Here is a 72,089-nt window from a genome sequence, read left to right as displayed (position 1 = left end):
GAACCAGTAATGTCCTCCATGAAGTCACAATCACTTTGAAGCAATAAGGCTAGGGTAAAGATTAGGGTTAGGCTTAGGGTTAGTGGTGGGTCCCCTTTGACTGCACTTCACACCACGTTTTTCCGGCTGAGAAAGGGATAAGTAATTTATTTACAGAGCTAAACCTGGAGAAGTCCATACAAAATTAAACCAAAACAAATAAAAATAAACTTAGCTACCAAATCCTTACAAAAGACAAGAATCGAAGTTGAAAAACCAGACAAAGACGTCAAACCAAACGTAACCCATGATAAGCACAATAACAAATGATTTCTTTTAAGTTTTATTTTAGGTATGTTTGTATCTGCAGATTGGATAACAAAAGAAATCACCAGCTAATCTTTTATCCCATCATGCTGATTACCCAGGGGTCACAACCCTAGAAATCACACCATCGATGACTCTCAAGATGGCAGCAATAGAAGGACCTAAAAAATAGCAGTCAAGATGTTAAAAAATACCAAATGAATTCACACAAACCCTAATCATGCTAGTATCACTCTTCTTTACACATCATATATATATTTAGCATAAGATTACAGTTTCTGTTGTGTGGTGGGAACACAACACACAAAAATGGTCAAGGGAGCACAAGTGGCCCAAGGCCTACATTGTACAAGGACTTATTGGTTCCTGAAAACAAAGTTCCTATGGTGGGGAAGAACCTATAGAGTGTCACACACGTGCTCATGGGAGGCAGCTAAAGGGCTTGAGTGAAGGCAGTTCGGAGGCATGCCGGGATGTGGCAGAGTGCACTGACTCTTTTTTTCCCTTTCCTGTAGACCATTCCCGGGGGATTTCACCTGGCTCTCTTGACGTCACTTCCGGGACCGAGCCATTGGAGGTAGACCTTACCAGCTCCGGTCCCGCTGATGTCACGTCCGGGTGTGATCCAATGATCGAAGACCACTTGCCCGATCCTTATGACCTCACTTCCTGTCTTCCCATTTAAAAGCCTGCCCCTTTTTCCTTTTCCCTCAGTCTTGTCTTGGACTCGTTGTATGCACTTCAGTGCTGTATCTCTATAAAAAGAACGACTTTGCAGCCAGGATACGAGATTATACGGGTGGCTGCCCCAAACCTTTTTCTTGAGTATGTCTCATCTTTGTGACAAGAGACAGATTTGTTCAAGCAGACAGGAAACAAAGTGAAACCTAACAATATCTGATGTGGTTGGGTGGTAGAAGGACAGAATGGAAACAGTAAAAATGTTGGAACGTTCAGGCGGCTTCTCAGAGCTGTGAGGGAAGAAGAACAACAGGACAAAGTCAGCAGTAGCTCCCCCTCTCATCTTGGTGGGTTATTATGTACCTTTCCCCGGCTCTTAGAGGAGTCCTCTGACTCCCATGCGTGACACTGTCCATTAATTAATTGGTTTTAATATGGTGTAACAAAGGCGCTATATAGGCACCTGACCCGACACAGACTCACACCAGAGGCACTTGTAAAAACAAAGAACTTTTATTTTTCTTTACCTATGGGGCACATCTTCCCTGTGATCCCTACAGGCACAACACAGTCCCCAGTACACAAATAAAGAACACCACACTCCTTTTGCACCACCACTCCTCCTTCAAGCTTCATCCTCCTCCTCCTGACTCTGACTCTTGAGTGGTGGCTGCTGGCCCCTTTTATAGTCTATCCGGAACTGCTCCAGGTCGTTGACTGCCAAGTTCCGGCTGCACTTCCGGGTGTGGTGAATACACTCCCCATACGGGCTCAGGAGTCCCAGCTGCAGCACCCCCTGGTGGTGCCTGCGGGACCCAACAGGGCTGCACCCAACTCCAATTCCCATGGAGCCCTGCCGGAAACCAAGGCACCGCTCCAACCCAGAGGGGCAGCCATCTAGCGTCCAGGGGGAGGTATTGCACAGTCCAGGGCTGCTCCCCCTGAATATACAGCGAAGGGGCATCCTGGCTGGGCAATTGCCATTTGATAATGGAAGAGAACAAATCAAATACTAGTAGATTTGAGATGGTGGTGGTCATTTTCAAAAACGGAAACCAGAGGATGTGATTGACCTTTCCTTGGTTTGCCCAGAGAAATCTGTTCCAGAGCTCAGATTCAGATAAGCATTGAAACATTGGAATATCATTAAATATCTAAGGGCTAATGCAAGTGTCTCACTAAGCTGACAGTAGGACTTTAAGGATCTTCAAAACTAGATTTGAAATAATTTTGGAGGAATTAAGTGAAAAGAAATTGCCGAGCTTTGTTGGGCTGAATGGCCTGTTCTCGTCAAAATGTTTTCTAATGTTCTAAAAGTCTGTTCATATTATGTGGACCTGAAGAAGGTTTATGATTGGGAACCACTGGGTATCTTGTAGGGTTCCGACGGTCACTACGGACTACAATTTTATTTCTGTATCTGTATAATAGCATGCCTTGTATTCTGAAAATGATCAAAAGTCACTCCTGTAGAGAGGATATCATGGCCTACCTGAGACTTCATAAGTACCTGGCTGGAAAACCTGAAGGTGGAAGATAATGGCAAGTTTTTGGCCACATCTACAGTAATTGTGACCTCTGTTATGGGGTGGAATGAAAGTCAACACATCCAAATCACATTCACATCTGAGGTTTTGGTCATCTACTTGAATTAAGGGGCTTGATCTCTGCGGTAAATGAGAAGGGAGGGACGGGGCAATTGAGTTGATGTGGGCAAAAAAGATGGAACTTAAGGACCTCGGACTCTTGTTAACAGGAAAGTGTGGATATGCTCACAAGACAGCGAGTCTGATCAATATACTGGAGCAGTGGCAGCAGTGCAGTGGGTGATGTAGTGGCAGTAGTGAAGAAGTTTCCTCTAGTAAACCATTTTATTTGCATATTAATCCACATTTTCTTCTTCCATTATAGTTAGGAGCATTAGATAGAGACCAATCAGAGGTAAGATCAGCCAAAACGAAGTTCCTTTGTAAGGTTCAGGTGTTTGCTCTCCATTAATGGAGGAGGAGATTGACAATCCAGGATGACCACAGAGTACACATGTTGATGCTCCTGATCAGAAGAAGCTGATTGAAGAGGTTTGGACATGTGGGGTTTTCCTCTAAGCACATTGCATAAGGTGTATCCTGAGTATAGGCTAAGAAAGAGAGACATTAGAAGGTTATAATACGTAAATATTTGTCAGTCTTTTTATCATTGACTTTGCTTAATCCAGTTTGGAGTTGCAGGTGCCAGAGCCTAACATCATGAGTTCATTACAGGGCACACCAGATTGTTAGACTCATACAGGGCATGATTCAGAGCACCATCAGTCTGACCCTGTGAAATAATGGTGGGCATTAAGTTGCAAAGGAGGGCAAACCACAGTACCTGAAGAACTGTACCGCTCCACTGAGATGCTAATCAGGTCCAGCTTAAACTAAGCATCCTAGAGCTGTGAGCCAACTATTCTTTGTGTCACCCAAAATGAATTAATCATGTTTACTTATTTTTTACTTCAGTTATTCCAAAATAGGGTATCAGGATTTAGAATCCATCTTACAGCACACAAGCTCACACATAGCCAGTCTGGAGTCACTGGTGGGAGTGGGGGGGGGTGTGTATTAGCATTAACGGGCACTGCAGTGGACTAGCACCCTGTCCAAGGTAATGTCCTGCCTTGTGTCCAGTGCTGCTGGTATCAACTCCAGCCACTGCCGCTTTCAGTTAAGTTAAGCAGGTTTGAGAATGTTATGCTGCAGTACAGTATGTTAATTCACCTAACATGAGCATCTTTAAAATATTGGAGAAAAACTTCTGGCAAAAAAAGCAGACACAGAAGTAGTAAAAACTGAACAGACACATTCACTAAGTATCTTGCACCCAAGACTTTGGAGCTGCAAGGCAGCAGTATTCATCACTACAATCTAATCTTGCCATAATAAATGAATAGCACATCAAAAACATGCAATATGGGCAAAAACATACCGTGGGGTTTCAAGTGAGACAGAAGACGAGGAGCCACAAAAGAGTGTTTGCCTCAAGTTGTGCTGTCTGAAGATCTTGGATGACGAACAAGTTTACTTAAGGTGAGTGGTGATGACAGTTATTATGAGCCGTCGGAATGAACACCTTTTATGGGGATGGCAATTTCCCATAATTGTACATACTCTGTACTTAGGATCTAATTTCCTTTAATTGGATACACTTGTCATCTCTGTTATACTTGTGAACTTAATGATAACTATGATTTGACCAAAACTGTTATTTTTTTTTTGACCTGCACTTTTGGAATATCTTCATTGCTGTACCAGTGGCAAGTGCTTGTGTTGTTCCATCATGTTTGTCTGCCTGTGCTTATAATTTGTTAGGATTTAGGAAAAGTAGGAAAAAATGTAAGAGGTAATACAGCAACAGTGCAATATATGTGACGTGTGTGTGTGTTTGTGTGTGGGAGACACTTTGTTCAGTACATCTATCTATCTATCTATCTATCTATCTATCTATCTATCTATCTATCTATCTATCTATCTATCTATTTATCTATCTGGATTAGAGAGAGAAAGAGAGAGAGATAGATAGATAGATAGATAGATAGATAGATAGATAGATAGATAGATAGATAGATAGATTATAAAAGGCAATATATAATAGATAGATAGATAGATAGATAGATAGATAGATAGATAGATTATAAAAGGCAATATATAATAGATAGATAGATAGATAGATAGATAGATAGATAGATAGATAGATAGATAGATAGATAGATAGATTTTAACAGACACTATATAATAGATAGATAGATAGATAGATAGATTATAAAATGCAATATATAATAGATAGATAGATAGATAGATAGATAGATAGATAGATAGATAGATAGATAGATAGATAGATAGATAGATAGATAGCGTAAATACCAAGGGAACCTAGTGCTGTGTGGGGTTGAATAAAGTGCAGGCCCAGCCATCGCTAAATAAACTAATAATTGATAATACAATAACAGAAAGACTACAATATACAGAATGCGTCTGTGTTTGTGAGCGGGGAGTGCAGTGGTTCAGTGTTTAGCTTCACAGCTGCAAAAGTGCTGGTATTAAACATAACGCTGATACCGTCTGATACCATCTATCGGCTTGGGGGACTATTAGAACATAAAAAAATTTGACAAATGAGATGAGACCATTCAGTCTTTGAGGTTCATTTGTTTAGTTAACAGCTACGCACATCTGGAGAAATCAAGAAGGAATGCAGCAGACAAAGCCAAGTACAGCCAGTGGAGATCATTTTGGCGGAAAGAGACTTCTTGGACACTTTTGGAGCTCTTGATCCCCCCCATCTAGTATCCACAAGTCTTGTGGGGGGGAATTAAATGCTTAAGCCTGAATGACCAAGTGATGCTTTTTTATTAGTTCTATGAAGCCAAAAACAATTGTGGCAACTCTTTCTACCCCAGCAGGTTCACACTCTGTTGCATCCGTAAGATTGGGTCTCATCTGACAGAGTATGCAGCACAACGTTACTAAATGTTACCTACGTTACTAACCCTCACCTGTTCTGTTTCTCTTCTCGAGTGATGTGGCACTTGCTGCCACTGCCCTACTGCTAAGTTGTCTGACTGCCTCATTAAAAGTCATCTCTGATGGAGGAGCACTGAAATCAATAGAAGGGTCTTTTCATCATATTGGCCGGCCCAGACCTGACTCAGCTGTGAAATGGCCAGCAGGAGGGAGGCAGCTTGATGGTCGAGGTCTCCAGGACTTTGAACTAATTTGAATCATATTATATGATATCATCTACTCTTGCATTTTGCTCTGTACTTGTAATATTGCTACTATATTTTTTTTGGGAGTTTTTTTCTTGTCTTCTTAGAGAGTCAAGGCTGGGTGGCTGTCAAAAGGCAGGGCCTGTTAAAGCCCTCTGTGTGATTTTGGGCTATATAAATATAATTTAGATTGTATTGTATTGTAACGTCTGGTCCAGGCTTTGGTCTTGTTGCATTTGGACTACTGCAACTTGCTTCTGGCAGGAGTACCCACATGTGCTATCAAGTTGCAGATGGTCCAGAATTCAGCAACCCATCTTGTATTTAACCAGCCAAGGCAGGCACATGGCACTCCTCTCTTCAAGTTGCTACATTGGCTCCCTGTAGGAGCACACATCAAGTCACGTCCCCGATGCTTGCCTGCAGAGTCATCAATGGGTCCAAACCTGCATATAAGGAGACTGGGGTGAGGTGCTATGCTCCTTCTCAGGTCTGGCAGTGAACAGTGTCTGGTGATGCCACCTCTGCGTGGTATCTAGTCTCAAGCCTGACTCTTTTCCTGTGTAGTTCCCAGTTGGTGGAACAAGCTGCCCACTTCCATCCGAACTGCTGAATCCCTCAATGTATTTAAGGAGCAATTGAAAACCCATCTGTTATGTGAATATCTGTCTGATTGATTGGACAAAAACTTTGCTCTGTGATATTTACAAGATTACGTTTACCTTTTTTGTAAGTCGCTTTAGATAAAAGCGTCTGCCAAGCAAATAAATGTAAATGTAAATATCTCATCCAGATACTTCCTAAAGATGGTCACGGTTTTAGCTTGAACTACATGTCTTGGTAGTTTGTTCCACAACTCTGAGTAAAGATGTGTTTCCTGGCCTAAGCCCTATATTACTTATAAGTCCCCACACAGTCTCATCTGCTTGAGACTAAAAAGGTTTTAATTCTTGGAGCTTATCACAGTAGGACTTGTCCTTAAGTCCTGGGATGCACCTGATTGTTCTCCTCTGCGCAGCTTCAAGTGCTGCCAGGTCTTTCTTGTATCATGGTGACCAGAATTGCACATAACACTCCAGATGTGGTCTCATGGTGCATCATCCATCCATAAATTATCCAACCCACTATATCCTAACTACAGGGTCACGGGGATCTGCTGGAGCCAATCCCAGCCAACACAGGGCGCAAGGCAGGAAACAAACCCCATGCAGGGTGCCAGATTGATTTTTCTTTTTTTATATCTTCTCCTGAAATGTTATTTCTGTAAAAAGTTTCATTTCCACTCTCCACTCACACAAATGTCCACATACACTCATTAAATAATAGCGATATTTTTGGGATGTGGTAGATAAATCTGGGAAAAAAACGCCACACAGACATTGAGGAGAATGCTCAAACTCCATACAGTGTCGTACATGCATTTCGGAGGGACGCCTTTCAGGGTCATCCAAGATAAGCACTACCACCTCGGGACGCCAGGGGGCGTAATTGCTCCTTTTCCACCCACAGCTTTGAGAAGATGCACAGTGAGGGCCACTGGCCCAGCACCTTCTTGTCCATGTACTATAAAAGCAGGGAGCTCCCAAAAGGAGATGAGCTCTAACCCTAAAGCTTGACCACTCTATACAGTAGCCTTACTTTAGGCAATGGCCAGTTATAGTTTTGTTAGTCTCTGCACCATTTTTGTTTCAACCCTTTCTGAGTAAATGGGGTGGCCCAACATTTTATCTAAGTGCCTGTTTTACTACCAGTTGACAGCAAAAGGCACATGTGGCTTATGCGTTAACCAGTTTGCCACCATACTTTCCAAAATAGATCGGATGGAGAATAAATAAATCTGAATAAATAACTAAATGCCCTCTATCTTTCTGATTTGTAAGTTTATGTTTTAATTCCAGTTAATTTTCCAGGCCTCTAAAGGTCAGATCATTTATTGTCCTTGACTTTTACCATGGGTCTTAATCCCTTCCCTGAGCTTGACATTGCAGTAACATTTCAACCCTTCTTTAAGTCAAATTTCAGTGATTCTTGTAGACAATTTTGAAAATACTCCCAAATGTAGCACTGGTCTGAAAAATTTACGACATATCTCCAGTTTCCAACAGTCCATACTTCAAGTTCTCAAACCTCTTCCGGTCTACGCTTTTCAGAGAGGACACAGCAGTGAACATGGTCATTTTTAAAGCCAGTTAAGCCAACTGTTAGCCAGTTATTTCTTCTAAAAGTAGAACAAAAAAAAAAGAAAACAATTTGAGCAACTGAAACAATAAAAAAGAAAAGACAGAAAGAGAGCGCGTGAGATAACATGCACCTCTCCACAGTCAGTGGCAGAGTGACAAACTAATTTGCTTTTGGCGGTCTATCACCCTCCTCTAATTCCCTGTGACACTAGTCAGCTGCTGACTGCACTAACTGTCAGAGTCAATTAGCTGCGAGCGAGCACTGCAAACTGTTTATGGGCGCTAAAAATCACTCGGCGCGCTCAAAGCAACCGGGGGAAATGGAAGAAAAGCCACATGAAAGGGAAGTTCGGCCTCCTTTTCTTTTCCTTGATCTGATTTCTCCTTCTTCGGCCCTGTCTTCGTTATTTTCTAGCTGTCTGTCACTGGCTCGCTCTGGCGGTGTGATGCGAGGGCGCCTGTCCTTATTACTTCTGTGTCATTCGCTGGATGTGCTCCCATATAGGTTAAAAGAATAATACACTCGTTTAACGTTATCTCTATACAAACACTTTGGATGGATGTTGGAAAATGGTTAATTTTTTTTTCAATTTGTTTCTTTTATTTTAATTATTTATTAATAAGAGCAGCATGGTAGTGCAGTGGTAGCGCTGCTGCCTCACATTTAGGAGACCTGGGTTCACTTCCCGGGTCCTCCCTACGTGGAGTTTGCATGTTTTCTCCTTGTCTGCTTGGGTTTCCTCTGAGTACTCCAGTTTCCTCCCACACTCCAAAGACATGCAGGTTAGGTGCATTGCCGATTCTAAATTGTCTTTAGTGCACGGGTGTCGAACTCCAGGCCTGCAGGGCCGCAGTGGCTGCTGGTTTTCATTCTAACCCTTTTTTGAATCAGTGACCAGTTTTCACTGCTAATTAACTTCTTTCCCCTTCATTTTAAAAGCCCTGTTTTTAAGGATTCAGTCCTCTGAATTTATTCCTTTTCTTCATTAAATGACAGCCAAACAGAAATGAGATGTGAAACGAGCCAATGGATGACCAGCTAAACTGAGATTTCAAACCCAAACCAATTTTACTCAAACCAATCTCTTAATAGATAGATAGATAGATAGATAGATAGATAGGAAAGGCACTATATGATAGATAGATAGATAGATAGATAGATAGATAGATAGATATGAAAGACAGTATATGATAGATAGATAGATAGATAGATAGATAGATAGATAGATAGATAGATAGATAGATAGATAGATAGATAGATAGATACTTTATTAATCCAAAGGGGAAATTCACATACTCCAGCAGTAGCATACTGATAAAGAACAATATTAAATTAAAGAGTGATAACAATGAAGGTATAACAGATATAACAGGTATAATGAGAAGCCGATTCTTGCTCTTAATTAAACCCGTTATGCTTGTCACAGCAGACATTTCCAAAACTGTTGATTTTTTGTTTTTTCTAAGTACACTGTCAAAATGTTTTGGTGACCTGAGAGATCGATCTTACCGAGACCTTCAACTTTATTTTCAGATATTACTTGATGGACATAGATAAACTGATCATGTGGCAGCTTGTTTTGTGTCCCATTATTGTTTGGCTGCTAATTAAGGAAAGAGAGACAACTAAGGGGCCTGAGTCAAGTTAATTAAAGCTTAAGGCAAAAGAAGTTAATTAGCAGCACTAATGGTCACTGGTCACTAATAAAGAAGATGGTTAGAATGAAAACCTGCAGCCACTGCGGCCCTCCAGGACTGGAGCTCGACACCCGTGCCCTAGTGTGTGCCCTGCGATGGGCTGGTGCCCTGCCTGGGATTTGTTCCTGCCTTTTGCCCTGTGTTGGCTGGGATTGGCTCCAGCAGACCCCTGTGTTGGGATATAGCGGGTTGGATAATGACTGACTTGACTATTTATTAATATCAGGCTTAGGTCCACCTACGCACCTGGCATTGGTTGGCCTATGAAGTGATCCAGTCACAATCAGAGAGCATATGCCAACATTAAATAACAGCTGGAAAACCACTTGTGATCATATTGTGACTGAATTACTCGGACACGTTTGGATTTGGCAGAAACAGATAGCAAATACATTTAACACACATGAAAATGTATGTCAGTTTTCTTCTGTCTTCTGATTTGAATATTGGGTGAAGGAAGGAGACATGAGATTTCTGCCTTAGACACCGGGGGCGCATTTTAATGCCAGGCGTAACTGTAAATTCTATCCAGATACAATCCAGATAGGAAACACAAGGTAATGATGGGTATATAGGAAGCCTCCATTTAGTCTTTGAAAGACTGGCACCTGCTTTGAGGGTGCTGACTCACCTTCTAAACCTGAAGCAGCCCTGAATAATAATTATAATACTATTACTTTTTAACATGTATATAGATCTTTTTTCACTTCTCAAAGTGCTTTAGTGAGTGGGGAGCCACTTCATTTACCACAAATGTGTAGCATCCACCTGAGTGATGCAACAGTTTCTGGCAGGAGTACCCACATTTGCTATCAATCTGCTGCAGATGGACCAGAATTCAGTGACCCGTCTTGTATTTAACCAGCCGAGGCGGGCATATGTAACTCCTCTCTTCAAGTTGCTACATTGCCTCCCTGGCACCAGTACACTTAACACACATTAGCTGTTAGGTGGTGAAAGGGTGACAGATAGTAGCCAATCAGAGACAGGAGATGATTAGGGGGCTAGAATGACTAGGCCAGGCAATTTAGCCTGGTCATCATGATAAACCCTACTCTTTACTTAGGAAGGCCAGGGATGTTTTATGACCACAGAGAGTCAGGACCTCAGTTTTATGTCTCATGCGAAGGATGGCACCATATTTACAGCACAGTGTCCCTGGGGCATTGGAATCCACATTCCACACAACACCACATCCAGGCAACTTACCCAAGCTTTTCCTAGATGGTCTCCAATCCAAGCACTGTCCGGGCCCAAACATGCTTAGATAATAATAACTAGACCAAGTTTGAAAAAGTAAAATGGAGATGTGCATTCAGTCATGCATGAGGAAATGGGACTGGCCATTTGGGTGTGTGTCTAACTGGGCGTATGTCGGACAGGTCATTACAAATTAAAACGCTGAGGGTCTGATGTGGGTCACCTATATGCATTCTTTAACTGCTGGATCATGGACAACCTGTCCGAAAGGCAGCAATTTGTGAGTAAATGGGTTTGTGTGAAAAAAGGTGGTGTGTAATACTGAAGCACCTCAGGGAACTGTCCCGTCTCCCTTCCTGTTTAATTTTTTCAAAACGTTCTTTTAGTATAGTACCAGCATTTCCCATCTGCAGAAGCTGTCAGGAGAATCCTCCATTGTAGGCTGCATTAATAATGGAGATTTGTCACAAGAGTACAAGAGACTAGTGGAGGACTTTGTCTTATGGTGCAGGAAGGACCACCTGAAGCTCAACATCAGCAAAACAAAAGAACTTGTAGTGGACTTCCAGCATGCAAAGAAGCCTCTGAGATCAGCCACCATTCATGGGGAGGACGTGTTAAAAGGTGCAGAGCTACAAGTCCCTGGAGGTTTACATGGACAGCAAACTGGACTGGTCTGCCAAGAAGGTGGCACTGTAATGAAGGGCCAGATCTGTCTGTACCTTGTGAGGAGACTCAGGTCTTTTGATGTCAGCAGCAAGCTGCTGGAAATGTTTTACCAGTTCATAGTAGCCAGAGTGTTGTTCTCCATTGTGGTCTCCTGAACAAACTTATTAGGAAAGCCTGCTCCATCACAGGGCCAACTCTGGACACACATAAAGCCGTTGTGGCAAAATTGGAGGCCATCATGAAAAATCTTGACCATGCCCTCCAGGAGGCGCTGTATTGGAGCACTTGTAGTTACAGACTCATTCCATCATGGTGTGCTAAGCAGAAGCCCCGGGTTTTTTGGATTTTTTTTCTTCCTGCTGCTATCAGGCAATTCAATGCTCCCTCCGAAAGTCCCAGACTAAGTACTTATACTGTCTAAGTTTGTATGTATTAATTTTGCAATTTCTGCACAATATTTATTAACTTATCGATTGATTGTATTATTTGTCCTGTGAGTCTGTATCCTTGTTTTTATGTTTCAGCTACTGTATGTTTCTAAGTTTCCCCTTGAGGGTTAATAAAGTTCAGCTAAACTAATCTAATCTAAATTCTGTGAGAAAGTTAATGACACCCAAAGAAGGGCTTCATTTCATGAATTACAACATAATATTTTCAAGTACATGTCATGCAATTCCGGACTTCACGGGGGCTGAAGCCAATGCCAACAGCTTTGGGCACAAAGAAAGAATCAGAAATGGAGAAAAAGGGTACAACATCACAGGACACATTCCAACAGACACCCACATCGGGTGAATTTAATGTCAGACATCAACTTACCTTGGAAAAACAGTGAGAAGTCAAGCAAAATGACACCTTTTATTGTCTAACTAACAAGATTACACTATGCAAGCTTTCAAGGCAACTCAGGCCGCTTCTACATCTCACCTGATGCCCTACTGGAATCCGTGGTGCCACAGCCTCCCAGGAGGGCTGCCCTCTAGTGTCCCAGGGGAGGTACTGCCTTGTCAATGCCCTCTCCCCTTGTCCATCCACTGTGCTGGCATCCCAGGCAGGTAGTGGCCGTGGCCGCCCATCACAATATACTAGTAATAGGATGTCAGGGTTCATTCGGAGCTTATGACATGATACACACCGGTGAAGCCAAAAGGTTAGGTAGCAGCCACCTCATTGCAGTTATCAGGGTTGGCATCTTTCTTGCACCAAACTGATTTAGAGGGTGAGATGGAAGAAAGGAAAAGAACAGTCACCTAGATGACTCCTGAGAATGGTGGAGTGGGTTTAAGTCTTAGGCAGAGACAGTGAGGCACTTAATGAGCATACCTGCACTTCAATAAAGCTGTTGTCACAGAATATTATGTTACCTATTTCCTGTGTTTTGACACGTAAGACTATGTAATTGTTGCTCCATGTTGTTACTCCTCCATGCTAAAGATTCATTTGCAGCTCGTGTTTATAGACGGAGAATAGGAATGGAGAATACGCTGTGGAAACCAGGTGACGCTCCAGCCTCCCCAACCCCGACACAGACAGGTGCAGTACACAACACACTTTTGTTCCTCGTCTCCCCAACAGCAGCACAGTACAATCAAGCAACCCCAAAGCACAATGCACAGCCGTCCTTTTCCTTTCTTCTTTTTCTCTCTCTTTTTTCTCTGCCTCCAGTCCTCTCCCAGCAAGCTTCATCCACCTCCTCCTGACTCTGGCCCCTGAATGGAGTCAGGCGGCCCCTTTTATGTTGCTCCTGGGAGTGTTCCAGGTCACTCATTAGCGTTACTTGGGCTCACTCCCAGGTGTGATTGAAATTCAAGGTAAGGCTCTGCAGCTCCTCCCTGGTGGCCCCCACAGAACCCAACAGGGCTACACTAAGCTCCAACTCCCAGCGTAATAATGCACCAAAAAACAGAAGCAAGAAACCAACAAAGTAAGTTTTGCTGCCCTCTGAAAACAGAACTTTTTACACATGCAGGCCACTTTCCTGAAAAGACGAGTGTGCATGTAGAAAAGAACTGAAAGTCTCATACCGACCTTTTAGTATTTTGCACACTGCATTTTGATATCCTTCTGCTGTGAAACATTCTGACCTGTCATTGCTTATACGTCTTAAACAACTACGATCATACACTGATAATTTCTGTTTTATCTATATCTATAATTTATTTATTATATTACATATTTATTGACTATATTTATGTATCTAGATTGCATAATACCATACATTGCATCAATGTTCATATTACTTACTACACGTCAATATTGCTGCCACAATGTCTTGTCTTGTTTGTGTTTTAATTTTAAATTTTAATCTTAAATTTTAATTCTATTTTTAATTTTTTATTTCCACTTCATGTTATTATACTGTGGACCCAGAGCTTCGCAATTTCGTTTATCTGTATACTTGTATATGGTTGAGATGACAATAAAGTTCGCTTTGACTGGACTTTGAGTTTGAAAATCTCCATGCTAAAAAACCCCAAAGGCGTGAAAATAATTTAATCTAAGCATGCCGTCATGACACTAACCAGTAGGGCATTGAAGGCATTTTCTTTGTCTGTGGCTCCCCTTTACTCTCTTACTAAAATTTGGATTTTATTACTTGAAGGTTAGTTTCATCACTTCTTGGATTGTCTGCTTTAGAATTGTTTGGCCTTCAAGTGTTTTATTCTTTGTATTCTGGCCTGTTTGTACTTTAGCTTTTTGTATTGTTTGGTCTGTTTCCTTGAATGGTATGTTTGTATTTTGACATTTTGAAATCTGATTAAATATTGCTTGGCCCCTTCTTCATATTTAAATTTTGGCATTTTGGCCTTTGTATTTCTGCCATTTTGAACTTAGTGCTTATTGGATTTTTGTGTTGTTGACTTTATGTGTATTATGCCTTTTTTGTAGTTTTTTAAATTGACTTTAACTAATTGAGTGTTTAAGTTCATTGTTTAAAGAAACAATTAAGCAACTCATTCTAATTATTTTTGAGGCTGCTGGAAGTGCCATCGAGCCCCCAAACCCTCCAATAAAGCAATATCAACACAAATATAAAACTCAAATGAAGAAAGATCTGAAGACGTGATGTCGCAATCACGCTGCACAATTATTACCCTCACTGCCTTCTCTTTTTCTCTCTTTCTTCCAGGCAATTGTTGTTCACTGCCTCCTGACCACCTGGATGAGGTCAAGCAGCTTCTTTTAAGACAGACGCTGGAGTAATTCAGACGTCATGACACCACCAGCTGGAGGTACTTCCAGGTCGGACCGCAGTTCCTAGAAATGGGGACGCTTTGTCCCTGCAGCTCTCTCTGGTAGCCCGGATGAAACACCCTGTGGGTATCCAAGTAGGCACTGCCGTCCAAGAGGGCTGCCAACGATTGTGTCAGAGAAGCATATATTCTCTGTAAAATGTCTCCCGCTGTACTTCCAACAAACTGGCCTCCCAGATGGGTAAGAAGCTATGTACTATCCCGGCCGGAATACCAGCCCATGCTTGATGTCTGTTACAAGGCTCATGGTCTCCCTTTAGCAGGCAAAACTCATAGCATTGACAGGTGACATCCATTTGTTCGATATTTTCTGTCATAGATTCCCAGGGATATGTCCCCGCTGGGACGCCGGAAGAAGCAGTGGACCGGAAATGGGACAATATTTTCCCTGGAGACTGCCGGGGGCGCAGGACATGCTTGGAACCTTGGATGAAAGCACTTCCGCCACACCAGGAATTGCTGCTGGAAGAAATTCCAAGGTCACCCGGAGTGCTTCCGTCACACCAGGAAGTGACGTTAGGTGGAACACCTGGAGCCTATCTGGGTCATTATAAAAGGGCCCACCTCCCTCAAGAAGCTGAGCCGGAGTTGGGAGGAAGGAGACAAAGCCTGTGAGGAGGAGAGAGGAGGTCATTGTATAGAGAAGAGAGAGAGAATAATAAAATAATAATAAAAGTCTGCATTTTGGACATTCTGGTGTCTGTCTGTCTGTGTCTAGGGGCATGCTTTTCGCAGTTCTTTCAAAGGCTATTTCTTCTGATGTTATGGTATCTTTTTAGTCCCTGACTATGATTTAGGTCTCCTTCAAATCCCACAATATTTACTAACTACAATTCTTTTACACATACAGAGCTTTGTTTGCTTGATTTCTTTCTTCCCGGTTACTGTTCTGTCTCAACGCAATAGGAAGGGGTTTTATGAAAAGGAGCAGGAGAAAGAGACATAGTCAAAATAACAAAGGTGGCTTCAAAAATGCTACAAAATCCCTAGCTGATCTTTCATCAGTCCTAAAAACTATCAAGTCAGGTCAGGTCAGGTTGGGGAGCAGGCACTGGTACAGCACGTTGCCACAACCACCACACAACAAAACAGCTTGGGACAGGCAGACACACAATCACTCAGACAAGAAAATGCCAATGGAAGTCAGCAGAGTGTACATCACTCCACACTTCATGAGGCCAGTAAGTCCCCTATAACGTTTGCCAACCTCTGCTGAAAATATCAAATGGCCAGTGCAGTCTGACACTTGAAACTTTAAAGAGCACCAAAAAAGCCATGACTTTGTGAATTGCTTCTGATGTAAATTTTCATTTTTTGCATTTGCAAAAAAAGTGTTTGATCCTCAAACTTCCATTACAGACTCGTTTCCTCCTCCAATTATCTTATTCGGATGTTCTAAAACTGACAGCATACCTGTGCTTTTAATTTAGTTCTTACTTTTTATTGCCAAGTTCAGGCATATCTGGCTTTCACTGTGACCCTCACCAGGAAAAATGGAATCAAAACAGTAGTGATGACGATAATATTGTGCAGGTTGAGTCAGGTCAGGGAGCATACACTGGTACAGCATGTTGCCACACCAACCACATGACGAAACAATTCGGGATCAAAATTGGCAACACCTCAGGCAGACACACGGTCTAGTCCCACCCTTCAGAAATGACCAGCTATCTGTCACAGCCAGCTGTTACGTGGGCGACCCCCTGGCCTGGTCCAGCCACTTGGGTCCTGTAAGCCAGATCACCCTCGGGGAAAAGCGCCACATGGCCGTAGTGCTGTAACTAATGCTGCCTCACAATGCAAGTAATATACCTCATTCAGAACTCCATGAGCAACACAAAGTCAAACCAGCAGGATTCTCTGAAGAGACGCAGTACTGAAGGAGTCCAGTCTTCGTCTCAGGTCACTGGATAGCGTCCATTTCTCGCAACCATAAAGCAAGACAGGAAGCATCAGGATTCTAAAGACTTGGACCTTCATCCTTTTGCAGCGATATCGGGAGTGCCACACACCCCTTTTCAGCGACCTCATGACTCACCATGCTCTCCAAACCTCTGGTGACTCTTCCTATGAAGTCAGTAGTAATAACTATCCAAAAATCAAAATTCAAAAACACAAAGCAGAGGATCAAAAATCCAGGGGGTGCGGAAACAACGGTAATACTACAAAAAAGGGTCTCACATAAAGTGAATTTGTACATGGTGAATAAAATACTGTCACACATTATGACTCTCAGAGTCTCACAGGAGAATCACCATAACAAGATGCATCGAACTTAGAATATGCAAAAAGAAAACAGTGTCATAAGATTGCAAAAATATATTTTTTTACCTGAAGAGATATATAAAAATATAAAACAGCCTCAAAAATTAATTGTATAGAGTAAAAAAAAAAAAACAGGTAAAATATAAATAATGCCTCTAAGGACTCCAGGAAACGATGAGCTGCGAGCTTGAAAATTGTCACAGGGTGAGCAAAGAGGATCAGAAGAATCTGATGGCTATCCATGTCTATAACACTGGGGAATGTAAGGGACTCTGAGAGCATAAAGTGGGACATACTAAATGTTCCCATACTCAGCTGTTAGCACTGTGATCGCCACCAAAACGCAAGAGTAGCACGTCCAAAGATAGAAGGAATTCAGAGCAAAGAGCAAGTAAAGTGGAAAGTACTCAGAAGGAGAAGAATACTTTTGCTTACATGGCTTTTGAATTACTGTAACCACATTTTGTTTTTTTGAGTGGGCACCACCATTTTGGATGTTCCTTGTCATGTAGAAGTCACATTGTGTGATGTCATCAACACTTCAGCTTGGAATGTAATTAAAACAACTTTAGGGACTTTGAAATTTTGTTGTATATCTGGTTAACTTTAGAACAATGGAAACATTTTAACAAGAGCAGGCCATTCAGCCCAACAAAACTCACCAGTCCTATCCACTTTATTTCTCTAAAACAACATCAAGTCGACTTTTGAGGGTCCCTAAAATTCTACTGTCAAGAACACTACTTGGTAGCTTATTCCATGTGTCTGTGGTTCTTTGTGTGAAGAAAATCTTCCTAATGTTTGTGTGAAATTTACCCTTAACAAGTTTCCAACTGTGTCCCCGTGTTCTTGGTGAACTCATTTTAAAATACAAGTCTCGATCCACTGGACTAATTCCCTTCATAATTTTAAACACTTCAATCATGTCACCTCTTAATCTTCTTTGGCTTAATCTGTAAAGGCTCAGATCTTTTAATCTTTCCTCCTCCTTTCCTTTCCATGAGAACCCTAAATCCAAAGAGGACTGTTTCATTTATGTTAGGTAGAATGCCCAGAGGGGACTGGGCGGTCTCATGGTCTTGTATTCCTACAGATTTTATTTTTTTCTCCAGCCGTCTGGAGTTTTTTTTTTTGTTTTTTCTGTCCCCCCTGGCCATTGGACCTTACTCTTATTCAATGTTAATTAATGTTGATTTATTTTGTTTTCTTACTGTGTCTTTTATTTTTCTATTCTTTATTATGTAAAGCACTTTGAGCTACTGTTTGTATGAAAATGTGCTATATAAATAAATATTGTTGTTGTTGTCTCATATCTCAGCTCCTGTAGCCCTGAAATCAGCCTAGTTGATCTTTATATGACTATCTATGTCCTTTTAGATAGATAGATAATAATTCATTACATTTATATATCGCTTTTCTCAGTACTCAAAGCACTATCCACACATGGAGGAACCAGGAAGCAAACCCACAATCTTCCACAGTCTCCTTACTGCAAAGCCTCAGCACTACCACTGTGCCACCTGTGAGGATGGATAGATAGATAGATAGATAGATAGATAGATAGATAGATAGATAGATAGATAGATAGATAGATAGATAGATAGATAGATGAAAGGCACTATATAATAGAGATAGATAGATAGATAGATAGATAGATAGATAGATAGATAGATAGATAGATAGATAGATAGATAGATAGATAGATAGATAGATAGATAGCATACTGATAAAAACAATATTAAATTAAAGAATGATAAAAAAAATCTTTTAGCCTGGAGACCAAAACTGCACACAGGACTCCAGATGAGGCCTCACCAGTGTGTTATAAAGCTTGAGCAGAAGCTCCTTGGACTTGTGCTCTGCACATCAAGGCGATACATAACCTGACATTCTGTTCGCCTTCTTAATGGCTTCTGAACACTGTCGGGATGTTGATAGTGACGAGTCCACTATGACTCCTAAATCCTTCTCATAAGGTGTACTTTTAATTTTCAGACCTTCCTTTGTGTATTCAAACCAAACATTTTTACTTCCTATGTGTATTACTTTACATTTCCTGACATTAAATTTCATCTGCCACAAATCTGCCCAAAGGTGGCACGGTGGCGCAGTGGTAGCGCTGTTGCCTCGCAGTAAGGAGACCCAGGTTCACTTTCCAGGTCCTCCCTGCGTGAAGTTTGCATGTTCTCCCCGTGTCTGTGTGGGTTTCCTCCCAAAGTCCAAAGACATGCAGGTTAGGTGCATTGGCGATCCTAAATTGAGCTTGGTGTGTGTGCCCTGTGGTGGGCTGGCACTTTGCCTGGGTTTGTTCCTGCCTTGCATCCTGGGATTGGCTCCAGCAGACCCCCCTGAGTGTGTGTTAGGATATAGCGGGTTGGATAATGACTGACTGACAAATCTGCCTAAGCCTGTATGCTGCTCAAGTCCATCTGTAACAACTCAACAAAGTCAACACCTCGGGCTTGATCACTTTACCAGTTTTGCTTTGATTTCAGTTCTTCACTACTGCTAGTTTTAAGAGAGCAATACTTTGCCTTTTCATCTCCTGGTCCATTGAAAAACATTTTTGTTAGCCTTTTTCTCTTATTACAGAACAGTTACACTCAAATCTTTCTGCAGGAGGGTCCCAGTAAGACTCTTTATTTCTTCTCTTTGTCATTTTTTGAGTTTGGGATCTGCTCGTGAGTGCCCTTATGCTTCAGACAAAGTTATTCTAAGATATCCTGGCCTATGGCCTACACTCAACTGGTACTCCATTGTTTCCCATTTTGAGGTCAGGTCTGTTGAGGGAGGTTTGGGCTCCCACAGTCCTTAAATGGATGAAGCACTTTCAAGAATGGCTGGATGACTGGATCAAGTAAATCCATTTACGTTCTGTGTATCAACTTTGGCTCATCCTGCTACAGTACACATTTTGGAAAAAAATAAAGGAGGAGCTGTTCTCCCGAATGGCATACACTATATGTGAATAAAGCAACTTCACACAGTGCATCTCCAACAACCAAAGCAGAAAATTAGGCAGGAATTACCTTGAGATTTGTGGTATTGTGTATTACGGAAATGATAATTATGTTCATGTATCTTCTCATCTTGGGTTGTCATGCTTGTCAGAAGAGCGCATTATGATCTGGTGCAGTTAATATTTAAAATGAAGGGCACGGGATGCTGGTGCCGTCATTCTGTGGGGCACAATTATTGTGTTGCTTTGTTAATCCCCCATGCAGAAAAACTTGCCTTATTGAATTTAAATAAACAAATGAGTTCTTGTGATGAGAACAGATGGTCGCTCTGAGGTTTATTTATTTATATTTTGGCTGCTTCAAAATTTTCATATTACGACAGAAATGTGTGCAAGACCCAGATACACTGACTAGGAATTTACAGCTGAAAGACTCAAATGTTAAAGACTGACTGAAGAATCCATCATACATGACAAGAGTTCAAAAATTAGACAATCATATAAACAGCTGCTATTAATGAAGGGTTGGGAGGCATGAAAATCAATTGTGAATGTACATCATTTGTTAAATTATCTTTAGTAAGTATTAGATAATATGGTGGCATATACAGTGGGTTATTGGTGCTGCAGCTCAGCTCCAAGGACCTGAGTTCAAATGGCTATATATGTGTGGAATTTGTATGTCTCACCATGTCTGAGTGGCATTTGTTCATGGATACTCCAGGGATGGCACAATAGGACCGAACCCACATCCTGGTAGATGGCAGCCCAATGTCTAAACAATAAGACCAACAGTGCCTGTTTATTGCACACTTAGATTTAATGCTGGGCTCTTCCTAACGTCCTCACATTTTCTTGTCGTTCAGCTTATAGTCATGCGGTTCTGTAGCTTGTAAATCTTCCTTGTGAAAAGCAACATATTTCATATCCATCTATCCACTTTAACCTCCTTGGCATACATTTTCTTCTAAAAAAAAAAAAAACGTAAAAAACTTTATGGGTTGGAAAAATTACATTTTTATTAAATCTCTTTCTACTGTAAAACATCCAAAACACTAATAGTACAAAGTCAGAAATATAGAAAGTGTAATAATAATAATAATAATATGAACAGCACAGTGCACATGTGCAATTGACACGAGTGTCACTTTTGGATTCCCACAATCCCTTTCGATTTAACTGACCGTTTCAATTTCACTGCCTGAAGACAGATTCGCCTCATCATCACTGCTTGCAATATGCCATTATGACGCTAAGAGAAGATGCGTCTACACTGTTGCCCGGGTAACACTCTGGCCCGAAGCTTACGCAAGACATGCCCATACCGTTGCCCGAGTGACGCTCGGCAATAACGCTGCTAGCTATTTCATAACTATAGCTATAGTTGTCTTCAGGTCTTACGTAAAACGCGTCTATACTGTTGCCCAAGGGACACTCGGTACTAACATTGTTAGCTCTTTTATAGCCCAAGTAGTCCTCGGGTCTTAAATGAGACATGTCTATACCGTTGCCTGAGAGACACTCGAGACTAACATAATTTGGCACTTGTTATAGTCCTAGTGACTCTCGGGTCTAATGCTAAGGAGGTTAATAAAATAATAAGTGTCTGTGTGTCCAACCGGTTGCTATGTCTCTGGTGTTCCAGAAGATAGCACATTACAAACATTTTTATTAATAAAATGCATTGCATTTGTCATTCCAACAGATACAATACAATACAATATAGTTTATTTTTGTATCCGATGTAAGGACCCCTTTTTCCCATGATTCTTGTGATCCTCCATCAGGGATGACTTTACCTTAGGCAGGCAAACAACTTGGCAGGTGGGCCGTGGCACCAATGCCACATTTGAGTACCGAGAAAGAAACAGAATAGGTGAGGGTTAGTATTCAAATTATAACAATCATGTTACTTATGTTTTAGTGCTAATGACTAACAACAGAGATGCAGTCTGTACAGTTAATCAGCAGCTCTAGTCAGGATGTGCTAAACTGAAGTAGTGAGTCTTCGGCCAGGATTTAAAGGCTGGGACCGAAGGGGCATCTCTTATAGAAGCAGGAAGACCATTCCACAGTTTAGGGGCCCTGTAACTAAAAGCTCGACCTCCCACTGTTATTTTATTAATCCTTGGAATCCTAAGCAGACCGCATCTTGAGATCTTAATGTGCTCAGGTTTGTAAGTCATGATAAGTTCAGACAAGTAAGCGGACCTTGGCCATTTAATGCTTTATATGTTAAAAGGAGGATTTTGAAATCTGCCCTAAACTTAACTGGGAGCCAGTGTAAAGATTTAAGAACTGGAGTTATGTGTTCATATTTTCTTGTTCTTGTAATAATTCTTGCAGCCGCATTTTGGATTAACTGGAGGCTGTATAGAGAACAGTTTGAACAGCCAGTGAACACCGCATTGCAGTAGTCAATCCTACTAGAGATAAATGCATGAATTAATTTCTCACAATCCTGTTTATTTAGAAAGCCTTAATTTCCTAACATTTTTAAGATGGAAAAACATGTTTTGGACGACTTTGTAATATGTGCTTTAAATGACATGCTAGAGTCAAAGATAACTCCTAGATTGGGCTGATTCAGTAAAATTAATTGGGATTCCAATGATGACAAAATATTGCTGTGATCAGCGCCATTCCCTCCAACAATTAACATCTCTGTTTTATCTGTATTTAAAGACAAGTAGTTCTCATTCATCCATTCCTTTAATTCACTAACACAACTAATTAAAGACAACATCGGAGAAACTTCATTTGATTTAAATGAAAGGTATAACTGGGTGTCATCTGCATACAGTGAAAATTAACATTATGTTTCCTAATGAGAGATCCCAGTGGAAGCATGTAAAGTGAAAACAGTAAAGGTCCCAGTACTGAGCCCTGCGGACACCATATTGAACTTCTGTGTATAATGATGGAGTACTGTCTGCACATTTCTGTACATATTGGAATCGATTTGATAAATAAGAACTAAACCAAGCGAGCACGGGCCTGTAAGCCCAACATCGTTTTCTAGCCTGTGCAGTAAAATAGAATGGTCAATGGTGTCAAATGCTGCACTTAAGTCCAACAACATAATTACAGTGGAGTTTCCTTCATCAGAGGATATCAGAATGTCATTTACAACCCGTGTTAGTGCGTTTCTGTACTATGACCAGTGCAAAACCAGACTGGAATTTCTCAAATAAATTGTAATGCGTAAGGTGTGACTGAAGCTGACTGGCGACTACTTTTCTAGTATTTTAGAGAGAAATGGTAAATTTGAAATAGGCCTATAGTTATTTAGTATGTGTGGGTCTAGGTCTGACTTTTTAAGTAAAGGTTTAATGACTGACACTTTTAGTGCATCAGGTACGTGCCATGCAGTAATGAACTATTGATAATGGTTAGAATAGGTGCTGCAAGAACATCCATTGCACTTTTTACTAGTTTTGTTGGCACTGGATCTAGGGAACAAGTAGTGGGCTTCATTTTAGTAATTAAAGTTAAGACTTCCTGCTCAGTTACAGGATTAAAATTACTAAAGTGCTGAATGCAATGTGCAGGGTCTGCTAAGCTAGTATTTGGTTTGTACTGTGATGCTGAGATCTGGGATCTTATATTTTTAATTTTCTCATTGAAGAAGTTCATAAAGTCTGTACTGCTAATATCTGTTGGTATTTTGCACTGTTGATCTGAATTCCAATTTGTTAATTTAGCCACTGTTCTAAAAGTACCCGAGGATTTTTATTATTGCTATCTATTAATGCAGAATAGTATTCTGAGCGAGCTTTAAAGAGGGTTTTTTTATATTTATTAACACTCTCTGTCCATGCAATTTGAAAGACATGTAGCTTTGTTGTTCTCCATCTGCGCTCCAGTTTTTGACACTCTAATTTAAGAGCTCGAGTGTTTTCATTAAACCAGAGAGAGTTTCTATGTGCTTTGATCACTTTTGTTTTAAGGGGAGCCACTGTGTCCAGAGCATCTCTCAAGGTCACATTATAATGTGATGTTAGCTGATCTAAATTGTTTTCCACGTTTACATTTGATGTTAACTGATCTAAATGGTTTTCCACAATTACACTCGACTTACTCAAGGTATCTATAAATTTTGAAGCAGAATTACAATCTAGATGTCGCACTGTCTTTGTTTTAATCTGTGAGTGCGTTGGCATGGGCAGAACTAAATCAAATGTAATTAAGAAGTGATCGGAAATAACTACATTTAATGGAGTAATATTTAAATTTTGAATTTCAACTTTGTAAGTTATAATTAAATCTAATGTGTAGTTATGATTATGAGTTGGACCTTTGACAATCTGACAAAATCCTACTGAATTTAACAGATAAATAAAACATTTGCTAAAAGTGTCAGTTTCCACATCAATGTGTACATTAAAATCCCCCATCAGAACTACGTGATCATAATTTACAGCCAAATCAGATAAAAGGTTGCTAAATTCAGTCATGAACAATGAATATGGCCCTGGTGGTCTGTAGACTAGCACTATAATTGTGTTGGAATCTGTTTTAATATTTAAAATGAATACCTCAAAGGATGTAAAGTTGCCTAAATTTTTAGAAGTGATTTGCATTTTGTTACAATGAATTATTCCAAGGCCTCCTCGACCAGAATCTCTTATGAAGGAACGAGTATCCATCTGGTGACGCATCACAAGCATTAATACAGCTTTTACGAATCCTATACCAAATGTCACATAATAGAGACATATGCATGGTGCACTGCAAACATTAATGGTGAGGTCTATGTCAATTACTTGTGATTTCAACCTGTCTCATTTATCCAAATGTCCAGAACTCTTCGGGTCCTGGACAAACTTCATATAAGAAGTTTTCTACCAGAAGAGGCATCTTCCTGGTTATGGTTTTCTTGATGGCACCTCTGTTCAGGGTTCTTCTTATTGTTCCTTAGTTTGCCTTCAAAAATGACAAGCAAATGATCTCCACTGTTAAAGCCTGTTTCTATCAGTTCAGGGTATTAGATGACTTTCAAAAACTAATTCATGCTTTTGTCGCTTCTCAGCTTGACCATTTCAGCTAATTATACTCTGGCTTAAACCAGTCACTGCTAGTTTGCCTTCAACTAGTCCAGAATGCTGCGGCCAGGCTTCTTACAGGAACACAAAAACAGAATGACATCACACCAGTCTTAGCTTCTTGTCACTGGCTTCCTGTTCACTACAGGATTGAGCTTTTTACATCTCTGGTTTAGACCCCTCTTATCTTACTGACCTCTTACACCCTTATTCTCCTTCATGGTCACTGGGACACCAGACCAGAAGTTACTGGTTGTGCTGAGATCCAGACTTAACCTTAGAGGGGGCCGTGCCTTTGCAGTAGCTGCCCCTAAGCTTTGGAATAGTCTGCCCTTTTATATTAGGTCAGCACCAACTTTGGTCACTTTTAATTGTTTTTTTTTTATTTGCATGAGAGTAATGGTTTTTAATTTATTTATATAAATAGGTGTATTTATCTACAGTACCAATATATTTATTGGACTATTTTTGGAAACTGTACAGCATTGTGGTCAGCTGCCGATGTGCTCTATAAATAAAATTGATTTGACTTGATGTGTCCCTTACTTTATGGTGTGATGTCAAAAGAGTAACTCACCTGCCTCCTTATTCTACCTAGAATGTAGTATGGGTGCTAAGCAAACTCCTGTCAATCATGGACAATCCACTGCATCCACTGAACAGGATCATCTCCAGACAGAGGAGCAGCTTCAGCGACAGACTGCTGTCACCGTCCTGCTCCACTGACAGACTGAGGAGATCGTTCCTCCCCCACACTATGAGACTCTTCAATCCCACCCATGGGGGTTAAACGTTAACATTATACAAAGTTATTGTCTGTTATACCTGCCTTTTTATCACTCTTTAATTTAATATTGTTCTTTATGTATTCTGCTGCTGGAGTATGTGAATTTCCCCTGGGGACAAATAAAGTTCTATCTATCTATCTATTGTCGCAGGTGGCTGTTAGTCAGACCCAGCCAGGACGCCTGGAAGGTCCGAGAGGTGGCGCAGTTGTCCTCCGGGCCACGAGGGGGCAACTGCTCTGGATCGGAAGAGGGACACGGAAGGAGAGCAAGGAGGCTAAAGCCCGTTAGGGCCCATGACCACTGCCAGAGGGCGCCACTGAGACTCATGGAGCCCGGGTCACATTTACTTCCGCCACACTCATGGACGACAATCCTTCCAGGGACACCCGGAGTGCTTCCGGGTGCCCTCCTGACACTTGCGCCACACCAGGAAGTGTTGTCAGGTAGAGCACCTGGAGCTCATCCGGGTGAGAATAAAAGGGGCCACCTCCCTCCAATCGAGGAGCTGGAGTCGGGAGTGAGAGCGGGACAAGGCTCCCATGGAGAGAGGAAAAGACAGCCCAGAGACAGTGAGAGAAAGGTGATTGGGGCAAGAAGCACAGTGTGTTGTGCGGGACTGAGTTGTGTGATGGTAAAGAAAAAAATAAACGACAGTTTTATAAAGATGCGGTCTCTGTCTGATGGTGGCAGGGCAAGTCTCACACGATCTATCATATGGTACCTTTCCTTTCTATCTATCTATGTCATTTCACATATTTAGATGTATTGGTCAGCTCAGTTAATTGGTTGCATCACAGACCAACCTGATGCAGTTGTATTTTGATTAGAGTCATACAACTAAGGGTTACCTTATTGTACCACCTGCATGATTTCCGTGTATGGTGTGTATTACATTGATGCATGGGCATTTTCTTTCAAAACACTCAAACTAATAAATAATTATACTTTACTTCAATTAGGATGGACAGAAATTCTGATTAAATATGCATTAAGGGGTACAAAAAACAAAAATTTCAAATTATTAAATGGGTTCACAAACTTTCAGGCATATATCAATTCATCTATCTTAGAAACCATGCTACAGGTAAAACTAAAATGTGTCATTTAGTCATTGAAATACTAACTGAAGGGGTCTATTTGGGGGATAAGTGACATCATCATGAGGAATGTTTATTAACTCAGGAACAGAAGTGGTGTACTCTGTACTAGTATTCCAATGAATCGTCATTCTGAACCAAGAATTCTGATGACTTAACTAGGGGGACATTGAAACAAACATCAATTAACATGTTGGATTTGTGGACACAGCAAGCTGGACCTGCTCTGTTCGAACGTCAATGCCTTCAACAACTCAGCAGATCAATCTGACCATCTTACTGCCACCTACGAGCTTGTGATCATGGATTTTTATGTGTGGGTGTTTTTTTCAATAAAATATTTATATTTTTCTTGAACTTCAGTAACTAAGTATTCATTCATTCAATTGAAAAATCATTACATTCTTTATGTATTCAATACAGTAGTAATGATATTGTTTATTTATTCATCACCATCCCTTACTGTGTAGAATGAAGCGGTAGGTCTCATGATATGCTAACATGCCACACTCATCTCTCTGGCTGCCAGGCATCTTATGTGCACCTCAGTCACAGCAGCTCACTTCTCCTGCTCACTTCTTCACGTTTGTAAAAGTAACTTATGTTAAAAGGTATGAAAGACATCTTGGTTGCCAAAAGTCCTTCCATTTAATTAAAACTGACCTCATGACTACATTATCCATCCATCCATCCATTATCCAACCCGCTATATCCTAACTACAGGGTCATGGGGATCTGCTGGATCCAATCCCAGCCAACACAGGGCGCAAGGCAGGAAACAAACCCCGAGCAGAGCTCCAGCCCACCACAGGGCACACACACTCACACACACACACCAAGCACACACTAGGGACAATTTAGGATCGCCAATGCACCTTAACCTGCATGTCTTTGGACTGTGGGAGGAAACCGGAGTACCCGGAGGAAACCCACGCAGACATGAGGAGAACATGCAAACTCCATGCAGGGAGGACCTGGGAAGCGATGATTATATATAACTCAACATGGGATAAAAGTCCTGAAAATTATAAAAAAACAGGGATACACAACACACACCAGAAATGATTAAAAATCTTGGTGAGAAAGGGAAACTTCTCTTTTCTCTTCACATTTTCCCACTTCTTCGTTGGGTTGATGTGCTTCATGCACCTTCTCCAAACAACTTGGCCCTGTACCTCTTCAGAACTCAAGCCCTTTTCCTTCAGATCTCTTTTACTTCATCCACTCACCTCTGCTTTGGCCTCCCTCACTTTCTCTTCCCCTATACTGTATATCCATTCCCATCTTTTCATCCCCATATATCATTCCCACCTCATCACATGTCCAAACCACTTCCATCTACTTTCCATGACTTTCTTAGATATATCTCTGACTTTTGTAGTACCTCTGATTCTCTCATTTCTTATTCTTTCTTTTTTTTGGTAACGCCACATATCCATTTCAACATTCTCATTTCTGTCACATCAAACATTCACTTCTGCTCCCTTTACGTTTCAGCTCCAAACATCATCGCTGGTCTTACCACTGTCTTTAAAACCTTACTGCAGTGGTTCTCAACCTGTGGGGTGGGCCCAAAAGTAACAAAAGGGGGGCGCGAAGATGTGAAAAAAGAAAACAAGAATCAAAAATATGAAAAAAACATCTATTGAAACCAAAACAAATGAACTTAAACTATATTCTGATACTAGAAAAATAAATATAGAGTTAGATAAATGTCGACAAAAGTTAAGTAGGTATAATAAAATATGCATCTACATTTCAAAAAAAGGTTGGGGGGGGGCGCGATTAAAACTGTTATGAAAACTCGGGTCGCAAATACTTAAAGGTTGAGAAACGCTGCCTTACAGTTAACCTTTGCCTTAATTCTTTAATCACACAATGCTCCTGATACCTTCATTCAACTGACCCATATACTGTACTCTGTGGATTATCTCTGATTTAGTTTTCCATCTTGGCCTCCCATTGATCCCAGATATTTAAATGTATTCACTCTTTTCATTGCTCTCCCTACAGTCAAACTTCTGAATCCTGATCATCATTAAACCTCATATATTCTGTCTTCTTCTTCCTATTTATCCTCAACTGTCTATCTTCAAAAGCCTTTCTCCATTTTTCCAACTTCCTCTCCACTTTGTCTTGGTGCTACACAATACAAGAACTAAAAAGATTGTACAAGAAAATGTATCAAGAAGGAGGATGACTTAATGGAAGCGGTGTTAATACCTACTTCTTCTTCTTTCAACTGCTCCCATTAGGGGTTGCCACATCTTTTTCGATATCTTCCTGTCCTCATTCCTCATCATCTTGTTCTGTTACACCTATACCTGCATATCCTCTCTCCCCACATCCATAAACCTTCTCTTAGGCCTTCCTCTTTTCCTCTTGCCTGGCAGCTCTATCCTTAACATCCTTTTCCCAATATCCCCAGCATCTCTCCTCTGCACATGTCCAAACCAGCGCAATCTCGCCTCTCTGACTTTGTCTCTCAATCGTCCCACCTGAGCTGACCCTCTAATGTCCTCATTTCTAATCCTATCCATTCTCATCACGCCCAATGCAAATCTTAGCATCTTTAACTCTGTCACCTCCAGCTCTATCACCTGCTTTCTGGTCAGTGCCACTGCCTCCAACCCATATAACACAGCTGGTCTCACTACCATCCTGTAGACCTTCCCTTTCACTCTTGCTGATACCGTCTGTCACAAATCACTCCTGACACTCTTCTCCACCCATTCCACCCTGCCTGCACTCTCTTTTTCACCTCTCTTCCACAATCCCCATTACTCTGTACTGTTGATCTGAAGTATTTAAACTCATCCACCTTCACCAACTCTACTCCCTGCATCCTCACCATTCCATTGACCTTCCTCTCATTTACACACATGTGTTTTGTCGTGGTGGTCCTACTGACCTTCATTCCTCTCCTCTCTACAGCATATCTCCACTCCTGGAAGCGATGTTAATAACAACACCAAAAAAAGACAAATGCAACAAATTGTGAAGATCAAATCAATTCAAGATTCTTTATTTGTCACATACACAGCTACACAAGTACAACATGTAGTAAAAAGTTGTAGAATAATAATCTTATTATTTTAGAACAATAATCTTATTATCATATGCTAATTGAATCCACTGTTACTCAATGCTGTGTAACAATAAAATGTGAAAACCAAGGTGGTGAAGACCTCGGGTAGACGTTGTTTTTAGCTGTCTATTCTTAGTCTTCTGTTAGCCACTTTTCATCACACCCGGCTTACCTATTGGCTCTTCTGCAGCTGCTAATGGTGGATCTGACCCCTTGCCTGTTGTTCTTTTCAAAACATTGTAAAACTGTGTCTTTTTGAAAATGGGTCACCTTTGTTCTTTCTGCGCTAATTTAACTGAGCACACTTTACAGAACAGCAGGGAGCAAAGCTACTCCAATTTCCTTCCAATGTGCCTTCCCTGCAATATCTCCACTCTTTGAAGTTCCACTTGTAGATTCCAGTTGGCATGTTAAGCATCGCATTACTTCACTTGTACTACTTCAGCTGTGTCAAATGTAAAAATCCTAAATCCTGGAAGCTTAGGTAGCAAAAGCAATTTATCCATTCATTTTGTGAACATATTTAATTATGTCCAGTAGCTTTTGGTAGGAAGCAACTTTAGATGGGAAACCAGTCCATTACAGTGCCAATCAATTTAATCTAAACCTCTTTAGGAAGAAAACTGGAATATTCTGAGAAAAACGCATGGAAACTCTGGAAGAACGTGATAAATGTAATGTACAGAGAGAATGAAAAGGCTGGAATTTGACCTCAGCGCTCTGGAGCTGTGAGCCAGTAATCGAACCACCACACCACAGTGCCACCCATTTATTTCAGTTTTTTATAACATTCACATTAGTGTACCTTTACATATTCATCTGATGCTTTATCTAAAGCCAAGCTGTCCACAATCCTAACATTTCACATTGTGAGACTAAGGATCTGCGCTGGCAATCGGAAGGTTGCCAGTTCGAATCCTGTAAATGCCAAAAGGGACTCTGCTCTGCTGGGCCCTTGAGCAAGGCCCTTAACCTGCAATTGCTGAGCACTTTGAGTAGTGAGAAAAGCGCTATATAAATGCAAAGAATTATTTTTATTATTATTACACTAAGTTTAGGCCAGGAATGACTGACATCTTGAATAAATCTTGAATAAATATGTCAATCTCAAAGTCTTGTTACTTTATAGAGAACCATTCATAGCTAGTTCTGTCATGGAGGATATTTTGTGTAGAATACATTGGATTTTTTTTTTCCTGGTTAATCCAATATACTGCCTTTCAGGGAACAGAGTGGTGGCTCTGAGGTTGGGAAACTGTGCCAGCAATCAGAAGTTTGCCGGTTTGAATCCCATAAAGGGCGGATAGTGACTCTACTCTGTTGGGCCCTTGAACAAGACCCTTAACCTGCATTTGCTTCATCCTTTGTATGAAGTTAATCTGCATCCAACCCTGCAAGCAGGTCCTCCAGTTTACAGGGAAGACCTGGGGGTTGGTGGCAGGATTGGCACTCTAGTCCCTGCAAAGAAAACCTTACTCTCTTCCAGTGTGGTGCTGAGGTGTCACCTGAGATTTAAAGCCATGACCTTTAGAATTATTCATTTTCAAAGACCACTTCTCTATAAAGTGGTAATGGGAAGCCTGTCTGGATTTGGTTAAGGTGCAAGGCATTAACCAGCTCGGTTGACAAAGCCTCTCCATTGATTCTATGAAATCGAATCACAAAACACCAATAAGAACGCAGAACAAGCCTCCTAAAATGTAGGCCCAGGCTTTGTTCCAAAAGGGCATCCCTGTAAGTAGGCTTTGGGAAGCTGGATGTATTAGCTGATTTTGGAGACATCACTTGTTATCAACCTACTCCTCATCCTACTCCTATTCCTGTTGTTACTATTGCTCTTGCAACTTGTTCATCATTAAAAAAGCATCAAATAATGAAAATGAAGAGTTTTTCCATGCGTTAATCAGGTAAAGGCCTTTATCAAGTTCGGGCAGACATTGATGCAGTAAACCCTGTGGCACCCAGCTGGGGCGGGAGCCCGGCCGGGACGCCCAGGAGGACCAGAGGAGGGCTTGTACCTCCTCCAGACCACGAGGGGGCGTCCGTCCTGGTTACGCTGGTGGTCTCGGGTAGGGGGCATGGAAGCCCAGCCCTGTAGGGGCCCATGGCCACCGCCAGGTGTCGCCCCACTTCCAGACCATCATCTGCCACATCCGGCCGAGGCAGGAGCCTGGCCGGGACGCCCAGGAGGACCGGAGGAGGGCCTGTACCTCCACCAGACCACGAGGGGGTGTCCGCCCTGGTTACGTTGGTGGCCTCGGGTAGGGGGCATGAAAGCCCAGCCCTTTAGGGGCCCGTGGCCACCGCTGCCTGAACAGCCCTGGAGCCCAGCACTTCCGCCACACCAGGAAGTGCTGGGGGGAAGACGACAGGGGACACCCGGACGGCTTCCGGGTGCGCAGCCGGCACTTCCGCCACACAAGGGCGTGTCGGGCGGAGGAGTGCCGGGGAGCAGCTGGAGCCCATCCGGGTTCCCATAAAAGAGAGTCGGGAGGAAGGAAGACAAAAGCTGGCGAGAGGACAGGAGGCGGCCAGAAAAGGACTGTGTGGCCTTGACTTTGGGAAATCGGTGCAAGAGGCGCTGGGGTTTGTGAGAGCACGGTAACTTTGTAAATATTAGTCTGTAAATAAATGGTGTGTGGTGAAGAACAACGTGTCTGTCTGTCTGTGCCCGGGCCAGCATCCACAACCCAGACAACTTAACATATATTGCAATATCTCCAAAAATATATGGGCATGAATTCAATATAATGTAACATATATGTAATTCAAATATATATTTTTAAGATTAGATCTGAAATATAGGAAACATACTTTATTTACATTTGCTTACTTGGCTGATGCCTTTATCCAAGGCAACTTACAACATTTATGATACAATTGGTTCCATTTCTTTTAGTTTTCCAATTGAAGCTCGGGCAGTTCAAGTGATTTGCTCAGGGTCATACAGTGGTGTCAGTAGTGGGATCTGAACCCAATGCCTTAACCACTATACCTTTCAATTATATCTCTCTATTATAATAAAAAAATCTTGGGAAGGGAGACGAGACGTGACTTTATCAGAGAGACACTCTCACATCCCGCAAGACAAGACTTTGTGCCAAGAGATTTAACCACGCCTGGGGCTGGAAATAAAAGACAAAGAGTAGATTACAAAGTAGAACACCGTAAAAAATTCAAAAATGTTGGCGCAGTACACATGCAGAGCAAATTACAGATAATGGAAGTACGAAAATTCGAAAGTCAAAAAAAAATGATAGTAAAGATTGCATTAGCACAAACAAACGGAAATTATTACTCGGTGAAATAATGGAACAGCGAAAAGAGATCGAATCTGTGTTGCCATCAGGGAAAAGTAGTGTTTCTTCCCAATGAAGTGGAGTATCCATGAGAATTAAAAGTTTTGTTGTTTGGTGAAAGCGAAATCCACATACGCGAGCGGCAGAGACGCAAAGTTGCTGGCGCGTAGTGCAGGCAGGGGGGTTGGCGAGTGAAGCGATCAGGGGGCAAAGCATCCTAGTATGGTAACAAAAAAATCTCCAAATATAGGGTGGACCAGATCTAATTATGCAATTTTTATTACACTATAACTTATTAAGTTTATTACATAAAAAATCACCCAAAAAATCCTGGACCATTGAGAAGTGGGCGAACTGACGGCATAAAGAATCATCTTCACGCCGAACTGGAATCATCCCCGCATAAATCTGCACGGATCTGCATAATTAGATCTGGACCACCCTGTATATTGTGTAGCAGACATGAGATACACTGTATGTGTAAACCCATTGCAGACTGTTCATGCCTTATGTTTTCTTTTCCAATTTATTTTGTAACTCACTAAAAGTATTTAAAGTCAGTCACTCCACCAGCATATGTAGGCTTTAATTTACAACCTTACAACAGGCTATACTTGTACTTTGTTAATAATAGATTTATCGTTTGTGCAAGTTGGGTCGCTACTCCAACGAAGGCGCTAGATAGATCCTTCCCTTCTCTGACGACCATACTTGATTTACCAATAAACAACAAATGACATGGTCGGTCATGAAGCCACTTACATGGAAAAAAGTGGTGAAAAACCCATGAGGATTAGAAGCCCTGCACTAGAGGGTTTATTTTCTCCAGAATGCACGCCAGCTGAAGATTTTGTTTTGCTCTTCTCCTCATTCTATACATTTTGATTTTTCTGTTTATAAATTTCAGCAACCCAAAACTTCCAACATTAAATTATAATTTAATTTACAATACAATACAATACAGTTTATTTTTGTTTAGCCCAAAATCACACAGGAAGTGCCGCAATGGGCTTTAACAGGCCCTGCCTTTTGACAGCCCCCCAGCCTTGACTCTCTGTGAAGACAAGGAAAAACTCCCAATAAAAACCTTGTAGGGAAAATGGAAGAAACCTCGGAAAGGCAGTTCAAAGAGAGACCCTTTCCAGGTAGGTTGGGCGTGCAGTAGGTGTCAAAAGTAGGGGGTCAATACAATACAATATACACAACAGAACAATTCCTTAAGACAGCATAATAAAAAATTTAGAATTTATCCTCTCATCTAGTTATGTATTTTTCTAGTTTTGCTTTTTTTTTGTAATTGTCATTTTTCTTTTACTGCTTATTAAAGCACATTGATATATGCTCTTTGAACTCAAATCTGTTTCAGAGACCTAAATGTTGTTTTGTTGCTGTTGCATTCGTCCAAATGATGACGCTAGTTAGTTGTGCTAGTGAGAGAAGAGGAGTGCAGTGACTGGTGTGGAGTCTCTGCAAAGCCTTACTTAGCGACGTTCATGATTTAATTCCACAGTCAAACGGACTCGGCCCCTCACTGCCGGCATTTTTAAGTGCAGTTATTGGGAACCGGTCGAGTCTGAATTATTCATAAGGCCTGATTTACTATGCTGCACTTGTCCACTCATATGAGGGAGCTGTCTATCAGTTTGAAAATGTGCTGGCCAAATGGGAGGCTAAAAATGGGAGGACTATGTGAGGGAGGGATCCTTTATGAGAATGGAGCTATAAAGTGTTTCTCCAAGCATGAGAAGAGCACGCCCATGGCTCACATGGTGGAAGCACACAGGGCAGGATTACAGATTGCATTAATCCACATGCCAGTGAAGCACCAGCACATCAACAGCACAAAAAAAAGTAGCACTTTGTTTGGTTTTTTCGGTGGTATGATTTCACAGTTTCACTTTCAGTTTCTATGTAATTTTGTCCAGCACTCTTCACTGAACACTATGGCAAGTTTTCAGATACAATGCAAGTATATATTTTACAAATTACTAAAGGCAGAATTAGCATGCATAAAGGCACAGATTTGTTCAAACAAAATTGTCTGAAACTGATTAACATAAATGGAAACCAACAATATCTGCAGACTGATGTGATGGTCCCCATATTTAAAAAACATGGCAACTTTAGATGGATCACACTCCTTAGCCTCCCAGGTAAGAACTATGACTGAGTGCCAGAAGGGAGGCTCCATCTGATGTTTAAGCCTAAGATACAGAAAGAAAAATGTGGATTCCATCCTGGCCATGGAGCAGCAGACCAATTCTTCTCCCTGGCACAGTTGCTGGAGGGTGAATGGGAGTACGATAACTCAGTCAACATGTGTTTTGTACATCTGAAAAAAGCAAACGAGTGTGTCCCACAGCATGCCTTGTGGGAAGTGCTGTATGAATAAGGTGTAACAGGGCCACTCATGTCTGCTATTCGCTCCCCTATATGAATTCAGTTGAATACTTGCCTTTAAGTCAAACTCGCTCACTGTTGGTGTTGGACTCCATCAAAGTTGTGTTTTTTCAGCTCTCTTGGTTGTAATTTTCGCGGACAGGATAGCAAGGCACAACCGAAGATGTGAGGTTGTCCAGTTGGGGCAAAGGCCGCTCTTCACCTCATCTGACTATGACTTTCAGCACACACTTGAGCAATTCGCTGCTGGGGTGTGAATCGGCAATTCCAAGTTTGAGGTCACAATCGCCCTTCCAAGTCAGGGAGGGTAACAACTGCCCTTAGTGGAGGTGTTCAGGTATCTCTGGATTTTGTTCATGAGTTTGAAAAAAGGAAATATGGTAGTGACCGAAAGAACGAGATCGTGAATACAAGTGGCTGAAATGAGTTTCCTCTGCAGGGTGTCTGGGCTTTCCCTTAAAGATAGGGTGAGAAGCTCAGTCATCCGGGAGGGGCTCAGAGTAGAGCCGCTGCTCCTCCGCATCGAGAGGAGTCAGATGAGGTGGCTCGGGCATCTGATCAGGATGCCTCCTGGACGCCTCCCTGGTGAGGTGTTCCGGGCACGCCCAACCGGGAGGAGGCCCCGGGGAAGACCCAGGACACGCTGGAGGGACTATGTCTCCCAGCTGGCCTGGGAACGCCTTGGGATTCTACCGGAAGAGCTGGAAGAAGTGGCCAGGGAGAGGGAAGTCTGGGCCTCTCTGCTTAAGCTGCTGCCCCCGCGACCCGACCTCGGATAAGCGGAAGAGGATGGATGGATGGATGGGATCAAGAAGCAAATTAGAGTAGTGACAGCTGTTCTGTAGGTGCTGTACTGGTCTGGTAGCATTTACACTCAACTCTCAGTTTACTAGTCAGTCTACATCACTGTCCTCAAGTATGCATGTGGATAATGACCGAAAAAAGGACATTGCGAGTACAAGCAGCAGAAATGATGATTCTGTGTAGGGTGTTTAGGTGGACACTTCATAGTAGGGTGAGAAGCTCAATGATTTGGAAGAGTCCCAAAGTTCCTCTGCATCTAGAGGAGCCAGTTGAGGTGGTTTGGTTATGTTATAAGAATGCTCCCTGGATGGCTCACCCTAGAGCTTCTCAGGGCGGATACCCTATGGGATAATCAGGACACACTAGAAGGATTATATCTCTCGTCCAGCTTAGGAATGACTCGGAATTCCCCAGGAAAAGTTGGAATCTGTAGCAGGGGACAGGGAAATTGGGGCTAACCCATTTGGCCTGCTGCCACCTTAACCTTCACCAGGAAAAGCGGTGAAGAAAATGGGATGAGATGAGATCAATATCTGTCCATTAACTAATTACTAAACTATGGCCAGTTGGCAATGGAGGAGAGGGAAACAAAAACTCCAGTCAGTAGCATACCTGGAGAAAATAAACCTCTGGGAGGTCCACAGTTTAGTTATAGCAGGAAAAAGTCACCATCACAGTCCTGGAGACCTCAACTCAGACAACTGGTCACCCCAAAACCCCTCCTGGGCATTCTACAGTAGTGCTGGGCTGCGCAGTCGGATTTGAGAATCTTTCCATTCATTTATTCCAATGCTCCCAGTTTCTCAGATCATTTTTCCATTGACAGGAGAACAGCTTGTCAGCAGAGTAGTGACACCAAGTGCCACAACAAGAAACTAAACAGATCAGAGTAGAGCGCTGGTTTAGCAGTGTGTTGAGGGATCAATTACAGACACCACTGGTGGGCCTATTTTACAGTATCTAGAGAGACTCCTAGGGGCAGCAGGTTAATTATTTTCCTACCATGATCACGTGTGTCTTCATTACATTTGTCATGCATTCATTTTCTAGTAGCATTGTGATGGTAATGTGTTCTCACCTGCATTTTGATGTTTTCACAGCTATCCATGTTATTTGCGATGGTCAAGTTTGGGTGCTGGTCACATGTTGGCATCAGTTGTATTTGACCTACCGTTTCACTTTATTTGTGCATGCTACTCTCCTTCCACTGTATAAGCCTCAAGTATTTATTTTTAAAGACAAGCCCTCGGTTTGAGCGTTCAGCCTTCTTTGTCTGACTCTAGGTTCAGGGCGCTCTGTATTCCATACTTCTTATAGTATGCCATTAACCTTCAGTTGTGATAACGTCAGTCATACAGGTAGTTGCACTGAGCAGAGCTCAAATGGAGGGTCACAGATCGACTAATTTGATGGATCAGGCCTGAGGGATGAGTCTGTCCCGCACGCTGATCAGATCTGAAGAGACAGGGCGCCGCTGTTAGGGTGTTGTTAACAAAGGATGGCTGGATGAAAGCAGATCAAAGGTCCGTGCTTTCGTCTTAGCAGAGCGGCACATTATTCAGATGTATGCGGTTCATTGAGCCCTAGGTCCGCACCACACATACGGTGTCCCTTCAAAAACTGCCACCCCCCCTCCCTCCCCATTACACCCGCCTCCATCGCTTACAAATAATTAAGCACCTAAACAAAAGGAACTGACAGTAGTAAGGAGACGACTTTGAATAATTCACAAAAAAAGCAGTCAGGCTTGGCAGTTGTGTTTTATTTTATTTTTTGTTTTATTCTTTTTTAAATAAAACTCAACAAAGCGTGCACACAAGGCAGTGAATCGGGTGTCTTCCAATTAAATTTAACAAGAGCATCCCCTGAATGTTTCATGAACTCTCTGAAATGTGAGAGTGTTTAAAACCTGGGAGCTGCTTTGTCTATCAGCCCTGCTCGTTTGTAAGGCCATGAATAATTTGTCAGCGTCCTGGATCAGGATACAAGGCTCCAAAAGAGGCTCCTCTTTCGGTGGTCAAGTGCTGCTGTGTGGTGGCCATGACTCACTGATCGCCTTAGCCAGTTTGAGCCAGTTCCCTCCCTCAAAGGCGCCTTTAACATTCCTTGCTCAGCTGTCACTTAAATATGCGGCCGAATGAGAACAGGTAACTGAAGCCCAGCGAGGCTCCCCAAGAACACACAGCAATTAGGAAGAAGAAGATGACTTAAACCCTCCGTCGCAAACACAAATGCTTTCACGCAAAAAAAAAACCGACATGTTTCTTCTGTCTTCAGTGCATCATGGTGGCCATTGTTATAGTCTAATTAATGAATCCCCAACTACAGCCTTGAACAAGCTCTCTCGTGCTGCTGATTTTAATTTGGGGACCGATATGAATGCTCACTGAGACTCGGCTCATTTGCTTATCGTGCCAAGTGATTTATCATTAAGCGGAACAAATCACGTAAGGGTGGCATGTTGATACAATAATCAGAATTTGAGTTCCATTCCTGTCTGCATGAGCGTCATACATTCTACTCATGTTTTCTCCTTGGTTTTGTTTGAGTATTCCAGTTACCTGGAAATGTCTATGTTACTCAATTTGGTGACTTGACATTGGCCTGGTACCCGTGACTACCTTTGTAATGAACTGTTGTCCTGCCATCCTATTGATGCCTCAGCTCACTGTAATCTTTTAATGAAAGAACTCAGAAAACAAGCCAATACAAATGGTTTTCATCTGAAGGAACAATTCAATGCTGTGATACGCGGCATGGACTTTAGGGGTCAGTTAGCTGTTGAACATTCCAAGCGGCGGTGGAACTAGGGATACTCACAGAAGTTAAGACTTGGATTCCTGTCCTGCAAAAGGCTTAAGGCCAGCATGGTGGAACCTTAAAGAGACACTCTAAGGGTATCAGGAGTGGATTAATAGAAATTTGAATATATCTTTGAAGAATGACCCCTTAAAATCCATTTGTGCAAAAGAACACTGAGTGAGATAGATGGTGTAAAAATGAAAAGTTAAGAAAAACAAAAGGGTCCAGAGTTTTAGAGGCATATGACAAGAGAAAAATAAAAAAAAGTCAATGGCCCAGATTGGTAATAGTCACTAAACTGGCAAAGTAGAAACATGCAGGAGGAACAGAAGTTGCAATATCCTGTCAGAACACAAAAGACGTAAAGATGAACAGCTGGAGGTCTGAGGCGGTATCTCTGTTTAATGAGGGTTACAATTGTAATCGACAGCAATCCGCCTTTCTCCACGTCGTGTAAATGATCTTCAAATCAGAGGCACGTAAGGTCAACACAGTAGCTTTTATTTTCTTCTCCAAAAAACTTTCCAAAACTTTCCAAAACAAAAGGATAAAAAGAGAAAGTGCGTCACATTAGCGGCTTCTCCCCTATGCCCCCACAGCGTCCACCGTGCTTCTCTTTTTATTTACACAAACACATTGCATATAAAACTATTTACAAAAAAAACAGTCAAATTTTCCAGAGAGAACTATGTACAATACACATAGCTTTATTAAAAAAAATCCTAATTTTATAATTATATATTCTTGACAAAAAAATAAAATATATAGCATGCCTTTCCAAAACAAAAAGAAAAAGAGGGACAGGGCGTCACATTAGTGGCTTCTCCCCTATGCCTATTAAATAATAAATTAAATCAATTACAAGTTATTAATACAAAATAAATTAAATAAAAATCAGGAAAAACTTAGGGAGAACTGAAACCACAACCTACCCCCCAATAGCATCCACTGCTCTTCTGGCGCTAGAGCCAAAAAATGCAGGCTGTGAGGTGTAACGCTAATTAACGCCCGGAATACAACAGATTATATTGTCGGTATGCTATTAACTATTTACAGGGATCAACTAATTTTGGGGAAGTTCATAACTAAAAGTGACCCCCAAAGGTCATGCAAAGTATACCAAATCAAAAAAGTCTTAACATTATTGTTGAAATCAGAATAGTTAGAACCACCACAGTGTGTTTAAGACTCAGTCTGGGCGAGTCACTTCTGACGAATGAGCTCCATGTCCTTCAGTTGTGGGTTCGTCAATAAATACTGACTTCCGGAGTGTCCCTTTTTTTTTTACAGATGATGAGGCAGAAGAGGTGGGACTTCTCATGCTGGAGGAAGTGATGTCAGAGGTGTTAGCGGGCCTTGTCCACTGCTCGAAGGTTAAAGAGGTAAAGACTGTCAATGATTGTGTTACACATTTCTCTGTTTCCTAGTTCCTACTCCTTGGCATGTGTGCGTGACGATGCATAATTTATATAAATAAAATTACTATACCCCGTCTCCCTGTCTGTCATTTGAAATATCTGCTTCATTTGGTGTTATTCGTATACTTACGTCCTCATTTCAATTCTCAGATCAAATCTTGTATATTTGTGTGTATATTTGTTTGCCAATCCTGCAAAAATGGCTAAACTGATTCCCACAAAATTTTGTATATAGGTTGCAGCTGGTCCAAATTAAGAAATAAGACCATATGGTATTTAAAAAATTTCACTGGGGAAGAGAGTTGTAATGGTGGGCACTTCAAAAATGACACTTTATCCTGGTTAGATAGATAGATAGATAGATAGATAGATAGATAGATAGATAGATAGATAGATAGATAGATAGATAGATAGATAGATAGATAGATAGATAGATAGATAGGTTACTCAATCTTAATGAAATTTTGCATAATAAAGTTGAACCAACATAAAATGTAAGCTAAATGGCATTTCAAAAAAAATCATAAAGAAGGGTGTTTGTAAAAAATGGAAAAAAGCAGCGGAGTCAAATTTCTTTAAATTTTGCATGCATATTACTATTCTTGGGCGGCACGGTGGCTGCGTGGGTTTCCTCCCACAATCCAAAGACATGCCAGTTAGGTGGATTGGCGATTCTAAATTGGGGTGTGTCCTGCAGTGGGTTGGCACCCTGCCCAGGATTGGTTCCTGCCCTGTGTTGGCTGGGATTGGCTCCAGCAGACCCCCGTGACCCTGTATTCGGATTCAGCGGGTTGGAAAATGGATGGATGGATTACTATCCTTAAATCTAGAGTTTAAGACCTTTCAAAAGTTCCATTGAAAAATGGGGGGACAAATCCAAAACAGTTCAGCCGATGGTAATGAATTTGGCATTTTGTTTAGGTTTTGTACAACATCAGTGATTTCATGGAAATGGGGGGTGGGTGAAAAAATACTAAAATCATACATCGTTCAAACATTGTTGTGTCTGCTTTCTCAAAATGTAGTATTTACATTATTGTTCATACAATTTAAAATACAGGCTTCATGCAGTTTCGAGAATTGCACTCGGGACCACCAGCAAAAACCACACATCACCCTAAGCAGCTGAATGGATGCTCATGATGTTTTCTGTGCATATTACAATTAGCCCATCTTATCACAGAGAATTCATGGAGTTTCAGAACTTTCATCGTGAAGTAAACAACATAGAAAGCAGTAGTTTTGCACAGCTTACATGTCATGTCAACAGTTCAGTTATTCAACAAGCCATCCAGTCTATCAATGTGTGATTAAACATCTATACATGAAACCACTGAATAAAATACAAAGAAGCCACATTCATGGTTCCAACCCAGCAAGGACTTGCCACAATAATGGAATGTAATCAGACATTTAAAGAACAAAGTCTTGACTCATGAAAATGGAGAAACTGATAGAGAGGTAAAGCAGATGACAAAAGTGACACTAGCATTTCAGCCAGAAATGACAAGAAGGTCTGCATTTAAAAAACACATAAATTGTTGCTTTCTTACTTTAACTCATTATACAGATGTACAGTACCTGGATAACACCGGACACATCAGCTAATAATTGATAAATGAATATGAAAGACACAATTTAGAATACATAAACAAATAGACAAAGACGTTATATGAGGGAGAGATAAAGGCACTATGCTAGCAGTGTCCGCTTGAGGCAAGGAATCTTTTTAATTTATCCAAAATATTTATAGTAATATACACTCACTGGCCACTTTTTTAGGTACACCCGTTCAACTGCCTGTTCTAATCAATGTGACGCCCAGAGTGTGTACAGGCACCCAAACCTGAAACAGACAGGCACAGAGACGGGTTTTGCACACACATGCGATTTATTTACAGTTCACAGTTCACGGCACAAGATAAAGCAGAGCACAGTCCCTTCTTTGCCACCAGTCCTTCTGCTTCCACTCCTCCTCAGGCTTTGCCCTCTTTCTCTCTACTCTGGTCATCGAGTGGTGGTAACTAGCCCCTTTTTATAACGAGCTTCTTCCGGCTGAACTTCCGGGTGTGGCGGAAGTGTGGCCAAATAGGGCCCTGCCAATGTCCAGAGCTCCAGCAGGGTTGAGTTTCCATGGTCCCGCTGCAAGCCAAGGGGGCTGCCCTCTGCCGGTCCGGAGGAGAAATGGTCTGGAAAACACTCTCTCCCCCGGTCCTTTCATACTCAGGGCATTCTGGTGGGGTAAGGGCTCCGGCCATTTGCCACATTATCAGATCACATGGCAGCAACTCAATACATTCAGGCATGTAGACATTGTCAAGACCAACTGCTGAAGTTCAAACCAAACATGCAAATGGAGAAGAAAGGGGATTTAAGTGTCTTTGGTTGTTGGTACCAGACCGGCTGGTCTGAGCATTTCAGAAACTGGTGATCTACTGGGATTTTCATGCACAACAGAGGTCAAAAAAAGGGAAAATATTCAGTGAGTGGCATTTCTCTGGGCAAAAATCTTTCCTTCCTCTATCCTTCCTCCTCTACAGACCTACAGAAGGAAATCCTGCCTGATGACCTCACTTCCTGTCCCGGCTCTCCTGGCCTGACTTCCTGTCCCAGCTCTACATACCCACCAACTTGTTCAGTTGTAATTCAATTCTTTATTGAGCTCAGTCTGAAAAGACACCCTTCTTTCATTTTTGATTGCTGATTTTCAAGAATACGTCGGGTGGCTACCGCAAACCTTTATCTTTGTGTTTGCGATTCTTTCACAATACACAGCACTATATGAGAACATTCAGAAAATTGAACAACAATATCAGATACAGACATGTCAATTCAAAATGTACATGCTCCATTTTGGTAGTTATAAGTCTGTAGAGACTTTTAAAATTAGGCACTTGAAATATAGTAGATGTAACTCTTATTATTCATACAGTGCATCCGGAAAGTATTCACAACGCATCACTTTTTCCACATTTTGTTATGTTACAGCCTTATTCCAAAATGGATTCAATTCATTTTTTTCCTCAGAATTCAACACACAACACCCCATAATGACAACGTGAAAAAAGTTTACTTGAGGTTTTTGCAAATTTATTAAAAATAAAACAATTGAGAAAGCACATGTACATAAGTATTCACAGCCTTTGCCATGAAGCTCAAAATTGAGCTCAGGTGTATCCTGTTTCCCCTGATCATCCTTGAGATGTTTCTGCAGCTTCATTGGAGTCCACCTGTGGTAAATTGAGTTGACTGGACATGATTTGGAAAGGCACACACCTGTCTATAGAAGGTCCCACAGTTGACAGTTCATGTCAGAGCACAAACCAAGCATGAAGTCAAAGGAATTGTCTGTAGACCTCCAAGACAGGATTGTCCCGAGGCACAAATCTGGGGAAGGTTACAGAAAAAATTCTGCTGCTTTGAAGGTCCCAATGAGCACAGTGGCGTCCATCATTCGTAAGTTGAAGAAGTTCGAAACCACCAGGAATCTTCCTAGAGCTGGCCGGCCATCTAAACTGAGCGATTGGGGGAGAAGGGCCTTAGTCAGGGAGGTGACCAAGAACCCAATGGTCACTCTTTCAGAGCTCCAGAGGTCCTCTGTGGAGAGAGGAGAACCTTCCAGGAGGACAACCATCTCTGCAGCAATTCACCAATCAGGCCTGTATGGTAGAGTGGCCAAACGGAAGCCACTCCTTAGTAAAAGGAACATGGCAGCCCGCCTGGAGTTTGACAAAAGGTACCTGAAGGACTCTCAGACCATGAGAAACAAAATTCTCTGGTCTGATGAGACAAAGATTGAACTCTTTGGTGTGAATGCCAGGCGTCACATTTGGAGGAAACCAGGCACCATCATCACCAAGCCAATACCATCCCTACAGTGAAGCATGGTGGTGGCAGGAACTAGGAGACTAGTCAGGATAAAGGGAAAGATGACTGCAGCAATGTACAGAGACATCCTGGATGAAAACCTGTTCCAGAGCACTCTTGACCTCAGACTGGGGCGACGGTTCATCTTTCAGCAGGACAACAACCCTAAGCACACAGCCAAGATATCAAAGGAGTGGCTTCAGGACAACTCTGTGAATTTCCTTGAGTGGCCCAGCCAGAGCCCAGACTTGAATCCGATTGAACATCTCTGGTGAGATCTTAAAATGGCTGTGCACCAACGCTTCCCATCCAACCTGATGGAGCTTTAGAGGTGCTGCAAAGAGGAATGGGCGAAACTGGCCAAGGATAAGTGTGCCAAGCTTGTGGCATCATATTCAAAAAGACTTGAGGCTGTAATTGCTGCCAAAGGTGCATCGACAAAGTATTGAGCAAAGGCTGTGAATACTTATGTACATGTGACTTCTCAGTTTTTTCATATTTAATAAATTTGCAAAAACCTCAAGTAAACTTTTTCACGTTGTCATTATGGGGTGTTGTGTGTAGAATTCTGAGGAAAAAAATGAATTGAATCCATTTTGGAATAAGGCTGTAACATAACAAAATGTGGAAAAAGTGATGCACTGTCAATACTTTCCGGATGCACTGTACATAACTAATGTTAGTATTATTATCTATACTAATAAAAGGCAAAGCCCTCACTCACTCACTCACTCACTCACTCACTCACTGACTCACTCACTGACTCATCACTAATTCTCCAACTTCCTGTGTAGATAGAAGGCTGAAATTTGGCAGGCTCATTCCTTACAGCTTACTTACAAAAGTTGGGCAGGTTTCATTTCGAAATTCTACGCCTAATGGTCATAACTGGAAGGTATTTTTCTCCATTAACTGTAATAGAGTTTAGCTGGAAAGACGTGGGGGGCGGAGTTTCGTGTGACATCATCACGCCTCCCACGTAATCACGTGAACTGACTGTCAACGCAGTGCGTAGAAAATCAGGAAGACCTCCAAAAAGCGCTTAAGAAAACTTGCATTATATAATTGAGAAGGCAGCGAAAAACAATAAGAAGCGAGCGAGTGACATATACTACCATATTCATGAGTCCTGCTACCTCGGAAAGAAAGCAAGGTGCAAACCTAAACTTTAAATTAAGTTCATAGACAGGCTACCGCTGGCGTTTCACATGCCCACGGGAATGCGGGATACAAGTTTAATGAGAGGACGCAGGATATAAACGAGAGTTTTGATCACTTTGTAACTAAGTTAAAATTGTAGGTGAAGGGGTGTGCTTATGCAAATTCCGAGACTGTGTTTGTGGGGGATTGACAGTTAAGGCGGGCGGGGGAGTCACGTCATCATCACCCCTCCCATTCATCTCATTTCGTTCTTAGCACAAGCACAGCTGAGAAGCTTCGATGCATGTGCTCCTTAACGCGTTAAAAAATAATGCATTTAATCACACTTTGCATTACAAGCAAAGGGAGCTTTGTCAATGCATGATTTCCTGGTACACCGATTACATTGATCACCTTATCCCAATTCATTTTACCCTCGCACCACCTTAGTTTGAGAAGAAGTATGAAAAAATATGAGGTTAACACAGAAAAACAGATCACCAATTCAAGCTTTATGAATAATCGATTCGCCATCAATATTTGTTTTGGTAAAGCCATCCTCCTTCCATTTTATAAGTTTTCCGCCACTAGCCATGATTAAATGAACGGTAAAAAAGTAAGAGCAAAGCGAGGGTGACTTATTTAGGCAGGCATTTATATGACAGCAACACTCATGACAATGTCAATCATGTTACGTTATTATTAAAAGGTTTCCTTTTCTTTTCATTACTTCTTTAACACACTACTTCTCCGCTGCGAGGCGGGTATTTTGCTATATATATAATATATGAATTACCTCCAAAGAACGCTGAGACTTTTGATATCATGAACGTGTCTGCAAAAACTGTGGTCTCCTGCCCAGCAAAAGTCGAGCAGCCAGCGCGCGTGCATAGCTGTGCCGGCCTTTGAGACGCTGACTGCGCTTCTGCCTTAAGTCAAAGTGAGCACTTTTAATTTTTTTCTTCCTCCCCCTGCGCTATAGCCCAGACAAGTGCAAACACGGGACCCCTTTTCTACACCACGGCAAAATAATATTAAGGCGATTCACACTTTCTTTTGCACGTATACGATTATGAGGTCCTCAGCTCGGATTATGAAGATACGCACAGGAGTGGAAGACTGACAGTGCCATCACAGCCGATTAATGGCGGGGACGTCTCACCAGTCTACACAAGACACACCGCGACTGTCCCCAGAAGATGCTCATATCGTCAGCGAACACATCTCTATACTATATAAAAGGAAAGGCAACTTTCCTTTCTTTACACCTTTTTTCCTTTTATCCCAAACCAAAGCCTTTCTCTCTTAACATTGCAAAGGACACAAAAATAATTTTCTTTAATTGCCGGTAAGGCACATTACCAGAGGCACAAATTTGAAAGTTCACATAGAAAATGTAATTTCTATACCACATCCGTCGTGTAGCGCCTTTCAAAAGGGATCTACTACCGAGAGATGGTCCATATACATTTTAGCTGCTGTTAGTTACTTACCTGTTGTGTTACACAGTCTTTAAAATGTAGTTTACCCGCAACCACTCCAGTAGTGCTCAATGTACCTGTACTTCTTAAAACGTTAATGTTTTACTGTTTAATAACTTATAGACTACATTTTATTATTTTTCCCTTGCAATCAGTGACCAAAGCTATACACACACATATAGACACATACAAACATACACACAAGTATATATATGTGTATATATATGTATGTATGTGTATATATATATATATATATATACACACACACACCCCTATCTAGATTATATATATATATATATATATATATATATATATATATATATATATACACACATACATACATACACACATATATATAATTTGTGTGTGTGTATGTATGTATGTGTGTGTATATATATATATATGTGTGTATGTGTGTGTGTGTATATATATATATACAGCAACAATCCAAGCTGTGATAAAACAGTAAAAAGGAGGCATGTCAGACGTTGTGGTACATTTTCTGATGCAGCTAGACAAAAATAACTTTGTGACGCTGCCACCAAATACACAAAACAATTACATTGACAATCATGTTACGTTATTTTCAAAATGTTTCCTTTTCTTTCTCTTTCCTTCTTTAACACACTACTTCTCCGCTGCGAAGCGCGGGTATTCTGCTAGTTTCATATAAAAAATGCTGCCTTTACTAACGTGTCATTGAATCATCTCTAGCACTGGCACTCTAGGCAAAAATGATACTCACACACACCTGCCCACCCACACACACCCATGATCTGTCATATCAGGCCAATTAAAAGACTTCAAGCATATATTTGGGAAATGGCTGAAAACCGGAAGGTGTGACGAAAACCCACCTAGACCCTCAGGAAACAGAGACAGTAACCTGAGCAGGAATTGAACCTAAGGTCCAGCAGCTGTGAGGACAGTGTTATCTACGCTGTCCTCAGATAAACTCAGTGAGCCGACACACACGGTCAGGTTGAGGTACACAGATAGTACACATCCATCCATTTTTTTAATATAAAAGGGATGTGTTGAGTGGAAGGCCCACTATTAACGGCTCAGTGGGAGTGAGCGTGCATGTGTTAGTCATGTTACCTTCTAATGATTTTTCCATTCAGGAGGAAACCTGGCCTAGCATGTGTTGTTGCCAAAAAATGTTCAGCTAATTGATGGCTAGATGGATGGAATTGAATTTCCAAAGATTATGAAGGTAGCTGATATAATTTCTTGGCACCAAGTCATGACAGGCCTGCCCTTCTGCTCACATTACCAAGAGGTTTGTTCAATTGCGCTCTATATAAGGTGTCTTCCAGTGACTTTGTCCATCTATCCGTTCTCTCAGTTCAGGGCCCTGCAGTAACGTCAAGACAGAAACCAACCCAGTCCATCACAGGGGTCAGTCTTATGTGGTGAATGCAGAGTCATCAATTAACCAAACCTGAATATATTTGAGAGATGACAGGAAACGTCAAAACTTGCAAAAAAAAAAATGACACAAAGACAGAGACAGTTTTGAAACTCCATGTTAACAGAGTCCAGGTTGGGATTTGCAGCTGGAACTCCTATGTCAGTGCTAAACAGTGTGCCATTCACCCAGATGACACCATCACAATGAAAATGTGCCGCATCAGAATTGTCTGTGACTGTTGCCATCACTGAGGAGAACATAGGTCAAAGAGTGCATGTGTTTTCTCAGGGGGTGTCCTTTTCCAGGGCCCTGACAACATACCATAATCAGAGGTTGGGAGCTGATTGCGTGTTGCTGCACCCACCTGGATTGGGACCCAAGTGCTGTGGGCAACACCTCAGCACCACACTAGAATAGCATGAGTTTTTTTTACAGGAACTGGAGTGCCAGTCCTGCCACCAGCCCCCAAGTTTTCCCTATAATTTGGAGGACATGCTTGCAGGGCTGGATGCAGATTAACATCATACCCATGATGAAGCAAATGTAGGTTAAGGGTCTTGATCAATGGTTCAATGGCATGGCATTTACAGGATTCAAACCAGCAACCTTCCGATTGCTGGCACAGATCCCTAGCCTCAGAGCCCCCACTCTGCAATACCACATTCGCAAACCACAATAATCCCTGGTGCCCTTAAGGCAGAATAAAAAGGTAAACTGAGGAGTTTTGAATCAAGTGAGATGAGCCGAGTGCCAACAGTTTCAAGCTGCTATTAGGTCTTATAAGGATCCAATAACAGGTGAGGATCTACAGTGGACACAGCAGCAACCTCCGGGGGCGTTAGGGTTCACAGAATGACATGTGTAGAGTACCAGTCAACACCAGCAGGGCTTGTACTGCTCCTGTGCACGCCATCTGTCATCAGGAAAGGCCTTTGACATGAAGACAGCCAACAGACTGACATGCCTCTTGGAAGCACTTAGCCAGACGCCCTTAGGGCAAAGAGACATCTTTGATAAGTTTCCAGTAACAGTACAAGACTGCTAATGGTACATCCAGTACCGACAGAAGATCTGCTCTAAATGAGGCACACTTACTGCTGCCATGCTCCACCCAGTATTTTGTCTTATTCTTTATACCTTTCCACCAGTCTGAAGTTAAAAGAGGGCTATGTGTGCCCCTCATGGGTCCTCAGACCCCAACAGTTCTAGCTTCTTTTTCTGTTCCTCCTCCTGGCCTGGTCACTTGCTGTGAGTTTTCACATTTCCCTTTGTACGTGTAGATTTTCTCCATTATCTCAGGTTTGCTAAAGATCCACACGTGATGTTCCTACTACTCTACTGGCTCTGACGTGGCTGGCATTAAGAATAATTTGTGTTTAAAACTTCAGATTCATTGTAAGGATCAAAGCTATTAAAGTTACAATGCCACCCACTTCTCAAAATTTGAACAACAGAAGAGAAACCAGCAGCAGAATCTTTAAGGGAAATTTTTATAAGCTCCTATTTTCATGGGCAATAGCTAGTGATGAGTGAAATAGCAGAGGTTAGTTTGGCATAAGGCTTTATAAAATTGCCCCTAAAATACTTGTGGCATGCAATTACAATAAATCCACCTTGTCCACAGATTTGCTTATCCTCTCTTATACAAGTGTAACCCATTTCATAACACCTGTGGTCTAGTCACACCTATTCACGGTCAGGTGTAGTAGAAAACAAATTCTGAGAGGCCTGTTGCACAGCAGCAAGATGTGAGATTGAGCATAACAGGCCTGGGATATCCTTAGATGTCCAGTACTGCACTCACGTTACACTTAATCCTTTATTCACCACATACAATTTCTTGTATGAGGAATTTGTCATTTCTTGCATACCCTAACTTACTCTCCAGAGACACACAGAGATTTGGGGTCAGCATGCAGGGTCAACTATTAATACAATACCCCAGGAGCAATTGTAGGTTAAGGGCCTTGCTCAAGCGCCCAACGGAGTAGCATTCCTTCAGTCTCTGCCGGGGTTCAAACCGGCAACCTTCAAGTTACCAGTCCATATCCTTTAGCCAGCATTCCACTCCCTACCACACCCTAACCCTAACCCTAATGGGATCAACATTTGGTGTGGTTAAGTCATTGAACCCCATTCATGATGGGGTCCCTGGTTTGCAATTGCTCCTCACGAATGAGGAACTGCCAGTAAATGCAGGTCATAAGCTTTCACTGATTAAATCCGTGCCCTATGTACTCACTGCTCATCACTACTACCAATTGGACAGTTTAGTACAGTCCTCAGATCGGCCCTACTGCTGTCACTCCCAGAGAGGCTAGAAGATGCTTGACTTTCACTATACAGCAAGTAAAAGTCGTAACAGGGTTTCCTTAGGTAAACCTGCAGAAGGATCATTACACGGCTTCAAAGGACTAGAGTGGAGAAGCGGCCTATCCATCCTACTGCGTCTCCACCGCTGATTCCAACAACCAAGCTAGCCTCCCACTGGAAACTAACCCCAATTTTCCCTATAGCAGTAATGTTTCAGTATCCCCTGTTTCCATTTACATAGGGTTTTTCAAGAATGTCAGACCCACACATAACGAGAATTGATGGTACACGTTTGGAAAACTCATTAAAATAAGACATTGAGAATGTTTAAGGATTTTTCAGGGTTCTAAAGCAAGGAATGGTGCTATCTAAGGTTTATTCTTCAGCCACAACTGCTGTCTCTTTCCTTGGTTGCCCTCCAATGCATCCCTGATCTTCCACTGCTCCTTCCACATAGCTCCACATGCTATCATCTGCCTCACGCACTGCCTGCATGCACATCCACACCACTGGGGCCTCTCATTTGGGGTCAGCGTTAAGGCCACCTAATGCTCACTTTCAATCCAAGCCAAGATCCTTCTGGGGGCTCACTGGCAACAACACACCCAGGCCGGTGGATTTTCAAAGCAGACAAGTTCTTCCAGGTACTGTATGTGGTCTATACCCATGACTGCCTTTTTTGCCATGCTTGGAGAAAAACGTTGCAGGTGAGATGAAAATTTATATACTATAGATAGTCCTCAGGTTATGGACATCCGACCTACGACCTACAAATGGGGCCACAGCTGCAACGCATGTGCCTCAGTAACTGCTGCTCCATCATCTTTGGCCTGGGGCGCTGCAAGCGGTGGCTGGACGGAGGCTGGAGGGGGGCGATTTCCCTACCCGCACAGTGTAGTGTCCCTCGGGCGGCTCCCGGTGGCAAGCAGTTTCTTTGCCTGCCCACCACACACGGCTGCCCCATTTGTTCTCGGTGAGCGGCTGGTAATGCTGCAAGCGGAGACCCGGTTGTGGCTGAACGGAGGCCATTGAGGGTGAACGGGGCGGCGGGGGGTAGCATTGTAATGTGCATTGGATGGCTGCCTATTGAATGGGGGGCGAATCAATACCCGCCTTTGGCCACTCAGTGTTCATTCTCGGTGGCCGGACACTGCAGGCAGCATACTGTAGTGGAGGTGACTGTGAGGTGGGCTGCCCGTCGATGCCCCCAGTCATTCTCAATAACAAGCCTGATTGTACTGTTACGCACATAGCAGGACGTTGTCTCTCGTTCAGTACACCAGACTTGCTGATGAGGGGCTCCTTCCTGCTGTGATAGCGTGGACAGTGCTGTGCAGAAGAGCTCATCTTAACCTTTTGTCTTCACCCTTCAACAATGTCTCTGAAACACAAATCTGATGCAAGTGCTGGTGATAAAGTAAAGAAGAGAAAAACCATCACCATTGAAAATAAAGTAGAAATAATAAAAAGGTCAGAGAGAGGTGAAACTCCATCATTCATTGTCAGAGCACTTGGTTACAGTCGGTCAACAATAGCATTTATTAAAATAATGTACCTGTTCCGACTTACATACAAATTCAACTTAAGTACAAACCTACAGTCCCTATCTCGTACGTAACCCGGGGACTGCCTATAATGGTGTGCATTTCATGTGTGGTGAAATATGGCTTGTTGTGAACTGAAAGCGTACGTTTTGCTGTAAGTTTACTGTCATGTGAATCGTTTCACATATCACTAGCCTCGACATTTCAGCGTTTTTCTATAGATAAATAATCCCATTCTGGGATCATTTCAAGCCAAGCCCATGGACTCAGTTCTAGGACTGGAGATGGCCATCCTTTTGCACCGGGGACACCATACCAGAACACCCTTTAGAGGTTCCGAGTGCCTTGGTACCTGTGAGCATTCAGATTCTGTTAATGTGCCAGGCAAAAAAAAAAAAAACGAATGTACCCTCCATTTGCTGGCAGCATTTATTTGAAGGCATTGCCTGAGGTCAGCATTCTACGTGAGCTCCAATCCTGCGTCATTTTCTCCAACTCCAAATACAAATAATGCGACAAATGGACTCACCCTCATATATGAACACAGTTCTGTCCCTGTTGTTGGAATCTTTTAGACTCTTTCTGCCAGCCTGATTGGCTAATATGGAGATGACAAGACTTCTGACAGTGGCCTCTTGGCTTTTCTTTGGTGACTTGGTCCTGGGAGTTGCCAGGCCACCCATCTGATTCCATGCTGTCAACCCAAATTTTGCATGCAGCTGTCTGTGTCATAAAACTTACCTCCTACGAGCTCCCTCACTCAGGATGCTCTTATTTTGATAGGCAGTCCTAGATAAACAGATTCTAAAATTAAATTTAATGAAGTAATCTGATCCCAAAAGTAAGCTCCCCTGAGGGTATACTTGAACCACATCAAAGTTGGATTCCCCTCTTTAAGCGCAGGAGCGCTAAGCAGTGAGCAGTGTGTGTCCTGGAGAGGGGATTAATGCTGTTAGAAACTGAAAATGCATTTTTGGGGCATGAAGGAATTTCACTTGCCTGTCCTTTCTTGCATTTCCTCCGATTTGCATTACTGCTGCCCTTTATGAGCATTTGATTGTTGAAATGAAAGGTCCTGACCCAATGACACCATGATAACATGATGGCCGACTTTGGTAATGCATTGTTTTTCACAATATTTGGATGAAAACGTTTACTCTGTTACACCTCTAATTTATGCTTTCATTTCTATGCAGCTTTTCTGTTGATTTCACAGTAGGTTTTTGTGGATTTACACCACAAATTAAAAAAACTAATATCAACTTATATTATAGTGGAGTTCTGGTGTTTTAGAGTAATCCAAAATATTGAAAGTGTATGTGTGCGTGTGACAGATCACTTGATGGAAATATGAGACAAACAGAAGTGGACCTGAATGGCAGAGACCACTAAGTGACCCTTACACTCAGAGACCCATCTATTATGCCCTCTGTGGACGCCAGGGGGCGCTCCAAAAATACAACACAAACAGGCACGGACAAAAGGTAATAGACAAAAGAGACTTTTATTGTGGGAAACTCTTAAAATAAAGCGTTTCCCACCACCACAGTCACAAGTTTATGCAATAAGAACAACAAAGCAACTCTTTGTCTTCCTTTCTCTTTCTCAGTCGCTCTTCCACTGCCTCCTCCACTCCTCCTCCTCACAATCTTCACCCACCTTTCACCCGACTCTGAGGCAGGCAACTTCTTTTATCTTATACCCGGGAGTACTTCCTGTCTTCCTTGCACATGGTCTAAAATCACTTCCAGGAGAGACGGAAAACCCATGAAATAGGGCTCCCCAGTCCCTACAGCACTCCATGACGGCACCCGCAGAATCCAATAGGGCTGAGCTGAAGAACTTCATGTCCCATGCTGCCCCGTGGGAATCTGAGGCATTGCTACAACCCAGGGGGTTTGCCGTCTAGCGCTCCAGAAGAGATAATGCCCTGTGCACGTTCTCCGGGGATCCTTCCTTCTCATGGATATCCCGGCTGGGTAAAGCTGCTGGCCGTCCCTCACAAGACCTATTTAGTAACAGGAAGGGTCTCCTTTTGCCTCCAGAACAGTGCAAATTCTTCAAGACATGGATTCAGTAAGGTGATGGAAACTTCCCTTTGGAATTTTGTTCCAAGGAGTCTCTACTGCGTTCCTGCAGATTTTTTATCCACACAATTGTACTACAGTCTTCTTGTTCTACCTTCCAAAGTTTCTCTACTGGACTGAAACCCATGCAGAACACTGGAGCACTGGTGTTTCTGCATTAAACCCAACAAGATGCTGTGTGAAAAAGTAAAAGCTTCCATCAGTAATTTAACTTATTAAAATGATTCAAATGCTGCCAACAAGTATTGACTTATACTATCGTGGAGTCCTGGTGTTTCAAGGCAATCTAAAATGTTGAAAGTGTGTGTGTGTGAGAGAGAGAGAGAGAGAGAAACCTGTTTTTCTGAACTCTCGATTCTTGTTTCGCCCTTGTTCTGACAAATGGACAAATGGTCAGGTTGTTTCCTGATTTTCGATCCTTGTGCATCTTTGGTTTACGACTTCCTCTCAGTCTGACAAAAAAAAAATAATTCCTTAACTGTTCTTCAAGCAGAACACACTGACAATGAATTTGCCTGTTCCTTAAGAGTGTTTTCCATCACCAAATATTTCCTATGTTCAAAAAATATTTCTGAACACACAAACACAAAACTGTATATGACTTGTTAGAAAGAGTGAAGGCTTTTTTAAAAGGTATGAATTATGTGGAAAATAAAAATGTATTCAGAAGGCACAAAAAATGCAGCTGAATGATCAAGTTAGACCAGGATCAGGGATATTTAAGCCTAGCCTTATAAAAAGGAGCTAAATAAAACAAATGCATGGCAGTCAAGTTGTATGGCCTCACATAATTTGAGATACCTTAAATGGTGAGAGCAAGAGTCAGCCTAAACTGATTAGCTCCTAAAGAGCAATCAAAACAAGTCCCACAAAGCTGAAATAAAAGGCTAAACAAATAAAAGAAATAAAAATTACATTCTCATAAGACAGAAACTCATTCACACAGTATCAAGCATTTGAACAGGACACCAGCCTGTCTCCCTCAATCTGTGGTCAAGAATCCTGCCTTCAATTCAAAAGCCTGTTTCTGTCTGAGTACATTTCTTCTACATGCACTGCTCTGAAATTCTCGAATGTTTAATCAACTTCATTTCAGCAAAAATACACACATTTTACCTGCTGTGGGAAAACACTGGATGGTCTAATGTGTGAATTATATGTATGACAAGAGTAAAATTTCATGGAAATTTTTTACATTGTTTGTTGTGGTCCAACATTGGTTTCTATAGACACCTATTCTTTAAAAAGATTGATATCTATCTACATTTTCCATGGAAACATTTTTTTTTCATTGGCTGTCATTACAAACCACATGAGGTATGCAACATAAAATATCATTTTTGGGGGGAGTATTCCTTTAAAGTCTGGTGTCGAATGGGGAGAAGTTGGAGGCAAAGTGGTTGGACGTTTTCCTTCACTTTAAGAAGAGAAAATGGAGAATGGATCAGTGAAGGTGCAACATTCATTCCGTTTACCGTCAAAGTGTTAGGTAGTCCCCATGTGCCTGACAGTTGCTAGTAGCAGTGGGATGATCTTGGTCTTCTTATGTAGGACAATGGACAAAGTTTGCTTCAACGTGACATGCAAGATCACCATGGGGTGCTCATAAAGTGTTCATGGGTGTAGTGTCAAGTCATGGTGTACCCATCTTTGTAAGAAAGAAGCAAGTCTACTAGTGTTAGGTTTTTTGATGTGAGTGAGTGTTGACCAGCCAGGTATTGGCATTCCCATCAGGGTTGTTTCCTGTCCTATGCTGCTTGATGCCAGGCAAGCTTTCAGCCACTGTGCTGTATTAAGTAATGTCAATAAGAATGGATAATTGCATAACTCCTATAGCAAAGACGTGCCTCCACCATTATCTTCATCTACAGGTTTGCAGTGGTCACTGGGTGCTTTCTTCTTTAAATGTTAAATCATTACACAATTGTCACCCCGTTCATGACAATTAAATAAAAAACAAATCTGGGGACAGTAAAGGATTAAAGAGGCTCTTTTGACTTTTTTTGTTAAACCACACATTTCTAAATGAAACCTTGGAAAATAATTTCAGATGTAGTCTACCTCAACGTCATCAAACCGCAGCTGATGTGGCCTTTGTTATTCAAATCAGTGTGAACAAATCAGAGTATCTGCTTCAGGCCTGTGGGGCTATCTTATGTGATTACAGGCGGCCGGGAGAGCCTTTTCAAAGGCAGCGAATGGAGCCTGATGAAAGTAAGCACTTGCGTCGCAATCCCCCCGACTCCCACGCCTTTAATATCCTGCGAGGCTCCCAAGTGCAGTGGTGTTTTAAACTGTGAGGCGGTGAAACATAAACAGAGAACCCGCCGGACGTGCCCCCAGGTGACCTCTGTAGTCAGGCAGAAATAATATCAGATGAAAGTGTGGTGTGTGGAGTAGGGCTCCCTGGGCACGAGGCTCATTTAGCATCGGCTCGAAATGACCACAGCTCCTCAGAGGGGTCTCTTTTCTTTACTGTTTTCATAAATGAAATGAAAGAGAACCAAAAGGGGAGGGCTCCATATCTTGGAATCTACAGTACATTATGTTGAAGAACAATCTCATAGTTTACTATTGGTAGACACAATTGGAGCAAACCTGCTTAATTATTTAAGTAGCTTTGTCATATACTTACAAAGAAGATGGCAGGGTTGCTCTGTGATTAGAGATGTGTTTTCACCACTCCAGGGATCTGAGGCAGTGAAACCACAGGTCATTTCAGTTACCTTTTAATATATAGCTTGATCAGGTTATGGATGTCTTGAGTCAAGGAGTAAAAGACCAATGCCCCTGGTGCAAGATTTTTTGCTGACATTGTGTTGTTTTTTGTATTGGTATTAACACTGCTTCCATGAAGTCATCTCACCATTCCCTTTTATACATTTTCTTGCACAATCTTTTGAGTTCTTGTATTGTGTAGCACCAGAAAGAGGAATGAAGAAGTGCTTTGGTGCCCAGAAGACTGATGATAAATAGGAAGATGACAGAATATCTGAGGTTTAATCAGAAGTTAGCCTGCGAGGATGAATTTAAATTTCAAAGATCAGCAATGGAAAACCTAGCTGGAGAGATAACTAACAGAGTGCAGTGTGGACGGAACATTTTGATGAAAATATCAAAAGTATTGTGTGATCCAAGAATTAAGGAGAAGGTTAACATTAAGATTTTTAAGACAGTGGAAAGACCAGCCATGATGTATGAAGCTGAGACGTGGGCAGTAAAGGGAGTGCGGGAGAAGAAGTTGGATTCGGCAGAAATGAGAATTTTGAGATGGATGTGTAGAGTTACAAAAAAGAACAGATATGAGACAATAAGAGGTTCAACAAAGGTTCAAAAGATATCTAAGGAAGTACAGGAAAGTAGATTGAAGTGGTATGGACATATGATGAGGAGAGACAATGAATATGTTGGTAAAAGAGTGATGGGAATGGAGGTATGGGGAATGTGAAAATGAGGGAGGAAAAAGTGGAGGTGAATGGATGAAGTTGAAGAAGATCTGAAGGAAAAGGGTGTGACTGGGGAGGAGGTGCACGACTGAGGTGTACGGAGAAAGTTGATCAGGCACATCAACCCCACATAGAGGTGGGAAAAGATGAAGAAGAAGGAAAAATATATACTGTAGATATTAAATAAACTTGTGTTATGATGTGGCATGCGTTGGACAGCACTGCACAATTTAATACATAAAATAAAGTAAAAGAAAACTTGAAGGAGAAGGGCTTGACTGGTGAGGAGATGCAGGACTGAGCTGTTTGGACAAGGATGATCAAGCACATTGACGCAACACAGAAAAGGGAAAAGATGAAGTGGAAGAAGAATGTAATTTGAATGTTCTCACAGTGGCCATGAGGACAGGTTTGGGCTGGACATTTCCTCACCCATATTTTTGTTCACTCCCTCACCTTCAAACCAAGCAATTTGTATGTGATATACAACTGACTCCCAGAAATGATTTACAATCTCCCAGAAATTACCAAATGTTTGTGTCAGTGCCACCTCAGTCACAAAAATTAGTTGTGAATTAGTGAGTTATCAAAGAGGAAAGAAAAGAAAAGGAATGACACGTTCAATACCAAAATTATATTTTGTAAAGCTAGCACATCTGTATATGGTAATACCTTGCCTTTCTGGGACTTTTCTACATTGTAGTTTCATTTATTTGCAGAGTCCCATGAGAGAAAAACACACAGATATGGCTAGAATGTTCCAACTTTAAGCAGCCAGTGAAAGGGCCAGAGATTAAAGCCAGCTCCCAGAATCTATGAGGTAACATCACTAAATATATTGACTGTAATACATTGTTGTTTATCATCAATTCAGTCAGTGGTAATGTGCTATATGTTGCTTGTACAGTATATTCAAGTAAAATTTTCACTTAACCATCTACACATGACAATAGTACTTCTACTATTATTGCTTCTACTACTACTTCACTGCTAAAAAAAAATCCCTTTTAGTGCCAGAATATTCCATCAGGCTATAGAGGTGGTGTAGCAGGTGAACCTTCATGACTTAAGCCATCTTATTGCCTTTCCAGTTAAAGAAGCCTAAAGGTGGGGATGCACAAGGGTTTTTCAAGTGTCATGATCTGATTTTGTTTTTAATTTTCATGTCATATTATGGCTAGGCATGTTTGAGTTGAACACCCAAGGCCTAGGGTTTCCTCATAAATCCCAAAGATGCATGAAAGGATATTTGCAATAATAAATACATCAACTCATTTTTAAAGCCACTTACTACAAATCATGGAAGACCTGAGTCTATGCACAACAACACTGAATGGAACACCAGTCCATTGCAGAGCTCACTCATGTCTATTGTCACACACGTGTGTTTAGGAGACGACTAAAGGGCTCAAATACATGTGATTCCATGCCGGACCAAGGACCCTCTCAATCTTTTGCAGACCATTCTAGGGAAATCCCGCCCGGCTCTGGGGTAGCCAATGACGTCATTTCCGGTTCCGGTCCTGATGACATCACTTCCTCCACTGACCTTTAAAGCTGCCATCTTGTGGTGTCTAGAGAGGCAGTTCTGTTTTGGACTCGATCTTATGCACTTGAATATGTTTTTGCAACTGTTTTGCAGCCGAAAACAATTATACGGGTGGCTGTCCCAAACCTTCCCAATATCTAATGGTCATTCTTGTTACACTATAAAATGAAAAATGTAATAGATGCAGGGATTTCACAAGAAACAAGTCAAGTCAAGTCAGGTTGGGGAGCATGCACTGGTAACAGTGTGTTGCCACGACCACTACACGACAAAATAACTCGGGATCCTGATTCACAACTTCCCAGGCAGACCCACCCTCCAGAAATGACCCTCTATCTGCTGCAGCCAGGTGTTAAGTGGGTGACCCTTTGGCCTAGTCCAGCCACTCGGGTCCCCAACAATGAGGATCTTACAAGCTGGATCACCCTCTGGGGAAATGCACCACATGGCCATAGTGCCATAACTGAGGCTCCTTCACAATGCAGGTAATGTGCCTCATTCGGGACTCCATGAGCAACCGCTCATTCGACAAAAAGTCAAACCAATGGTACCCAAGGATTTTCCAGAGAGACACAGTACCAAAGGAGTCCAGTCTTCATCTCAGTTCACTGGATAGCGTCCATGTCTCACAACCATATAGCAAGACGGGAAGCACCAGGGGCCTCATGTATAAACGGTGCAAAGGCACAAAAGTGTTGTGTAAGAACGTTTCCACATTCAAATTGTGATGTATAAAACCTAAACTTGCTGTAAAGCCACACACATTTCTACGGTAGCACATACCCTGTCATACGCAAGTTCTCTGCTTGGTTTTGCAGACTGGTGGAACCCAACATCAAAGCAGTGCTACTGTTCCCTGTGTGGTTACCCTTTCTTTTTTAGATCTGCATCCCTGACGCAGTTTTATAAATACATTGAAATTAACCGCCGACTGTTTATTAGTTTAATGTATCTGATTGCAATTAACCTGTAATAATATAATCGTCCAAAGAATGGTCAAACTATTCCAAATACCATAACTGCTTTAGCGTTGTTACTCTTACTGCACCTCGGATCGTACATCGGATCATCTTTTTCCATATTGATCTCACTGCACCACTCGGAGTATTTATATCACTGTATCTAAGTGTGAATCACAGCAGTACAGCAGCTGATTGGAAAGAAATTATCGGTATACAGCATCAAGCACACGCGGCCTCAGCCATGCTGTCTATTGAACCTCTGTCATATGACAAACGCTTCAGAGCCTTTCCTGTATCGACCTCACATTTCAGAAACAGTTTCATCCCAAGAACTCTAATCGCACTCAATCAGTCCATCAAGTGCTCCTGGTAGAACTGTTTGGACTTATAAGTACAACCACCTCACTACTCTAAACTTGCATTACAGTTATAATATTGCACAACCTGAGCCACTTTATAAAGCGCGTATTTACATATGATGACGATATCATTTTTAAGATGAAATGCAGCAAAATATGTTTATTATATTATACAGATAAAACTTTAACTTTAACTACACGGTGCCTCACACTGTATTCTTGCTGGTGCTGACGCGACACTGGAAGGATAGATGGATGGAATAAATAAACACATAAAACGAAGATATTTCGATGTTCCTTAAAAGTTTTGAAGAATTGACATTCTAAGCTTACAAATGGCTTAACGTCTATTACAGAGCTGATTGTGTGGCGATTGGGTATTTAGAGAAAGAAAGGTAAGGACAGGAATTGGGGGTTAGTACGTTTGAAAGAGACAGTACTGCTGCAATAAAGTATTTCATCGAAGGTAGCCCACGGCGCAGCAAGCATCTTGCGTGAGACATAAACAATCACTGCGCCACCGTGTTCCCATGTTTAATAACATGCTTTAACTCCTATCATCATGAAAATGATATCACATATACATCTCAGTATTTTAATTATTCAGAGAGCTGTAATATCACGAATGTAATGGTTTCTGTGTCCTGTCGGAGGAAGAGAAAGCCTGGAAGCACGTAGTGATTCACACACATAGAGCACATAGAAGATCAAATACAAAACAAAGCATTTAACTTGCTACTTTAGTTACGATGGGATTGAGAAACTAGTAAATTAAACAATTTTAAGATTATTTAAGTTTATGATGTTCTACTTTAATGACAAAATAAACTATGTGATTAAAGTGGAAATTTAGAGATTAAAGTTGACATTTCGTGCTTTTTTCCCACTGTGTACCCTACTAAGCTTTAATATGACACTCAGATGGTGGGCTACGACTCGCCTTTGAGACAACTTTGATATCTGACAACTTCTTTTCTATTTCCGGCACTGTGCGACTTTGTAAACGTGAGTTTTCGAGTTTCTCCGACACACTATGTCACTCTATCAACTTCCTTTTGTTGTTTATATCACTGTTTAAACTAATAAATAGTAGTTTTTCCTCGCCTCCACTCGGTATTCGCTGAAATTCTTCTATTTGCCCGTGCTTTTGTCATTGCTTTTTCACAGAAGGCTGAGCTTAAGGGCTATTTATATTGATTTGCATATTCAAAGAGGCGTAATTCTGGGAGGAGTTGGGGCAGGACAGCAGGCGCCTTCACGTGCGTTACTTTTCATGCTGACCGGGATTTATGTAGCGGAAGAACGTGGAAGTTAATGTTCACACAGATTTATGCATCTGGATTTTTTTGCACGTACGAACATTTCCGCTTTTGTGCTTACACCATTTTATAGTGTGAATTCAACGCACGGCGTTATACATGAGGCCCCAGGACTCTAAAGACTTGGACCTTCGTCTTTTTGTATAGATACAGTACAGTGAACCTTCGTTTATCACGGTTAATCCGTTCCAGACTCTACCGTGATAAATGAATTTTCGTGAAGTAGGATTTTTTATTTATAAATCGAATATTTTTGCAGTTAGAGTATAGAAAACCTGTTTACGACCTTCTAAATATGTTTTTTAACATTATTAGAGCCCTCTAGACATGAAATAACACCCTTTAGTCACCATTACACCCGTATTACCCAATATATTAGACAAAATAAGAGAAAATAAGACATATTAGACATTACAAATATCATATTACTAGGCGCACTCACCTTTTAAGGCGACCGACTTTTATCCTCAATTTTTGTGCGCTCCATGTGTACATCAGGCACGTAAGTGTAGGGAATGAGAACATCAAAGTGCCCATTCATAACATCTCCCAAAAACCTAAGTTTTTTTTTTATCTCCTCAAGTGCCTGTCCAAAGTCGTACAATGTCAGCCCGATTCTGTACCGCTAAAGACGGAGTTTCATGCACTAAATAAGCTATAGATGAGAATAAGCAAGCACCATCTCCCCTGATATTTACTACGCGGTGAGGCATTTGTACTCCATCAACATTAATTATTTACAGAGACATAATTTTGTCTATTTTTCCAGCTCATCGGGCACAAAAGCAAGGGAACGATGACAGCACCAGAACTCTGCTCACATCACGTCGCTTCGTACCTCAAGCCGCAAGTAGTAAGATTGTAATAAGCGGAATACCGCTACGCTTTGCACTCACGGGACGGAAGGACAATCCCGAACGCTTTTTTATAGTAGATTATTGTACTGTACATTTAATTGCACACAACCACTAACCTATGAAGGTACGACCTCAGTAGGAGAGTCTTCAGAGGTGGTGCAGTATCTTCAGCAGGTGCGTTGTTGTCTTCAGTGAAGAAGTACTAGGCAGTGGGTGTCTGGGTGCGAGGCTGAAGAACATCTTGATAGGCAGTTGCTGGCACTGTCTTTTCATATGCGTGAGGAGGCTTTTGTAGGGTATTGCCATCTTTAATCATATCCAAGAGTTTCACCTTCTCCTGGATAGTAAGCATCTTCCTCCGACGCTTAGTTTTATTGTCAGAAGGCTTAGAAAAAGCAGCACGTTTAGGAGCCATTGTAGGGCTTAGATAAAAGTTCTCAGAAAGCGCATGCGTAGTGACGTAAGCGTGTATGAGAAAAAAATCACGATAGAGTGAAGCCGCGAAAGTCGAAGCGTGATATAGCGAGGGATCACTGTTATCTCTCTCTCTCACAAGAAACCATAATAATAAAATCCTTACCTGGCCAAAAGTGGACGACCTTTAGTGGTTTATAAGCATATCAAACACGGGATGGATGGACTTTAATTGTACTCCCCCCAGGATTACAGGGCTACAGCCTGGATCTGTTAGATCTGTCCAGGAGCTGAATATATTTTTGCAGCTGAAATAGTAGCGGCCACAATAATTTGGAAATAGCTTAATTTCAAAGACTATACTCATCTATCCACCCATTCATCAATAGATATTCATATATATTGTACAGGCAGTTCCTCTGTTTGTGCAACATGATTTGAGTTCTCAAAGTTGAAGTTACATGAAGTTCAGTTAGGCTGGGAATAGGGTACCTCTTGTTTGCCCCACATCGCACAATTCTATTAGTCAGGACATCAAGGTACAGGTGAGATTTGAGAGTATTCAGTCTAGAAATGTCACCATTGGATCTCTGTTGTTTGTGGATGAGACCGCCCTCCTTGTCAGGAATGTCCTGAAGCTCAATCTGTTGATTTTATGGCTGGAATGAGCTGAGGCCCTGCCGCTTTCCTATCACTGGGTTTTCTGGTATGGATTTGCATTTGATTTGGAGGTTTTCTACCCAACTTTGCAGGTGGTATCTGGTATCACTGGGTTTCTGCTGTCCCCTCAGCCACATTAAAATTGATATTCCAGGGCATTTATTTACTCTTAACCAATCAGTTTTACAAACAGATTCTGACATCATAAAGTAGGCACACCAAATTCACTCTTCAAAAAAAAAAAGTACCCTTCCTTTGTCATTCACCAAAATACATACAACATCTATTCAAGCCTGAAGGAAAAAATAATGTTGTTATTTTAATTCCTAAGTGAAGTGTATTTTTTAAACCAACCCTAAAGCGTGTGAAATTGTCATCCTTCATGAATTAATACTATGCTTTATGGTGTAACAGGCTGATTTTAAAACTAGTTAGTTAAGGGTAAAACACTGTCCTTGAAAAATAACCTTGAGGTGTTTCCAGAAAATCCAGAACTATCAAATCCACCTTCTTGGCTACTCCATGAGAGTCTATACAAGAGAAATATCAGGAGATTCTTCCTGGGGACTTGTCTGTCCAACTCAACATGTAGCCACCACAAACCCCAGTAAGACAAACAGTTAGAGAAGGATGAGTAGTAAAGAGCCGAGATGTTTATGAAGCAGTCTTACATGTAAAAATTAAGCAGAATTTGAATAAATCTGGCTATGGGTAGTGATGAGTCAAACAGGCAAGCTTTTATTTGCATTTAGTCAAGCGAAGCTGACAGTAAAATTTGTTTTGAAGGCAATATTGCGATTGCAAAACACAAGACTCACCTGAAGAGTTTTTTAGGGTTTTAATGGGTTTTTCTGGTTGGGAAACAATGAATACGACTCTCTAAGGCCTCGTTCACACTTTCTTGTTTACCAATGTCTTTTTTCCAGCGGTGTAAAGCATCTAGTCCATAATGTACCAGTAAAATCACATTTTTATGCCCCTTGTTCCCTTTGCCATGAAGTAGTTCAGTAGGTTTTTAAAAAATGTAACATGCTGCTGATTTTCTTTTTTCTTTTTTTTAAGCATTGTACTGAATTTATTAAAAGCAATTAACATTCCATAGAAGCAAGACAAATTTTACAAAACTAAATTCACATCAAATCCACCCCCACCCATGACAAAGAGAGTTAGGCCAACAAAGTAAAACTTTTCAGTACAAAGGTACACTAAAAACACACCATTGTGCACATTGTTGTGTTTCCTCCACAGAAAAAATCCTAACGCACAAAGTCGCCATAGACAGCCCCTCCCCCTGCTGTTTCCTAGCAACTGCCTTATCCTAGTTGAGAATATGCACACCACTGGTGATTTTCTTTCCTTTTTATAAACTACTAGCAAAATACCCGTGCTTCGCAGCGGCGAATTACTGCCTTAAAAGTTTTATTAAGAAGAAAATTAAATCTTTTTAAACTGAGGGAAAATATACCAATAATTATTTGTTAAGGATCTCTTTGTATACCACATTGTGAGTTCGGCCCTCCGGTTGTAATATGACCAAGCTGTGAGCTGAGCTTACTCTTGAGCATGTAACATACAGTTGGCCATGTGAACAGTAATCTTGTTTCAAATCTCACAGCTTGGATTGCTGCTGTCATAATCAGTTTGAGTTTCATGGTTTGTTTCAGTTACGACAGTATTTGCAGGACTTGTGTGGAAGTGACATTCGGCATCTGTCAAGCGTTGTAAGTATACAACCAGTTTCATCGATAACTTCACATCCAGCTTTTGAGAGTTTAAACATTCATAAACATCAAAGTGTCCACTACTGAAATCGTCACCTGTGAATCTAAGATGTTTAAGAGGCATTGGCGGTTGTCCAAAGGTGTAAAATATTTGGCCATTTCGGTACACTTGAAAGCGACAACCGAACAATTCAGCGGCAGCCATCAACTCACATGCAGATCCATAGGTGAAGGGCTTAAGCATTTCACTCTTCTAGTGCTCCAGTGTAGTATAATTATCTCCTGTACCGTCATCAGTCCACACCTTGAACCTGTCCCAGTCATTCAATACATAAGACACAATGTTCCTCCAGATATCAAGAGTGAACCTGATATGGCCGTGCAATATGTAACAAAGAGAATGGAAAAGGTAGGTGCCATCTCTGGGCATGAAAACCACGCAGTAAGTGACAGTTCTTTGATCGATGGTGATCACCTCAAAAGACATGTTAATGGGGGTACGGTTGGAATGATAAAGGAAATGGGTACCTGAACAATGTAAAGTAAGTCTAAAATACCTAAACAATAACTATAATCGTAATAAATGATCAATAAAACAGCAGAGAAGCCATGGATTAAATAAAAGGCTGTAGTTATCAGCAGGGAGAAGTGAATCCCGAGGCGACAACGTGGGAGGAGTTGAGATGGGGGACCCAACGCCGCCTTACACGGTGACCGAGCTGCAAGCTATGGATGTATATATGTACGTAAGTAGGCTTCAGTTAGCGCTGGGAACCTGCGTACCAAATTTCTTGAAGATGGGCCCATAAGTAACAAAGACCGTTGAAAAGTTCAATATGGCGGCCGACAGTGGCATCATACCACCGAAATAAGTACCAAATTTGAGCCTTCTACCTACACGGGAAGTTGGAGAATTAGTGACGTTGGAAAGTTCAATATGGCGACTGACAGTGGCATCATACCACCGAAATAAGTACGTACATCGGTTTCGGTTAGCGCAGGGAAGTCGCCTACCAAATTTCGTGAAGATGGGGCCATAAATAAGAAAGTTCAACATGGCGGATATTGTTGTCCGTTATGACCTTTATGCGTAGAATTTTGAAATAAAACCTGCTTAACTTTTGTAAGGAAGCTGTAAGGAATGAGCCTGCCAAATTTCAGCCTTCTACCTACACGGGAAGTTGGAGAATTAGTGATGAGTGAGTGAGTGAGTGAAGGCAGTCAGTCAGTGAGGGCTTTGCCTTTTATTAGTATAGATAAACCTTTCTTTAAATGCTAAATAAGAGTGAGATGCACGCAGGATTAATCCATGAAAACGATTCCTGGCAGGAACTAAACGCCTTTCTTCTTGTGCTAACGGCACAATTTTCATTGGAAGTGAAATATGGTTTATCCTGCATTTTGCAAAATGAAAGGAACAGTTTCACTGCAAATTCAGTTGATGTGAATCTTTTTACTCAGTACTTGTTCGGGCTGTTCCTACATCTTTTGTTCTTGAGATCTTTTGTTTTGTTTTTGGGCTGAGATTTTGGTAAAGTAATAGAAACTTGACAGACCTTTAAACAGAGAACAACCTGGTAACATTTGGTGCAGAGGTAGTATAGTGGAAAATCTATAGAAAGATGTGTGAAATTCTGAGGAGGTTGTGATTTGTTAATAATAATAATCATTATATTTATAATAATTATATAATTATATTATAATAATTTAATAATTATTAAGTTTTTTCTTGCTGCACGACTTCACTTTACAAAGACAGATTGGAGCCATTTCAGCCACTATCAATGTACAGCACCCACTTTGATGATGCAATGGTAGCCATTACTGCACCAGTACACTCACCACACAGAAGCTATTAGGTGGTGAAGAGATGAATAGTTAGCCAGTTAGAGACAGGGGATGATTAAGGGGCCATATTGGACGAGGTCGTGATGAGCAATTTAGCCAGGACATTGGGATAAGCCCTACATTTTTTGAAAGATGCCCAGGGATCTTTAATGACCACAGAGAGTTAGGACCTCGGTTTTACATCTCATCCAAAATACAGCACCATTGTTATAGCACAGTGTCCCTGTCACTGCTCTGGGGCATTGGGATCCACACACAGACCCCAAGGTAAGCACCCCCTCTGGCATCGCCAACAGCTCTTCCAGCAGCAACCCAAGCTTTTCCAAGAAGGTCTCCCATCCAAGTAAAGGCAAGGCCCGAACAGGCTTAAGCTTCAAGTGGATGATCTGTTGTGAAGTGCAGGGGGTATGGCTGCTGACAGCTGTTACATCTACGCAAGTGAAACTTTACATTCACAATCCCGTAAACAGTGAAGTAACAAAAAATACCTCTTACTAAAATTTGATATTATAAAATCAGTCAGATTCTTAATGGGTATTTCTTTTTCCTGTTAATCTTTGCTCAAACAGAATGTAATATGATTGTACGATCAACTTCCTCCAACATTCACACTCCTTAACAGACTCATAGACAATATTTCTAAACATTTAAGAAAACATATTTGCCATTGTTTCTTGTTAATGCAAGATCAATGCATCATACATTAACTTTACATTACATTAGTTATTCAAAACTTCTATAATTATGAACCTCAATTCATTCCCTAAAAAAATCAGACTCAAAATAGTATTAAAATTGGCAGTAATAGCCCCTTCACCTTTAACTCATACAGCAGCATAAAAGTCCATTCCAAAACTACAAAAGCTGTTTTAATTCTTGCTTGTAGGATTTATAGAAAGGAGTCAGAGTTCATACAAATTGGACAGGTGAATGTGAATTAGTGGCTAAAGCAGTTAACTGAACACTGACAAGGTCCATTTTTAGGTAACAAGCCAATATAGGAAAAGCATTACAAAACCAAAACTGAGGGAGCGCAATCGTGGCATGAGGTCTGAAAGGGCACAAGGGTGGAATCAAGCCTAGATGAGGTACGTCTGTCGCGGGGCACATTCACATCCTGTATTTTCCCTGAGCCTATATAAAGATGCCATGTCTCTTAGACGTCAAATAAAAGGCAAAAGACCTCGTGGAAAAAGACACACAAATAGGTGGAGAACAAGCAGACTCCCCACAGACAGCGGTTGGGAGCAGGATCAGTGAGGTACTGGCACCTGTGCCACGCTAAACGATCAATGTATGGGAACAAACAATAATTAATACTCACATATATCTTTCAAAGAAACAATCAAGGTATAGTCGGAAAGCTGAAATCAGATGATTTGGTAAACTCCACCACACACCTTTGTTTCACTGGGATTTCTTTCAAGCAATCATAGAACACGGAGGCACAGAAAACACATCCTGATGCTACATAATGAGGAGATTTTAATTGTTTGCTGTTACATATTCATAGGCAGCAGCTGACAGGCTCTTTCTGTGAATGGGAGATTGGATCTCTTGGGTGTTTATTTACTATATAAATGTGTAGCATTAAATAAACAAGGGAGTTAACACCAGCACGTTTTTTTGCCAAGTAAGCAAAATATAGTATTTATAATTTTATTTTTATACTTCAGAAGAGCTTATCATTTTAAGCTTAGCGTTTGCTTAATTTTTGCAAAGATTTATTGTGTGGCAAAGATCACATTCAAGGATGGTCCCGCTCTAAACTCAGTAAAAAGAGAGCGAGAAGAGTGTGAGGGGCCAGTGGTCTAAACGACAAATGCTCCTGTAAAGCGAGTGTCCGTCGTCGTGGCTCGGAGCGAACCTCACTTGGCCTGTTCTGTGATCTGTTGGGCTGTGTTTTGGAGATAAGCTGGAAAATAATCTCCGCGGCTTTTAAAGTGCCACCTGCCTTGATGGATGAAGCTTCATATTAGCAAAGGGAAGGCCTTTCAGAAGTCTAGTTATCTTATGCTTGAACATAATGCTGCTTACACTGCAGCTTATTTATTTTATTTATTTAGTTATGATTTTTTTCTAGCTGAAAAATAATGCAATGATCACATATTGAGAGTCTTATAACACAAGTCAATTCAATTAGCTTTGAACGAATAGCACCAGTGTGCCAGTTGGGTGAGAATACAGAAAAACAAACTGAAAGACAAAAAAAAATGAAAACAAACTGAAAACACGTTGCTCGTGTGCTGCCCTTTATGCATGTGCTGTTTCTGATTTGGTTTTGAGGTGTTTGGTTTGTTTTTGCACATTTCAGTTAGTGTTTGTGTTTTTCTATTTGTTTTATATTTGCTTATGCATTGTGTTTTGATCATTTTTTCATTTTCAGTTTGCTTTTGTATTTCTTAATTTGTTTTTACATTTATGACTTATGTTTAAATTTATTTAGGTGTGTTTCATTTTTTGCCAATTTAGATTTTTCTTTTTCATTTGTTTTTGCTTTTTGAAGTGTATCAATGGTCCGTGTACTTTTTGGTAATTGAAATTTCATTTTAGAAGCAAAAACGAAAAAACAAAAATGAAAGGAATTTTCAGATTTAGATTTTTGATTAAAGAATAAAATGAGGGAAAATAAGGTATTTTTTAATTCTTTGGTAACAAATAGCAGTCATAAACTTAAAATTACACATACTTTTCTGGATTTGTTTGTGATTCAAATAATGAAAGTGTAATAGCTGAAAAACAACAAAACAGACGCATTTTCGTTGTCTAAAACCGGAGGTACTTGTGCCACGTGCGAACAGTCCTCCTCACAACACATCGATCGACGGCCTTCAAGTTACACTGCCTGGCATCAGCAGAGGATGGACCATCGCGTTGTTTTCCAGAACAGTAAAAGAGTGACACTCCGCGACGAGGACTTGACTGCAGAAAAACTGAGTCGCATCTTTCCGGTAAAAATACAAGCTTTGCAGACTTTGCTTCATTGATGTAGCAGTTCTTTTATGAACGTTATTGTTGTACTTACTGTGAAACAGGTAACATTTGGTGATTTCATTTACTAACACTAAGTCTGGAAATTTTTATAGGGCTAGCAATTTGAATACGTTTAAATGTGTGAATGGTTGCTCATTGACATGTGTAACACATGTTAAGAAAACTTTCTGTAAATCACGTTGCTCTCCTAACGTGTTACACTTGTGCACGCTGTTAATACTCGAAACGCTTTACTACCATTCAAATTACTAGCACTCTAAAAATTGCCAGACTTAGTATTAGTAAATGAAATCACCAAATGTTAGCTGTTTCACAGTAAGTAACAACAATAACGTTTATAAAAGAGCTGCTACGTCAATGTAGCAAAGTCTGCAAAGCTTGTATTTTTACCTGAAAGATGCGACTCAGTGTCCTCGTCCTGGAGTGTCACTCTTTTACTGTTCTGAAAAACAACGTAACGATCCATCCTCTGCTGATGCCATGCAGTGTAACTTCAAGGCGTAGATCGATGTCTTGTGAGGAGGACGCGTTGGGAGGTTCGCGTGTCATCAAAAATTGCGCAGAAGAAGTACCTCCGGCTTCAGACAACGAAAATGCGCCTGTTTTGTTGTTTTTCAGCTATTACACTTTCATTATTTGAATCACAAACAAATCCAGAAAAGTATGTGTAATTTTAAGTTTATGACTGCTATTTGTTACCACAGAATTAAAAAATACCTTATTTTCCCTCATTTTATTCTTTAATCAAAAATCTAAATCTGAAAATTCCTTTCATTTTCGTTTTTTCGTTTTTGCTTCTAAAATGAAATTTCAAATACCAAAAAGTACACGGACCATCAATCTTTTAATTGCTTTTTGTGTTTCTCTGTTTGTTTTGAATTGATTTATTCACTTGTGGATTGTGTTTTTTATAATCTTATTTTTCACTTTTAGTTTGCTTTTGTATTTCATAATTTGTTTCTGCATTTATGATTTATTTATGTGTGTTTCATTTTTTGCCATTTTGGATTTTTCATTTTTATTTGTTTTTGCTTTTTTAATTTGTGTATCTGTTTTTCAGTTTGTTTTTGTGTTAATTTTAGGATTTCCTGCTTAGTTTTACCATTTTTTTTTTTCATTTTTAACTTTTTTCTGTTTTTCTATTTAGTTTTATGTAATTGGGTCCGTGTACTTTTTGGTATTTGAAATTTCATTTTAGAAGCAAAAACGAAAAAACGAAAATGAAAGGAATTTTCAGATTTAGATTTTTGATTAAAGAATAAAATGAGGGAAAATAAGGTATTTTTTAATTCTGTGGTAACAAATAGCAGTCATAAAATTAAAATTACACATACTTTTCTGGATTTGTTTGTGATTCAAATAATGAAAGTGTAATAGCTGAAAAACAAAACAGACGCATTTTCGTTGTCTGAAA

This window comes from Polypterus senegalus, chromosome 5 (genome assembly GCF_016835505.1).
Source record: "Polypterus senegalus isolate Bchr_013 chromosome 5, ASM1683550v1, whole genome shotgun sequence".
Lineage (NCBI taxonomy): Eukaryota > Metazoa > Chordata > Cladistia > Polypteriformes > Polypteridae > Polypterus > Polypterus senegalus.
The sequence above is the reverse complement of the archived record's forward strand: the minus strand, read 5'-3'. Positions refer to the sequence as shown.